Source organism: Hyposmocoma kahamanoa, unplaced genomic scaffold, assembly GCF_003589595.1.
Source record: "Hyposmocoma kahamanoa isolate Upper Pololo Valley unplaced genomic scaffold, ASM358959v1 232, whole genome shotgun sequence".
Lineage (NCBI taxonomy): Eukaryota > Metazoa > Arthropoda > Insecta > Lepidoptera > Cosmopterigidae > Hyposmocoma > Hyposmocoma kahamanoa.
Genome location: NW_020653750.1, coordinates 3,249,154 through 3,310,677, shown reverse-complemented (window position 1 = coordinate 3,310,677; position 61,524 = coordinate 3,249,154). Strand labels below are relative to the sequence as shown.

The following is a 61,524-nucleotide window of genomic DNA, read 5'->3' as shown; positions in this document are numbered from 1 at the left end:
AATTTATTATTATTTTATTCATGTAATATGCGTGTGAACATTTAATGAAAAATAAATATTATCGATTACTTTGCCAAAATACACTACTTCATAATAAAACTATTATTTAAAACTTAGTACATAATAACGTAATATGGTTTCGTTATCTTCATATCTTCAAACATACAAAATACACAAATTTCCGTTTAATATCCATTAATAAAACTAATGTCCTCTAAAAAACACATATTTAAAGTTATCTCTGTTTCTTTTTACCATATCATATGTAATAATACGCATTCATCTATTGTATTTTAATGAATGAAAGGAGATCCGCCAAATCCCATACAAAATTACCCCAGGCCCGGCGCCAAAATAATGTAACTCAATTTTTAGAGTAAAAATAGCAAAAATATTATATAGTTTCGGTATTGCTAAATTCACATGCTAACATTGTCTTTTTGCCCGTTGAATTTTAATAGGGGCTCTTTGTAAAATTAAATGTTTTAGAGAAATGTCGTCATTTTTAGTTCATTAATCTTGTAATTAGTCATTATGGCGTATAAGCATGTATGTACTGTACTGTAAACTATGAAATGTCTACGACGTTGCCGTAATGATCGTGTACACAAAATACAAACGTCTGCCATTTCACAAGAAAATCAAAAGTCCGGGAGGGTTAAACAAAGTAAAATAAAGATCAAGGTAAGGTATCGCACAGTTCACAGTACACAACACAACAAACGTTAGCGTAGGACTGCGCGTGAGCAGAGCACGCCAAAGCAAAGCGGGCGTCTGCGTGTTTCTCCCTCTAAACCATTATATGTGAGCGAGACAATAAGATGTATCCAGTTGTGCCCTCACGTCACAGGTGCGTTCATCCGTGCGTGTTCATCCTTTCTTTGCCGATTGCTTGAAGGTCATGCGGCCATTAAGTAAAGTCGCGTAAAGCGATAATATAACAATACAAATATACTTTATTTAAATTATTTGTTTGAACGTATTTGTTGTTGTACCTTTATGCGAATGTTGATATATTTATCATTATATAATACAAACAAAAAGCTAAAACTAAAACATTTGACTTGATTCTTCTATTTATTTATGGGAAGTTTATACTATTTTTTTTTCTAAACAAAAATATAACTGCAAATGAAATATGTTTATATAATATGATTGATATACATGCTTATATGCCATAATTATTTATTACAATGTTAATGAACTAAAAAGGACGACGCTTCTCTAATAAATAGAATTTTTCATAAAGCGCCTATGAAAATTCAACAGGCAAAAAAACTATGTTAGCATGTGAATTTAGCAATACCGAAACTATATAATATTATTGCTATTTTTACTCTAAAAACTGAGTTACATTATTTTGGCGCCGGGCCTGGGGTCATTTTGGCGGATCTCCTTTGTCTCTTTCTATCCGTCGGTACTGTTCTAACGCATGGCGGCTAGCGAATCAGTCGGTATGTTTCTTCTAACGCATGACGCAATATGACGCAATTATCCGACTAATACTTCGCACCCTTACAATGAAGCGACCCAAATCAAAAAATGAAAAAATGAGTTTATACCGTAAAACCATCTTAAAAAAATATTTTGTTACATTAGTCACACTGTGGTGAAGATGAAATTGTGCAATTAAAGCTCGAATAGCACTGATTCATAAAGGTCCCTTTCATTTTGTTCTTTCAGTTTAAAAATTCTACTCCCGCGTCGAAATATTAACGCCGCATTGTTGAATCTGCATTTGCAAAGACAACACGCTGCCGGATTAGCATTTGAGCCATTTTCGTTCCGAAAATCATATTCAAAAATCACTAGTAGCAGTAGAGCTCCTTGTGAGTTTGTCCAGGGTAGTACTGCCACTTTACCGTGTTACAGTTTTGAAGGGTAAGGGTGCTGGTGAAATTACAGGCACATGGGACTTGTCAACTATGTCTCAGAGAGATGAACGCCGTAGCAGTAGCCTTCGAGCGGCAGTGCTACTGTTATGGACAGGCGTGACTCTTTCCACCGGGTACACGACTTGTTCGACCCGTCGCTTAATATTTAAAAAAAAAATATTTTTTTAGTAAGTAAGTTACTTTTTAAAGGGACTTACTTTTTTGTTTCGTGGACTTTCTTTTTTTTTTAATTGTGAAACAGGGACCACAAAACAATATCAAGGGTTATGACATCTTGCTTAGCTGATGAACATTAAAAAGACTTAATTCTTAATACGTTAAATGATAACAAAAAAATCGTTAAAAAAAATACCTATTGGCGACTAGCTTTTGTAAATTATGTTTTTAAATTGTTGAACATTAAAATGATCAGAAACAATTTTCAGTTGTAAAGTTCCATTTTTCCTCATTATTTTCAAAGACTAATAAGGCCATCACCTTTAGTACTTCAAGAGTAGGTAATAAATAAAATAATATGAAAATGTCACAACTTGAAATCTTATTTTCTTTTTTGTTCCCAAAAAGTTGAAAGTTTGTATTGGGACACTTTCATCGTAAAGGTGCAACCTGAAGGTCGGCAAACGTCAAGAAATTAGTTTTGATCGTTGACCACGAATTAATTATTGTAATTTTAATTTAATTTAATTTTTTTTTTATGATTGATTTAGTGTCTGTTTAAGTATATCTAAATGTTTTAAAATGAATGTTGAGCACAGTAATAATTGGGCACAGATATGCCTGTTGTATTAATTTTTAAGTGTTTTTATTTTCCTCACTTTCTGTATCTGATGTCTGTACATTGTGCCATAAATAAAAAAATAAAAAATAAAATAAATTTTCATCACTTGCTTGGAAATGAAAATATCGTGAGAAAACTTGGATTTCGGAGATAATTGCCGAAATCTTCAAAGATGCGAGAATGTCAAGTTTCCAACCAGTACTTACTATGCAAGTGTAGTGGACTAAACCTTGTGCAAAAAATAGTACTTTACTAACTTACATACGTCTATTGCTGAGCGCACGTTTCTAACAACAGGCTTACGCTTAATTTGACTTATCTACACACGACAACTTTCTGTGTATGGGTTTATTACATGGTGAAATTGAAATAATTAATATCCGTTGAACCTATTAAGGTTCTTGCTTCCTAATAATATCTACTCATCTAAAGAAATATTTTAGAATAGTTTAAATTAGCAATAGTGTAAAACCATAAAAAATCTTACCTAAATAAACAAAGTATCAAGATTAGTCGCCTTGCGTACGCGATACGTAATCGTAGCGAAGTCGCAAGCCTTTGGCGGCAACTTTAGTGGCAAAAATATCACCTTTGATTTTCGCCGCCAGCATTTGATTTTATACATCGTGATGTGGAGTAGTGGTTAATGTTAGACTTGTTTCGAAGGTCGTGGATTCGATTCTCATAGTTGACTGGCTCTATGGGGTAGTTGTTAGAGTGTTAGGTTTTCTTTGCGGATGTCGTAGATTTGATTCCCATAGTCGACTGCCTCCATAGTCTAGTGGTTAGAGCGTTAGGCTTTCTTTTCGGAAGTCGTGGATTTGATTCCCATAGTCGACTGCCTCTATGGTGTAGTGGTTAGAGTGTTAGGCTTTCGTTTCGGCGGTTGTGGATTTGATTCCCATAGTCGACTGCCTCCATGGTGTAGTGGTTAGTGTTAGGCTTTGTTTTCGGAGGTCGTGGATTTGATTCCTATAGTCGACTGCCTCCATGGTGTAGTGGTTAGAGTGTCAGGCTTTCATTTCGGAGGTCGTGGATTTGATTCCTATAGTCGACTGCCTCCATGGTGTAGTGGTTAGTGTGTTAGGCTTTCGTTTCGGACGTCGTGAGTTTCCGATGGGTGACTGCCTCCTTAGTGCAGTATATCCGTAATCACCCAGTCAGTTCTTGCGTTGTGTGGAAGTGGTACGGGTGATGGGCTTGTTTACAAACAAAGGCGTATGCAGTGCGACGTTGAAGGTCGTAGATACGTAGGATATAGGTATTCGTTTAATGTGTATGTAATGATGTAATTTGTATCATGAGAAGGGTCTTATTTTAAAAGGATGGTAATAATTTTAATTTCATCCTGTAGGTACATTATGAAAACGTTACCCTATATTCCAAAATTTGCGTTTCAGTCGGCGTCCTTTGATGTGCCGCCGCTAAGGCAGAGGCACTATTTTTTTATTTTTTGTAAGTCTGTAATTGCCGTTTGCGTTGTGAGGACTAAATAGGTGTCATCGTTTTGTTTGTGTCGCGTTTTTGTGTTTATTTAAACTATGTCACGCTTAAGCAATAGTGATTACTATGAGATGATGTTGTGCGTAGGCGCAGCCGATGGGAGCTTGCGCCAGGCTCGCCAAATGTATTGGGCAAAGTTTATTGATGGCGTCCCAGAAAATCGACGTCGACCATTTCCTACTGTGGAATGTTTCAGGAAGATGGTTATGAGACTTCATAATAGTGGATCGTTCCGTGGTTCCAGTTCTGAAGGCCGGCCGAGTTCACGAGACCCAGAATTCGAGGCAGATGTTTTGGAACATTTTCTCGGCAATCCAAAGACAAGTACTCGTCGTGCTGCGGCAGCCTTTGGTGGTGTGAACCATATGAGTGTGTGGCGTGTGCTACGGGATGATGGCCAGCACCCATACCATTTTCAAAGAACGCAGGAGCTGTTACAAGCGGATTATGATCTACGTTTGGCATTTTGCCGCTGGTACCGCGACCAGGTTGGGAGGTCTCCCGACTTCGCTTCGTCGGTACTGTGGACAGACGAGGCGTCATTTACGCGTGCGGGCATTATCAATATGCATAATGAACATTTTTGGACTCATTTGAATCCCCGCGTATCAAGGGAATCAAATTTTCAACACCAGTGGCGGATTAATGTGTGGGCTGGTATAATAGGTTGTGCCGTCATCGGTCCAGTGTTTTTGCCGGCAAGTCTGAATGGGGCCAATTATTTAAGATTCCTAACAGAAGACTTGGATGACGTTCTGATGGCCCTGCCAGTGACACAATACGTGAGACTCGTGATGGAACACAGAATGACTTTCCAGCACGACGGAGCACCCGCACATTTTGCTCGAAATGTACGTTCCCATCTGAACGACCGTTTCCCGCAGTGGATTGGGCGGGGAGGTCCTGTACCCTGGCCAGCGTGGTCCCCAGACTTGACACCGCTCGATTTTTTTTATGGGGTCATATAAAAATATTGTTTATGCGGAGTCCTGTGAAAGCGCAGAAGAAATGAGGCAGCGGATCGAAATGGCGTTTAGTCAAATCACTCGGCAGATGCTTCAAAGAGTAGAGCAGTCTCTGTACCGACACACGGAAATATGCATATTGCATGGAGGTCGGCATTTTGAACCTTACCTGTAAATGTGTGAAATGTGCCAGCAGTGCGTGCAGTGATTGTACTTATTATTCAAAATTATCGTAAACAAGTCAATATTTCGTACATTGTACAACAGTGAATTACAATTCGTAGGAAATTCATTAAAACGTGTATGAATTGAACAGTAGGTAAGTACCAATTAAAAAAGTATCCACTATTGTAAAATTGTCGTAAATAAATGTATTAATACAAAATTATGTAGAATGTGTATACGATGAAGGCGTGCGTAACTACGGGCTTAATAAGTAAATAAATATCCTTTAAATTGTATGTAAATAAGTACGTACCTAGGTATGGCATAAAATAATATTGTTAGAAATAATTAGATTTTTCTAGGTAGGTATTTAAAGATTTTGTTACTTAATATTAACGTGTTATCAACATATTCAAATCATGTTTTTACAGTGGCATTTCAATTGTAGTCAGCTGTTCTTTCGCCCCGCTTGCGGCCGCCCAGGTTTCATGAATGAATTTGTGAAGTCGTAGTAACGTAACTAGCAATAGAGTTGTGACGCAGTGGTTGTTTCGGACAATCACTATTTATACAAACATAATTAAACTTATATCAACATTAAAAGTCACTTATTTTTATTTGATATTTTGCACAGAGGGTCTAGATCAAGTATAGGTTTGGCTCCTTTAATATGACTACACCTTGCGGTTACACCCTGTATATTATTATTAGTTCCTACCAAATATAGGTTTAAAAAGTGTTAATGCAAGAAAAACTTAAAAGTTGATTTATTCATACATCTATTATGTTTTGTGAAAAGTCATGGAACAAACAAAAGTTGTTGTTTATGATGTTAGTAACCTGCGAGACTGTTCGCATTTTTAAAATTAACCCTGTGAACTTATATATATTTTTTATAATAAATGTCATCGGTCGATGTTAAGTCTATTCACTGTGTATAGGGACATGAGGAACGCTAAAAAAAAGTTGACGTATAGGAATGTTCATATAAACCACTGACCACATACATATACAAAATGTTTAATTTGAAAAAAGAATCACTTTGTGTTTCTGGTAAACGTGGCAAGTGGTACATATGAACGTTGTTATCCTAATTCAACCTTTTTGTAGAGTACATAATATCGCACCCCTTATGGAAGAGTGGCATAAGTGGAACTATATCAAACATGTTTATTGCTAGATCAGTGTTTATTTATTTTTATTTTTCTGTATTTAATAGAGCAATAAACATGTTTGACGTAATTTCACTTATGCCATTCTTCCATGAGGGGTGCGATATGTTAATAAGTATTAATATAGAAACATCAATAAGTTACCTGTATCACTTGAAGGGTCTAAAATAGCGAATGGATCCCACGAACTATCTGCATTGTAATGAAAGCCCACATCGGAATGCCCGACCTCAGATTGAGACCCGTAACTGCTCTCTTCACCTGCCAATAGTAAAATGTATCAGATTGCTTAAGAGAGTTACCACACTTATTGACGCGGATCGCATTAAGCCAGCCAGAAAAAGCTTTATGTTCACTCAATTAGAGCGCAGACCGACAACGAATTCGTTTACTGTCGAGTTTCCGACCGCCGCCGTACGGTGCTGATGACGGTTGAACGCACTCGAAGACGTCCGAATGACTCCGATTGCGTCCGTACTGCGCTGACGTCGGCTGAACGCACAGGAAGATTGGATGGGAAATTCATCTTCATTCATCAAGAAATTGTAGCAAAGCGAACCCCTAAGTAGGTACGATCACAGCGATGCACGACGATACTGTCGATCTCATGTAAGTGAGCGGTTTCGGAGGTGCGAAAATCATCTTTTTCACACCTCTTACCGATCGGCGGCGACGACGGCTGATTGGCGACGACGTCCTAAGGGCGGTATCGATGGCTGATCGTTGGTGTCGACGGCCGATCGATTTAAAGCGACAGCGTGGTATAACACGATCGGCTCAAATCGGTCCCACGTCGAAGTGTGGTAACTTTGTTATGTACCCTTGTCATTATACCACATACATATATTATAATGACATTAATCAACACATGCTTACCGAATTTTATGTTTTTGTATTTTGTATTTATCATATTGACAGTTTGTAGGGTTTTAATAAAATTCTGTATAATGTCAACGCGGGTCAAAAGCATAACAATGAAGGCTGTAAGACTTTGCGAGTTGAAAATGCAGCTTAGAAGTCACTCTATTTTTTTATCGATCACAATCCTATAGTCATTGTTTAAGCTTGTCTATGTCATAGCAGTCACTATGTGGATTACTCAGCCCACGGTAAATGTATATATGGTTAGTGACCTTGGAATATTCCTGTAAAATATACCGCCAGAGCTACAGATTAGCTTAAAAGTCTATAACTAAAGAGTAAGGAATGATGGAATATCAGGAAAGAGTTAATAAAAGAAAATGACGCTTACTGTTAGTGGTTTGCCCAACCCAGTCTGACATGGTATGGTGTGAGGGGAGCGCGATGGATGGCGCTGACGCGGAACACTCCCCATCCGATGACGACGTCTGGTAATTCTCTAGTTTCTACACAAATTACATATATATGTTATATTATTTTAATGTGTGATGATGTGTATTTGGATTCAAGCATTACGATATGAACTGTCTTAGAAATGTTTCGCTGAAGTTAAGCCGAAAGAAACTTGAAGAGATCCTTTGAGTAGTATCCACAAGCATGAAATAATAGAATAGCAATAAGATATAATTCAGTTACATACTCTGTTTTAAGCAATTGGTATAACTAAGTCAAAATTTTACTTTTAAGCTCTTTTTCATTTTTAAGACAGGCTACATGACCCTGTTATTAAAAACCAATGATTCCATTCCATCAAACACAGTGCATCAATAAAGCAGTACCTGCGTGGTTGTGCGGAAATTCGTGAAATTCCCACTCATCTATGACCTATAGTATTTCAACAATAAAAGTTATTAATTCTCGCCTATCTATGGAGGGTCTAAATAGAAAACTTTCTTATTTTTGATATGAAAAAAGAAAGCGTACGTAAGCATGACTTTGAGAAAATTATAAACGGGGTACAATTTTACTATTTACCTTGTCCTTTTTCTTAACAGTGAAATCCTCGTCGCTAGTTTCCCTTCGAACCCACGAACTTCTGAACCTTACTCCCACTCGTTTCCCCTCACTTGGATTACTTGTAGGATTACCACAATCAGAATCGATTGACTTTTCGTCGTCTTCTTTGTTAAGCTTACCAATTTGAAACACTTTATCGTCCTCTTTTTCTCCCAGTTCTACGTTTGTGCCAGTTGCAACTTCGTTGACTATCTTATTTTTTGTCCTAAGTAATTCTTTACGATTGTCAACATCGCTGCCATTTGAATTATATCCATTCAGGCTTTCGAAGCCATCGTCGCCGTCGGCTATAACTGCTCTAGCACCATTTGCGTTATGCCTTCCATTGAAAGTTTCTAAATGTTTTTTTGTTAATTGTGGTTTGAAATCGAACGAGCAACCAGGCGTGTCATCGGGTGGTGGAGTGAATGTAACTATAGGAGTGGTCAAATCGGGTTTTATGTCAGGTTTCTTCCATATCATATAGTCCTCGTCGTCAGAATCTTTGGCCTTCACTTTGATTGGTTTACTTTTAATGGGAGACTCTAAATTTTTTATTATATTTTCTTTAGTTAATTCCTTCTTGCGCTTCCTGAAATGAATTGACTAACACAACTTAAAAGGAAAATTATTAAATAATATTGAATGAGTAATAGGGCAGACCGCTTTCCTTAAAGACAATTTGCATGTAGTATGTTGCTATAATAGAAAAAAGGTAATTTTAATAGAAAATAAAATGTAAGCACAGAAAGATCCGCGATTGTCAATAATAATGAAATGTTTAAGAAGTGTAAAACATGACAAAGCAATGCGTGTAATATGAATAACCGAAACACTGGCTAAGTGTGTAGAAAAACCTACCTCAGTATATTATCGCTAGTTTCAGAGCGGGATAGTCGTCTTCTGAACTTGGCAGGTTTTGTAGAAGGAGTTTTGCTCTGGCTGGATGTCGCACCGCTCTCTGCCGAACCACCACCGCTCCCGCCGTCGCATTCCGAACGCGGCCTTCTGAAAAGTAGACCCACTTATGTATCACACACTCATTTTGACATAGGATTGTCTTAAGTTTTGACTTATCGGTAATCGATCACTCCAGTAAGACAGCAACTCGTACTTAAAACAAGTAGTATGATTACTTTTATTGTCAGGGTTATAATTTCGCTGCTGTGATTTCAAATAATTTCTTTAGCATTTCAATATTTATTTTCATCACAATCCAACATCCTGACAAATAAATAAAAAAATAGTAAATAATTGGTAGATACCTGAAATATCTAGGAAGTTTTCTGCGATAATTGGAGCGTGGTCGGACTCTTGCGAGTTCCATTTCCGTTGTACTCACTATTTGAGAGTGCACTACACTCAATACCACCATCAGTCCTAAGGGTACCAGCCAGCAATTGGGCTGAAAGGAGAAATAATGAACTACAAATAAGTCAAATCTAAATAAAACCTGAGTACAACGAAAGTTTTTTAAATTTATTGTTAGGAATCTCAACTGCTTGAACTTTAAAAATGGAATTTCTTGGAAGTATACATAATATACCTACATAGGGCGCACTATAAGTTTTTACATTGTGGCGTCATTTTAGAAGTGGGTTGTCCTTATGAGCCATTCCGCGTACAATCCCGACCTGGCACCTTGTGACTTTTATTTATTTCCAAAAATTAAAATGAAAAATATGTTATTGTATTGAAAGTGAGATAACAGTGCGATGATTTTATATGTGGAAATGTTAAAAATCATTCAAAGGTTTCCATTTATTATAATTAATCTGTGTACTGTTTGAATTACTTACATCAATACCTACGGACGCAGGCGATAGAAAGTACAAGGTGATATTGAGGACTTGAATACACCATATCGCTAACAGGAATTTTGCGCAGGCTGGGGAGGTTTGTTGCGCCCACCACTGGTACAAAGCGGGTAGGAATAACAGCCTGACCAGTGCATACCATACAACACGTCGCATACCCAGAGTGGGTTTTGCTTTGACGAATGAAGAACCTGTAAAGGAAAAAAAGATGGTGTACCACGTTTAAAAGACGCTACGCAGGACCTCTCTTTCGCGGCCCGTGGTTGGGAAGCTGTAGGGAGGCATTGGATGCAAATGGCGCAACATTGATCAAATTAAGTTTTGTAAAGAACATTCTCCAGTTTATTTAAATGAATTTTCATGCTTGCGATAGTTAACGCTAATGTACCTGGGAGTCACACTTTTGTACATCGCGTCAATCAAATGTCGTAATCCTCTGGCAAAGTATTACAATATCTCCCCTACAGTAGACCAACGTTTTTGTTGTTCGGCGGTACCGCCATCCGTGTATGTACAGACGGCGGTACATCAAGTTACACATTGACGGGTCTTGTTCCGTTGCACTGGAGGCCATATTCGAACAAAAGTATATAATATGTATAGCTTGATCTGCTGTTGACTGTACTTACGCTGTCATAAGAAAATATGCGAAGATTGTTATAAAATGAAAAATATAACGTAATCATTTATCAACAATAATAGATAAGATTTGCATAGGTATGTGTTGCACTGCCAAATATTTGCCTGATACTTTATTTTTAGATGTTTTCAGTTTTCGCGATAGTGAACAATTTTATAAAAGAAACTATAAGCGCGTTTGTGGGCACGCGGCACTCGCTTCCCCGCATATACCCCGTCTCTGTGCAAGTACATTAGTTGCGCATCAGAACTGTATGGTTCGTAAAAGTGTGCCTCTAGTCTTGACGCCGCGCGAATTTGTGGTACATGCGTAGAGTCTATTGTTTTTTGTATTATGTAACGTACCTCTGACCAAGTCCACATCAATGAGGTAGGATCTAGCGTGAGTGGAGAAATCAACGATGCGACGGCGGTAGGTGCCGCGCATCAGCAGCTGTTCTACCATTGTCTCCCATTCTTCTTTGTCGTAGGAGCTGATTTTTTTTTGGTACCTGCATAATTCCGCCTTACTTCAGTATATCATGGAACGGAGGAACACGTGCGAATGGGGTGAAGCGAGAATAGAATCCCAGGACTATACCCCATTGTGATATGTTTATACTACCTCTGTGGCCGAGAGGTTACCATGCTGGTATGTCACACAGGAGGCAGGAGGGCCGGGAGAAATATTTGTATGGCCTACATTTATTTCTCTCGTGAGTTTGGGACCCTGGGTGTGACTTGTGGTTGTCTATTTGTGTGTCCATGGCACCCGCGACACAGGATTACCCTAGTGCAGGGCTATGAGTGTCTGTGTTATTATTATTATACAGAATAGAGGGAAGTTATATTGAAAGCTTGTAAAATTTAAGCAAATCAATCATATTTGAAAAAAATTTTTTGTTTTGGTGCTGATGTGTGAAATTATATATAATAATTTTAATTTTTTTACACACTCATGATTTCAAAATGTTTACGTTGTTGTTTTCGTTTCGATTAATTGAGTATTCACTATGAAATCTAACAAGGATATGTTAATTTCCGTGTTGTTTTTTAATACCAGTTACAGTGCGGGGCACAGGAGCTCGAAACATTAAAGACGATTACACTGCCTCGCCAGATTTAGCTCCGATTGATTACCATATATTTCTCTATCTATATAGATATACAGATAATTATCTACACATAAATAACTTATCTCCTGTGAACCAGTCGAAAATGAGTTCCAAGACTTAGTGGGTTGCCGTTTGCTACTATTTCACCGAAAGGGAATAAATGAGCTTGCAACAAGCATGCATGAGCCTTCAAGCAAGGCAGGAACATATTGATATTATGATCAAATAAACCTTTTTTTCTAAAATATTTTTTGTTGCAATACTATATTATATACCATTCAGTGCTTTGATCCCTATTATCTACCTGCCATACAGGGTTTCCCCATTATTATTATTTATTACTGTATATTATTTATTAGTGACAATTAAACTATTTTGTAATGTTTTAGGTGATCCTTCAATCAACAAGTATAAATATTAAATGCGCTAGTAACCATCCACCACCAATCGGAGATTTTGAGGGTATTGCCACAAAGTTGATGATGCACCTTGCAGAGTGAGGAAGTTTCTCAATGAATTTAGAATACAAAATTTTTAAATTTGATTCTGTTTGATGCCTTCTGAGCAAGAAATATAACTTTTTTGAAGATTTTCTTTCAAATTTAAAGTAGAATGCGAAACTGGATGGTAGATGGTTGATACTGTTACTACTAGATCAATAAATTGATATTCGCAGTAGTGCATGGGGTATAAACGCGTATTGTTTCATGTTTCAACCATCAAACAAGGTCGTTACATACACTGTTTCATAATATAACATACATAATGCCTTTGAGTAAACATGTGCTTGCGAAACTACCAGTTTGCATGGTACTGTTAAGGTAAAATAAGTGTGAAGAATGTAAAAAGGACACTATAGCAATCAGAAAGCTATTGTGTTAATAATTATAGAAGTAAAATACTTTGCCACTCAGAAAATCCAGTGAAGATTCAATTGTGCTGCGCTGGTGTGGAATATTTTTTCTTGCAGTTAGTTTTCCCACCCTGCCTCCACATAAAATTAATGAAATAAATAATATAAATACACACCAACTCCAAAAATACACTCGATAAGTGTTTCACCTCTCTATGAGGTGTCCTCGGGAGATGTTTATTGTTTGACGCTCAGTCGTCTGAGCAAAGAGCAAAGTAATTTACTTCCATTGTCATTAACATGGATTTCCACAGAATAACATAATTTATTAAGTATTGTGTCTAAATAGTGTTGCTTGCATTTCTGTTTTATATATTATTGAATGTTTTTATACAACAAAAAATGATATAATAAAACAAATTCAAAATCATTACACCTCATAGGCATACATATTAAACATTTTTTTTTCTATTCTTTGGGTTATTTTAGAAAGAAGGCCATTGTGATACCAGTCAAGTAATAAAGCACATTGCAATGAAACGAAATTACCTATAAAAGGTAATTAATTAATAATAGGAAAAAAATTACTAAAGTGATTATTGAAAGGTTAATATTAGATTGGTATCAAGTATTAAATGTACATAAAAACTAGTATGATCATTTAACATAAATGCAAATTAAATATCCCCTATATTTCAAAAAGATAAAGTTTGATTAAAAGGATATATGGTAACATATTTTCCCCTTCATTCCTTGACAAATTAGACAAGAGTTAAAAAAGAAAAAACATGGATCACTACTAACCAAGCTGCTAGTTGCCTCATGTTGAACCAAATGTATGAAATTTGTGGTAGCCAAAAATTTAACTTCAATCACAATTGAAAGCTGAAACAAATAGTATAAGTTTACAGTTTAATTGAACAATGTAATGATGCAGACATACAATCAGTATGTAATCTGTTAAGAGGACAAAATTGTTTATGAAGATGAGATGCTAACAAATTTTATGAAAAATAAGTAGGCAACACAGTAGTAAATAAAATAGCAGAAAGAAATGTTAAAAGTACAATACTAGTACTACCTTTTATAAATTTTGTGTCACTGATAGGGCTTTAAAAACTTTTATTTTATTTATAGCTATATATAGAGGCTATATATACATATAAATATTACTTATTAAGATAACATTATGTTTAAGTGGAAAAATGTCCTTTCATTATGTATTAATTTTGATATTGAGTTTTTATTTATACTAACTTAACATTAATAGTACATATATATTAAATATGTTCAACTTGTGATACGAAAAGCACTGGGCACATCAATAAATAATATAGTTTCTCTTTAAGCTAAAAACAATTGAATTTACAATGATTTTTTTTTCTTAATTAGCAGAGGCACAACATGGCTAACATTCCACACAATTCATTTAAGTGATGATGTCCTCAATACTGAAGCATCTCAAGCTTCTCAATCAACTGCTACAAACAGTACAATGCTTGGTTATTTAAAGACTCCGAATTACAATATAAAGTCATTATAATGAACGAAAAAACAGTACTTAATACAACACTCACCATTTGGCTTTGTTTTTGACAATATCTCCAAAATCAAAACTGAGTGTATATCAATGCGACAGCTGAAACGGAAGATTATTTCCATAATTTGATAAGCGTCGAACAAAGCTTGTTTAATCAGGATACAGTCGAACAAAACCATATTATGAAAATATAAAAAAAATCCTAATTACTTTCACAAATCGCTGTGGGCGCTCGATGATGTATGAAAGCAGAATCACAATAAAGGTCACACAAAAATAAAAGCATTATAAATACACGTTTATTTATAAAATTACCGTTATACATTGTAACACACCACAGCACAGTAAATATTGTATACACATGATTACATTTAATACAATAATTTTACGTTTTATGATTTGGAGCTTCAACTACTGTATATAAGAGATGTTTAGTTTCACTTTTCTGCTGAAAATTCCCTGATTTTTTTTATTAAAATTATTGCAAAAGTGTGAAAAGCCTCTTCCGCAAATCGTACGCAAAAACAAACTGTCAAAATGGGTTTCACTTTTCTGATATTTGTCATCATCAGTGAGTAGAGTGAGACGAAATATAGTATTTGCTAATAGCCTCTTTCTTATAGTCTCTTTTTCTTATTTCGTGCAAGAACTGTGGAAAAAAGACGCATTTACGTAGGCATTCACGTTTCTTAAAATTTGTCAGGCATTGGCTACTGGGTATTTTTACCGTATTCGTATTGTGGACAATGACGTAAACTTACAGGGAATATTGAAATAAAATTTGCATTGTAATGTTGGAGGAGGATAGAAAGAATTAGGTTGAATAAAATAGGTCAATGATAAAACAGTAATAAGTGGTTCGCTTACATGCGTAATATATATTATTATTAATGTTTGAAAAAGGTGTTACAAATATATAGATATAGCTACAAGGAGCAACATAGAGTTGTTAAAATCACCAAATATTAATTAATTACTGTTTCGAATTCCGCATTTCCGGAAATGGTTTTACTGCATCGTAGTACAAAACTACAGACCTAGGAAGTCGATGTTGGATTTTAAAGTAAATGTAATGGTGTCCTCTAAAAAATGCAGTAAATAACTGACCGTTTACCAAAACTGAGAATAAAAAAGTAAAGAGAATGGTCTCCGCCCCTTCCTAGCTTTAAATACCGCACATTGACGGTCACATTGACGGAACGGCAACATTTGCTTGTAGAACTTACAGGAAGATTTATTTAAAATTTTAGGACATTTTAGTTTAAAGGGAATTGTTGTGATCGCACTCTAAAAATATTTTAATAAAATTAAACAATACTGTATAACAAATGTGTAACAATCGCGAAAACCTAAGAACTCGATAAATGTTCATAAAGTCAAACCAATAGCAGAAATGTCGTATTTTAAAAAGGAAAACAGTCACACTTGATTATTTTAATACTTAAAAAAAAAAAAACTGCTGGACACTTAAGCAAGACGAAAAATGCCATTTTTGACTTTTTTTTGACTTTTGATTTTCATCCGGAAATCCGGAATTAAAAAAAAGGATTAAATAAATATTTGGTGGCTTTAACAACTCTATGTCGTTCGTTGTAGCTATATCTATACATGTATCTATGCTTATGTGGAACACGTTTTTCCGACCATTAATTATTATACATATATTCACGCTCTTGGATTCGAAAGCAGAGCTTGTCATCGGAGTAAGCATTGACTATCGGTAATTTGTGGTTACAATCATCAATTGAGGAGAGTTAAAATGAATATGGCGAACTGCAAAGGGAAATAACTCGCTTCAAATGAATTAATTTCTCACTGACTCGTATGCTTGATTAATAAAACATTCATAGGTAGAAAAGTCATTTATTTTGTATAATTATTCACGATGAACAAAATTTAACAAGAATTTAAATACCTACCCAATTAAAAATTTTGCAGTGACATTATCCAATACAACGTGCAAGAAAATTAATATTTTTCGTTGTTTCATCAGTATTAATTTGTTACCGGGACTAGAAAACTAAATGAATTAGGACTACCTACTTTGGTTGATTAACTAAATCTAAAGCATTTTAATGTAATCGAAATACGATACACTTGAACAACGAGTAGTTACATAGAAACACATACTTATCCAAGCGTAATAAAATATTTCTATAAGTATACTATAAATCTAGAATAACATACAAAATATTTATTAGTAGGTACAGGTACAAAATGGTACAACATACAATTAATTATATTTGCAATCAACAGTGTCACGCAGCATGACCACATATTAATAACAGTAGGTATACGAACGTAACTATACTTACTGTGAATCTCAAAATTATTCGAAACAAGATTTTAACTTAAGTAGTTAAGTGACATTATCTTTATTAAACTTATTTATTAGGTATAGTGTATAGGTAATAATTCATTCCCAATTTAGATAGGTATGCTTTTTTCTGTTAAATAAATCAGCTTTGTCAAAAATGCTTGTAGTCCTTTAATTTTAAGTTTATCACTGGCATATTTCATAATGGATCATGTAATAACAAAAATGGTGGTAAGTAGTTTACAATTTCATGTTCCCGATAATGTTAAATCGATACTTAAATAGGATTTCAAAGAACCTATTGTCGGTTTGATTCTTTAAGACACTTGGTTTGCTTCGAAACTAGGTATCATAAAATTCGCAAAAAATCATCGTCATTACCAGTGAAAAAATTATAAAATTAAGATAGAGACATTACTTAATTTAAGAATAAATTATTCTTACTGTGAATGTTTATTTTGTACCTATCACAAAATGTAATTTGTAGTAATCACGCGTTTTGCTGAAACCTATTTAAAAGTGTACCTACCTACATAATTAAGTCAAGCGGGACTTGCCTATCGCAACAGAGATCAAAATAGTGAACTCTGACTGAAAATGTCGAAATTGGTGACGACCTGTCACAAGCTTTGCTGATACAAAGATAATTTTTAATTAGTTATTTTGAATGCGTTGACGGAACTTGCGGATGACGTATCTTACACTTATTTCTAAATGTTCTTAAAATGTATTTAAGAATCCCAAATCACATAAAATGTGGTACAAACCCATAGTAGTGTTCAGGTTAAAGTTCTGTAGTCAATTCATCTTGAGGTCGTCTTGTCATTTCAAATAATTCGTCTTCCAACCACACACTTTCTCGTCGTACGATAGGTCTTCTCTCCCAAGGATCTGAGAGAACTATAGTTTCACTTTCTATCTGAGAATAGCTTGGCGGTCTAACGTCACTCCATTCACTCTCGATCTCTTTCTCTATGTTGCTGTCATACGATGTGGGGGAGTAGGACGGAGGTTTAAATGTGGAGAAAGACTGCTGTGTCCCGGAATCTGAGGACTGACTCGGTGGAGACGGTAGGAAATTTATTAATTGACCTTCTTGACCAACTCCCATTCGGCTGTAGCGCTTTAGTATCCTGGAAAATACAAATATTTTTTCTAAATTACCCTGTATTAATAGATATCAACATCATCATCATCATCATCATCATCATCATCATTTAGCCAGACGACGCCCACTGCTGGGCATAGGCCTCCCCCAACGATCTCCACGACGATAGGTCCTGCGCTGGCCGCATCCATCGGCTTCCCGCGACCTTTACCAGATCGTCGGTTAACCTGGTAGGGGGCCTACACATTGAGCATCGTCCGGTGCACGGTCGCCATTGAAGAACCATTTCGCCTCAACGGCCATCGGTTGCCCCGCCCACTGCCACTTCAGCTGAGCAATTCTTCGAGCTATGTCGGTTACCTTAGTTCTCCTTTTTTTTTTTTTTTTTGACGGGGGGGAAATCTTTAAGGATACCCCTGAGCCCAGGGAGACTCACGGGTTATGTGGGGACTCTCCCTCCAGACTGGAGGGCCTACCCCACTAAAACCCCCCCGGGTTTCCCTCTCGCCGGTTGAGTCGGCGCCATGGGATCAGTGAACATTCACCACGACGCCGCCCGGCCGCCCTAGCTTACGCCAGGGCTCCCGCGCCAACGGAGGGGCGAGTCGGTTGTCCTCCGACCCGCCTCCCAGACGAGTGAGGCCGTGCAATGCAGGCTCCGGAGTCCCTGTCCAGAGCCCGCTGATCTCACTAGGGGATCAGGCGAGCAGCGAACTGCCTTCTCCCCGTACGTCTGCGCCGGAGCGGGTGCGCGTCCGGCGCGTCCTCGCGCACCCGTTCCGCGGGCTCCTTTTGCGACATAACCTCTGCGCAAAAGGAGGCCACCGCCTCCCAGGACTCCTCGCTATCGAGCATGGCGGCAACCACGCTCGGCAGCGAGAGGTCCTGCCCTACAGTCCCCGTCAGAGTGCGGCGCTGCTCATTCCACCGGCTACACACCTCTAGGGTGTGCTGCGCGGTGTCATCCGCAGCGCCGCACTCGTGGCACGACGGGGACGGTTACCTTAGTTCTCCTACGGATTTCCTCATTTCTGATTCTGTCACGTAGGGAAATACCGAGCATCGCTCTTTCCATTGCCCGCTGAGTGACCTTGAGCCTTCTTATGAGGTCCATAGTGTGGGACCACGTTTCTGATCCATATGTGATCACTGGCAACACACACTGGTCAAAGACTTTCGTCTTGAGACATTGAGGTAATAAATTTGGACGCGAAGATTTTTTGTACTTTCCCGAATGCTGCCCATCCGAGCTGGATTCGACGAGAGATCTCTTTCTCAAAGTTGGACTTGCCTAACTGGATTGACTGTCCCAGGTATACTAATGGTCAACAACTTCGAGTGTAGTGCTCTCAATTTTATCTGGAGCGGGTACAACATGGGCATTCGACATGATCTTCGTCTTGTCCATGTTCATCTTAAGACCCACTCTTTGAGAAACACTACTGAGATCTTCGAACATTGTGTTCAGGTCTCCCAAGATCTCAGCCATAAGAATTATATCATAGGCAAATCGAAAGTGTGTCAGATACTCGCCGTTGTTGTTGATGCCAAGTCCTTTCCAGCCCAGAAACTTGAAAATATCCTATATAAATATCATCAGTGAACAATTTCGGAGATATCACATCTCCCTCTCTCACGTCTCGTTGCAGTTGGATAGGACTAGAGCTCTGATCCTGTAATCGGACTGACATAGTGGCGTTTTTGTATAACTACGTTAACACCTCGATACCACCTTTGGAGAGACTGTAGCACCGCCCAGGTCTAGATCGAATCAAAGGCTTTCTCATAGTCCACAAACGCTAAGTTTAGTGGTCGGCTATACTCCTCGGTCTTCTGTATAACCTGCCGCAGCGTATGGATGTGGTCTATGGTACTAAAACCCTTTCGAAAACCGGCTTGTTCGGGAGGTTGGAAGTCGTCAAACCTGCGAGCGAGACGATACGTGATAACTCTCGAAAACAACTCATAGATATGGCTCAGAAGCGAGATTGGCCAATAGTTCATCAAGAGTGTTTTGTCACCCTTTTTGAAGAACAGGACGACCTCGCTTCTGCCCCATGCCTTCGGCGTTTGACCTTCGACGATGACAGAATTGAAAAGCTTCTGGAGGACTTTAAGTATCGGCTTGCCGCCTACTCTCGAAACTTCTGTAGTGATTCCGTCATCGCCCGCCGCGTTGTTGTTCTTGAATTGTTTGAGAGACACACTAATCTCATACACTGACATCCCTGATATCTTCGGTATAATGTCGGGTAAGATTGGCTCTGGGGTCTTTAGCCTCGCTTTCAACAGGTGCTTTGGTGGAGTACAGCTGTTGATAGAAACTCTCTAACTTCCTCAGGAATTCAGGCTTAGATGAAATGTTGCTACCGTCATCAGTTTTCAGCTTCGACAATTGGCCTTGCCCAATAGATAGATCTCTCCCGAACACCTTGGAGCCTTTGTTCCGCTCAATGGCCTCTTTAATAAGCTCTGTATTAAATTGGCGTATGTCGCTACTCAAAGATTTCGATAGACTTCGATAGATCGACTTCGCCTATTTAGCCGCTTGTAGAGACTTCCATCCTCTATGTTCTGTATCCTCATTGCACGTCTCTGTTCCATGAGTTGGAGTGTTTTGTTTAAGAGTTTCTTCGTTCTGGTATGGTGGGTTTTGAAAAACTTGGACTCAACCGTCCGGACAGTATTCACTACCATGTTGTTTAGATCGTCCACATCTATGCTGTTTTCGAAGGCTTCGAAGCGCTTCTGAAGTTAGAGTTGAAAGCTCTCGGGGTTTTGGAGTTGTGCAGGTATTGGTCGAAGCGTAGACGTTATCAGTCGAGATCTTTCGATCGATTCGATTCGAGATCACTATAATTATCTTTATTTTATTTTCCTAGGAAAAATTTGTCTTTTATGGTATGTACTTATCCTATTATGAAAATTTTTATTTTTCGAAAGTATTTGTGTGGTGCTATTGTGGAGTCATATGTAAATAAATTTACCAAACTACATGTAGGTATCGAGTTCTTAGGTTTTCGCGATTGTTACACATAGGAAATGAAACTATTTTTCCGGATTTAAATCGCGTATATTTGTTTTTTCAAACAAACCGACGTTTCGGGCCCTTTACAGGTCCCATGGTCACGGTTGACTCAGTCAGTCAACCTTGGGATCTATAAAGGGCCCGAAACGTCGGTTGGTTTCACAAAACAAATATACGCGATTTAAATCCGGAAAAATAGTTTAATTTCCTATACATATAGGTATATAACGTACCTTTCAGCCCAGCTAGCTAATCTCGGCCACTCATCTGGAACGACAGGCACTTGCTGCTTGTTCAGAAGGATCAGCAACTTCGCCAGATCGCTCAACACGCAACTACCAAAGAGTACATAAATTAGGGCGGTATAATTACACTACGCGAGAGATCTGTTCTGTTTGTTGTAAGTAGATGGAGCCCACATATTGTAGATATGGTGTGATTTTGAATATTTACTTGTTTATTTTATTTAAAATTATCTCAAATTGCATATTTACATTTTTATTATTTACACGAATTTTTTGTCACGGAAATATGTAGGTACATAAACCATTTTATGATTACTCATTACTCTGTACGGTAGGTATAAAAGCTACTAATTGAGTACATTTAAATGATTTAAAAAAAACATTGCAGGCATGGCAACGAACGCGTTAGGTACCTATAGCAAAACGGAACAAATTATGATAAAAATAAAAGACAAAACCTCAATAAATTGATGTAATACTTTTCACATAAACTCAAACGACATAAGTACAGAATCAAAACAATATATAAATTCAATGAGCATTTAGTTATTACCTACAAAAAAATTACTTGAGTAGAAATTACATACTCTAATACGATTATGACTTACGGACCCGTGTATATTAAAGACTTGAAAACTAGAAAAAATGCGGCAACATCTTGTCACTGTTTGGCAGACACTAAAGAATTAGGCAGGTACACGGTAGGAGGGGATGGTAACGTTTTAGATGCGTTTAGTATAAACAAAAATGTGAATCATCATTGGTCCGTACAGACCCGTATAGTATTTAAGTGTTCATTATTATGACCATCAATTCATCTATTCCTAATGCTAGGCGCTAAATTCTGCTTCTTCTTATTTAATTGAAAAACCTACTAAATCTTTACCGAAGCATTTTTTAGAATACACTTATAACCGACACTGTAGGAGCTATAAAATATAAGTTTGTTAAGTTCAATAACTGGGAAGTTCCTTACTGTCGGTGCACTGTACAATATTGTACAGTATTGTACAGTGTACAATAGCCCCAGAAAGGTAAATAAACACCGGAAGGCGCGCGTGCGCAGTGACGAAACATTGATGCAGTGAATACGTTGTAAAAGCACGGTCTTTATAGCTTTTGTTCCATTAAAACCTGCATTCCTGTATAATTAACAATTTTACGAGCTGTAAAACAATTTGGTTTATGTTTTTGAGATATTTTAGGTGCCTGAATAGTAGCTACTATTGCTTATGAAGTCCTATTTATTAACTTTGAATGTTTTCATAAGATCAATTGTATCCTTATATTCGTTACTTTTCAATTAAGTAGATATAATATATTATAATTTTGTAATATTATATTATTTTATAATATATTCTATATTATTATTATATTATTAGTTATAATATTACATAGGTATAATGTATAGGTTGATATAACAGCACAATGTATCAGAACAAGATCCGTCAATGTCTTGATGTGCTGTCTGTATTCTTATAGAAAAAAGTACATACCTTAGCGCATTATTAATTAATAATCGATCACCTGTAAGCCATTGCAGCATCTTTATTTCCGAGCTGGTAGAGTTCTCGCACTTGATGCCGTGTGTGGTTTAGTATCGCCAGTAGAGTGTACGCGTGAGGCTGTAATTGTTAAAGACTCTTTTAGTTTTTTTTGATACCAAGTGACGGGATGAACAAGTCGTACGCTTGGTGGTAAGCGACACACCTGTCCATAGCAGCTGCAGAGTCACTCAGAGCTTTAGATCGCAAAGATCTGAGGGATACTGCCACTGCGCCCAACACCCTGAGACATAAGTTGACAAGTCTCATGGGCTTGTAATTTCACCAGCACCCTTACCCTTCAAAACCGGAACGCAGTAATGCTCACATTATTGCTTGGCGGCAGAAACAGGTTAGGTTAGGTTAGGTCCTTCCGTGGACGAACCCTTTCATAAAGTGCTCTTAAAAAGTACAGTTTCTTAAAAAGTCTACAATATGGTAAAAACATAAAATTTGATTTATAGACAATGTGTAAATCCTGGTGTAATTGAAGAAGCTACAGCTACATTATTTACTATAAATTGTAATACATAAATGATTATTACCTGTTTTCTATTTTTAAATACCTTCAAACCCAATTTTCTCGGACTTCTTATTTCATAAACACTTTGAAATGTATGCAATAACTAAAAACAGAGTGTTTTAAAAGCACTCTACACAGGGAGTATTCAATTACAAACAATTTACTTGTCAGAAATCGACGCGGGCGCATTCCAAGAACACACGAGCGTGTGTATTCTTTTCGTAGTTATGCGCGTGCGAGAATCATGAAACATTGGCAAATCGACCAAAAGAACACGGTGCCACCTCATAATGTTGTAAATATACCACTTTTACTGTTACTGTTTTTTAATGAGAAGATATTGTGATTGAGTGCTTGCCCAAAACCATGAAAAAACAAATATTATTTACAAATATTATTGAAAAACAAATAATATCCTCGAAGTTGCTACTTATTTTTAATGAATACATAAAAATTCTATACTTATTATTCATCTGACTTAGAAATTTAAATTGTCCTTATTTTCTTTTGTTAAATAGATTAGTTGACTCTCAAACATTTTTAAAGTTTTAATTAGCCTTGATAATTGACAGCACTATAAGTTAAAGCTTTGAGAATATTTTGTAAATATAATGTTTGTGAAAGCAACTCAAAAATATTAAAAAAAAACATAGCGCAAGCAAAGTTCGCGACAGAGGATTTTTCCTTATTGCGTGCAATGAGATTTATTTTCAATTTTTCATCGTTAAAAATATTTCTTTTTCAACATTATGAAAAAAATCATATACTTAAAATTCAGTCATTTGATTGTTCTTGAAGAAATGAAAAAAATGCCACAATTTTTAAAACTAATTTGAATAAAGAATATATAAAGATTTTTTATATAAAAATCTCTGAATAGATACAGTTTTGCTTCAATTGAAGTTTGTGATACCACATTTTAAATTCAACTTATATAAAAGTATAAATATTTCTAGAATTATTCACCTAGTATGGATGCGGTAGCGAAGCTGTACAACTATGCCAAATTTCAAGTCGTTGGCAATAACAGTTTCTGAGAAATAAAGCCGTGACACACACGCGTACGTCGAAGTATCAACATAAGGTTTTTTTGTTTATTGTTTAGGTTCGGGACCCTAAAACATTTTTAAATTTATTTATCGTATTCATCGGTAGTTCAACAACGTACTTAAATGTATTTAGCGCATAAATATAAATAGGTATAGCAAGTAATGTTTGGAACGCGGAAGTATATTTTGAGAGCAGATAGGATGTTAACAAGCTTTAGGTATGTATACCACAAGTGTGGACACGCCTTATCAATGAATAAATAAAATGTCACCAGCTAATACAACGGTTTCCATTTCACAACTTTCAAAAGCGAGAGATATCTGCGATTAAATCGTCTACGACGTTTCTCTACGGTGTGATTGTACCCGTATTCATGCAACGTTAATTTCGTTTTTTTTTTTTTTTTTTTTTTATACCTGACAGGCAAATGACTCCACTCCACCTGATGTTAAGTTTTAACATGCCGTGTTTTTTTACTTATATATCTACTTATTACTAAATAACAACTATTTTATAAGGTTTATGTAATCACTGAATAGGAACGAAATATGTTGAATGAAACTGAATTGCAATCTTTAGAAGCAGTAGAATTCCTTGTGAAAGAGTTCGTCCAGGGAGTATTGCCACCTTACCTATTTCTGTCGCGAAGCAGTAATGTGAGCGTTACTACGTTTGAATGGTAAGGGTACTGGTGAAATTACAGGCACATGGGACTTGACAACTCTCTGAGTCTTAGGGTCGTATTTCAGAACTCTACTCAATATTCAAGTCAGGACTTGAGTATTGCAGTGAGCACTGAAAATCATACTCAAGTCTGCTCAAGTCCTGACTTGAGCATTGAGTAGAGTTCTGGAATACGACTTTCAGAGTGCCGGGCGCAGTCGCAGTACTCCTCAGATCTCTGCGATTTAAAGTTCTGAGTGGCATTGCGACATGTTCGTCCCGTCGCTTGGTGTCATCAAAAAAAAATCGCATGTCGTCTGTTTAATGTCTACTATAATTACTTAATCTGGCCCTTTATCAAAAGCTCGATTAAACGAAGAATGTTTAGCCTAAAAAAATTTAAATACATTCTTAGTAAAAGTGATTGAAAGATGATTTATTGTCGAATATATAAAATGTGATATAATGCTAGATATTATACGAAGTTATGACTTAAAGGTTGTAACACTTTCTTTGATTGAATCGTCGCTGCATCCCTTTGATATTTCGTTTTATGACGCTTACCAGTTGCCGTGTCACGAAGAAAGTAATGTTAGTTTGTGGTTTATAATTTCACGCTGAGTTAACCTCCGTGAACTAAGTCCTCCTTCTCGGGCGAATCTTTGAGCTGTGAGAAGTGCGAACTTGCTAGTTAAACCTCGCTTTTAGTTAGACTAGAATAATTAATGTAAATGTGTCTTTGAAAGGTTAAATAACTGAACTAAATTGTAAATTAAGTAAGCATCTACATTGCTTCTATTTTGCTTGCAATGATGAAAAATTAAAAATAAAATAAATATTGCCAATATTGTTAATACGCCTCGTTACCTATTATTAAAAATTTCATAGATATATCAACAAATATAGTAAAAGCAATTTAAACACGGAACGTACTCTTACAAATAATATAGGTAAATATTAAATAAATATTAGAAAATGTTACATGCGTTGCTATGATCCTAAAGTAAGTAAGTAGCTAAAGCACCTGTGTAATGGAAATCGAAAACAATGAGTGCCATAAAATCTCAAACTCGACACAATATTGAAAGTTAATTTTTTACATTGAGCCGGCTCGAGAACGAACCCTGGACCTAAGAGATGGCGATACTGTGAAAACCGGTGCGCAAGCCTCTCGGCCACTTAGAGGTCGTCAATATAGAGTTATTTAATTGTAAATTCCTAGCATTCTCTATAAAATATACTCACTCTCAAACAGTCCAGCTGTTTATGGAACTCATGCAGTCGTGCGTCATCATCACGCGAGCGTTGCGGCAAAGGTTGCGCTCGCGCTCGTGAGTTACTCCTACAACGAGCGTACGCTGCACCCGCGGCAACAAGCGCTATACACGCTGCCGCACCGCACGCACCACCTACTAATACCTGTACAATTTTGAAACAAAATTATATTTATAAACCGGTACAAAGTACGTAAGCATATAAAATAATTCTTATCTAAACGCAATATACGTAACATCACAGAGAACGTGGCAATACGTATATACTTATCACATTATGGTCCACAAGACGATCGAAAGAAATTCGTAGTTTCAGCAAATTTAATAAAATGTGGATCTCTCAAGTTTTAGGTCAGTACAAGAGCATCGAAGTTGATGTAATAAAGAATTTATCCTGAGTTATTAAAAGCCGATAAGCACTATTTTTAAATTCTTTTAATATAAATTCATATAATTATGGCACATACATACGTAATTTTAAATATAATATGTTCAAAATACGTTACAGTGATTGGTATATTTATCCATGATCATGATCTCAGAACAGCCTTTTGTTTCTACTAAATTTATATAAGCTAATAAACTAAACAGAGCAGATTATTAGTTTTAAAGTTAACGTCATAACGAAGTTATTCATGGAAACACTTAATGGAATCTAAACGCATAAATCATACCTAACCAGACATGTATACAAAATCTTTACGGCAGTACTAACTAATCCGTTTTGTTGAGCCAACAAGCGCAGACAAAACGGATTGAAACCACCTATCATTAAATGTACCAAAACTGAAGTTAGTTTTTGAAAAGCAAATGAAACATGAAACATAAATTTTTATCTTGATTTATTTTTTAACGTTTGTTTGTTAGAAGGCTAGACTAGGATGGATAAATCTTGGCTTTAGAAATTACATAGTTCGAAAACAATTTTAGTAGAAATTTATAAATTGCTATTTATAATAAGTGTGTAAACTTCCGGCTTAACCGTAGGTAAAGTAATAATCTTGAAATTGTTCATGAAAAGTATTCCCGTTCTGAGTGTTGATGGGGATGCCCCATTACTGTAACGCGTCAGGTATGTTGGCGCGTGTGGACGTTTTTGACTCCACTTTGCGTGAAAGGGGTCAACTCTGCTCTCCGCGTCTTAAGGGATAGGGATAAATGGTCTTATACTCGACACTGTTGTGAGCTACACGCGTCCTATGTATAGTTAAGTTTTAAGTTTAACTAATAATAGAACAAATGCACATTCTTTGTACCTATATACATACGAGTATATATGAACACATACAAGACTATTGTTACTTGAAATAAATGTACTAGAAAATTATTATAAAATGTTGTAATAGGATTAACATTTGAAATGAAACCTGACCTCAACCTCATCATCACTTTCCATCAGGTGAGATGGATTGCAAATGCGCACCTATTTTTGATAAAAAAAACATTTCCTTATAGTATGTGTATCAAAGGCGTTGTTGCCCCATCCGCGGCGATTAAACGATAAGCAGTTGTGTACAATTTGATATCCTGATCTCATTTCACTTGATATGGTATGGTGTGTGATGGGCTGGTATGGGCAACATGACGAGTACATAATGTATTATTATCATTACATCAGGTAGATAAATAACAGAAGAAAAAAAACAGCCTTTTGAAAAGGCTGGACATGACGTGAGAAGGACATGTCTGACATGAAATAAGTGAGTGAGTGACATGATAAAGAAGTTACTTAAAAGGTCTGTATTACCAGCCTCACACCAAGTTAACTGAAATACCACTACTGTCGCCAGAGACGGATAGTCTAAACCCAGTAGATACATTTCTAACTTATAGATTTTAGAGCGCGTTCGAAATCTCTGTATATTAGTGACCGTTATAGAAAATTTTTACCTATCGATTATTGAACAGAACAGAAATCATAATTATGTGTGTTAATGGTAAAAAAACCTCGTTATAAGTGTGAGCTGGGTAGCAGATTCGGCCCATGAGGTGATCATCATGAGCCCAGGACTCCCGGGTACCGGAGGGGCAGTCGACAACGCAGTTACCATCGGGCCAGACCAGCAACTGGGCGCACTTGATGCACCCGTCTACGCCACAGCGAATGCATTCTATGCCACATCCTGCAATAATATTAAAATTCCAAGTTCAGTTATAGCCCCACATTTAACACAACTATCAAAGGCGCTAGACAATTCACTAAGCAAAATTCAACAGAAGCAAATAGAGTGCGAAAGAAAATTATTCTCTAAAAGCACGCACGCAAGCACGCACGCATGCACGCACGTTTTTTTCATTTCATAACTTTTAATCTGTTAGACTAAGATTGTATTAAATTAAGTAGTCTTTGTTTTAATTATTTTATTCTTTTTCAGCAACTATATAACTCACTTCAAATAAGCTAATCACAACGTCTACCTAATTGGGGCACCAGTCTCCCGCTATGTACTCACTTGGTCGTAATTGTGTAGTCACGTGGATGTGTTTTAAAATTATTTGTAAATGGGAGAGAATAAATGATTATTATTATTATTATTGAACAACGGCATAAATAACGAAAGTTAAAATTAGTAGTAAATTTAGCAAATATTCGTTCTACGCTATTTAATTTTATTTCATGACCCACACGTTTCCGAAGAATTATACGTCATAACTCATAACCTCTCTGTTCATGGCAATTAGTCTAGCTTACTAAGTTTTCCTTGCTTTCAGTTAAGTCACGGCTCAACATTTCCAACCGGTATAATGAATAAATTACATTACGCAATCATTCCTACTGTTTCAAAGCGACGCAGGGCTATGAATTAAATCATTGTTTGGGGTTCCAAACCTAACTTGATACGGCTACGGAATTTCTATGCTAATACGATGTGTTTGGGCGTAACATATGCATGGTATTGAGGTGCACGACTCACTCGATTATTGCCTACAGACACAACGAGTGAACGTGAAATTTCACCACACCCACTCGACGGCAAACATAGTCATTATGGCGGTAATATATATCGTTCTGTCAATAACAGGTCGATAGATTTTCTAGATGTATGGGCGACCGAAAAAACAGCGTGAGAAGCTGTGTTAGAATAATTAACCCATATCAAAGAGTGACGCCATTATCTGCATTTCCTTGTGATCCCCATTGTTGGTGTGTGTCACGGTTTCAATAAATCATAATTTAATATCGCAAATTTCACATAATATACTTACGCTACTATAAATTAAGGCGGAGGATTAAATAGGCAATATTTACAACAGTACGGTTTTTAATTGCATAACATGATCCCGCCTTCCCCTTTCCATCATCGGGGGCTAGACGTTGGCTGGGATTCCACCCCTATGTTGTGGATATTCCGAGGATTCGGACGAAGCGTTTCACTTCCACATTTATTTGGCGAGCGGCTAGAGAGTGGAATCCCCCACCTGCGGACTTATTCCTCGAACTCTATAATTTGAACCTTTTTAAGGCGAGAGTGAATAGGTATTATTTAGGTGTGCATGCTGCATCGTCGACCTCATCAGCACTGTCCATCAAGTGAGATGGAGGATGCGTACCTATTTTTTATAAAAAAAGTCCAGAGTGGCGCTACAACAGCATTAGTGTGCGTTTTCGATATGTCCAAGTTTTTTAGTGATACCTCTTGTGACGTCGTTATTGGCGCTCGACGTGCTGTGCTTTGACGATCGATGGATCTATGAGCTGAAATATTTGCTTTATTTTATTGATCGTTGCTGTCGCTTGTTAGCAATCGATAAACATCAGGGTCAAATAATTTCGTAGGCACCCACGCCTAATTTAAATTCCAGTGTCTACTACCGAGGTACCTTTTTTCCAACAAAAAAAGAATCATCAAAATCGGTTAACAAATACAGGAGTTATCGCGTAACATGCATACAAAAACGAAACAAAGTTGAATTGAGAACCTCCTCCTTTTTTCAAAGCCGGTTAAAAATACGATAGCTATCGTCTGTTTCTTACATATTTACTCAATTTTGTCTGTCACGAGTGCGATCGAATAAAAATACGATAGCTACCGTTTGTTGCTTATACATTTACTCGTTTTGTTTGGTTACACGTGTCGATCATTAAAAACAGAGCAAAGCAGTCAGTTTTGGGGCAACTTAACAGTATGCCTAAGACATATCTTTTGTGCCACCGTCATCATATGATCAGCTTAGCGGGTCTGAATAAAAAATGATTTCATAAAATCGTTTACTTAGTTCTTAATTGTGATAAAAGTGATCTTTTGTGTTTACTTAAAGTACATAGATATCGTTGATTTAAATATTATTATGGAAAATTACTAACTTATGAAAACTGCGATTTAGGAATCTTGGGTACTTTATAGAACCTATTCTTACAATTATACAAACAAAATGTAGAGTCATAAGCAACTGTATCTTTTTTGCCGCATTGTATAGCCATCGAAAATGACTTGCGACTTGATTAAGCGATGACTTAGAAAAAGGTGGGCACAATTTCGAAATCACCGTTGACTTAGCAGTTTATGTATAAATCAGCTTCGGTGTACGATCCTTTCCAAAGGGAAAGCGCAATATGCGATTAGTGTGCCGATGTCGTCCAATTAACGGTACTGACCGATTGACTGGTCACTGGCGTTTGGTACTACTTATTTTGATTTACGCTGTTTCTTTGTTCTACAGCAATTTAGCATCAAACAAACTTTAATTTAATATGGAATGAGTGTTAATTACTATCAATCAATATATTCAATTATTTTACTCATCTTTGACGACCACGGTAGCTCAACGGGTTACGCTGTGGACGCTGGGTCCCGGGTTCGATTTCCGGTAGGATTAATTTCTAAATTAGTTTTGGTATTGGTATTCTGGGAAGTGCCCCATAGTGATCCCGTCACTCGGGTACTCATAGTACAGGTAATTCCCTAGTTTGAGACCAGGCCATTGGCGTTGTTGTCTGACATATTTATTATAATTGCATTGTTACGTTAATCACTTTCAATTACCAAAATAGAACTAATTTTTAATATAAAAATTGAAATATACCCACTAACTACCCCAACGGGAAAAGGGCGTGAAGGACGAATAAATCGTGCGCCTGGTGGTAAGCTACACGCTTGTCTGTAACAGTGGCACATCCACTCAGGGCCTATGGGGCACTGCTATTGCGCTCGTCACCTTAAGAGGGCAGAAATAGGTAAGATGGCAGTATTTCCCTTGATGAACTCATTGGAAAGGAGCTCCATTGCTACGATAAATGTATAGTTTTTAAAGTTCACCTAATGTATTATACTAGCTGTTTCATACATTTGTTTTCAAAATTCATCATGCGATTTATGAGAACAATGTTTATAAAAGTATAGCTTCAACTACATAATTTTGAGTGTAGTGAATGAAACGACAGTGGAATGATTTAATAAGTTAATGCATCTGGACAGAATTCATCGTCCACAGAGAGCAAACGATTTCATTGAATTAAAGACTAATTGGCTTTTATAGAGCAATGGTTCATACGCTGACTTCATACACAACTGTTGCGAGTGGTAAAGCGCACTTGCTTAAACAGATCGTCTTTGATGATGCTCTGTTACAGGGTGCCACAACATCGTACACGCTTATAATAACTGCGTATCGACTGACATGCAATTATTATAAATATAGTCATATTATAATATGATTATATTTATTCTGATAAATGGGTTGGTAGCTACTTCCGCCAAAAAATACACCATAAAAAAGAAAAATGTTGCCAACCTCTTGGGTGTAATGCTTCAGGATGCACTAAAGGTGGCAAATTAGGGGATGAATTTGGTTTATTGAATGTCAGCCACTTTCCGTTAACCGATTTCAATAAAACTTGACAAATTGGAGATTCAACACACTTTTGAGGTCAGTTTTTTTATAAAAAGTTTTTTTTTTATAATCACAAGTGACAGGACGGACAATTCGTGCGCCTTATGGTAGGCTACACGCCTATCCATAACAGTTGCAGTGCCACTTAGAACTTTAAATCGCAAAATTTTGAGAGGCACTGTGCCCGGCACTCTGAGACATAAGTCGACAAGTCTCATGTACCCGTGATTTCACCAGCACCCTTCAAAACCAGAACACAGTAATCTGACATTATTGCTTGGCGGCAGAAATAGGTAAGGTGGCAGAACTACCCTGGACGAACTCTTTCACAAGGAGCTCTATTGCTACTAATTATATCTTATATATAGTTGCTAGTTATATCTTATATATATGTTAAAAACAGATTAGATTTAAATCGAGGTCTGTATCCTATATGCAAAGGCTAATGTTGCGGGCTGTTTATTCATTTAAAATCATTCAGTCAAATCAGCTTATCTAAACTTTATTAAATCTTCTCATACCGATCAGCCTGTATAGTTCTAGTTCAGTTATTGCTAGATAAATTACACGGGCAAGACGGTGTTGCGTCATGATAATATCCGTAGGAATTTGTTACGTATAAGGTGTTTTACAGTTTGTTATATCGTAAACTGAGATGAATTGCTGGTTGAGAACAGCAATTCGTTGCGTGATTGATACTTCCTTGTAAATGGAACATTTGCTTTTTGTACAGAATAGCTCCACAAATACAAGAATACACTTCAGAAGAATGGTTCTATAGCAATTACCAAAGAATTTTGATAAATGTAATAGATTTAATGTTGCCTAGGTAATTCTGAGCAGACTTATCAAGGTTGTAATGTGAAGTTTGTGAATTCATTTGAATTCTATAACTACATCATTTACATAAATTTAAAACTAAATAAAAAAAACACTGACTTGTATCGTTGAGTGGTGGCGGCGCGTCGGCAGGACGGAGCTGCGCACGCGCCGCGCTTGCAGTCACCAGCAGCGCCAGCGCCACCAGCACCGCGCACGTCATCGCACAGCGCTACCCATTGCGTCCTGTAACACCAATATGAATATTTCTGAACTTCAATACATACTTACTAATGTTATCTTGTTGTTTTCACTGTATAATTTATAGGTCGTTCGTTAGAGCTGATTACAATGATTGTATCCATAACACAGCCTTTGATGTAGAACTCCCTTCGATAGTAGCCTCAGAACAAATAATGGACTTTATTTTGCACAAAAGTGTATCACTACAGGTTCTTTTATTAATAAAGACATATACATTATGCGTGCTTGATTATATTGCATATAACGAATAAATAATTAATATATTTTATAGGCAATCTAAAGAACTGTATTTAGGTGTGTCATATGATACAGTCTGTATGCCAAAGACCTAAGCAAATGTTAACTGTGTGACCTTTCCAAAAGTTCCGTACATTATTGCGGTCTGCCTCCATTGGTGATAGGACTTACTAATTTTTATTTTACATGTTTTCCATATCGGTTAGATGGTCCATGTTTGTATATCGTATCGACTAAAGAAGTAACAGTAAGGCGAGCTTGCAAATTAGATGACATTGGCATTCGGTGTTCGACTCCTGATTGTTGAGGCATCTGCCTACGCGCATGCCCCTCCGATATGCTTAGTTGCTTCCATGGTAATTATTGATGTAATTTACACAATGTATCGTTTATACATTTCTCATACGCAACAAGCTTAATACTTTCGTTGAATGTGTGCTTGCTACTATTATGCAATTTTTAAATGAAAAACATGAGTTGGTGTGTGATTCTGTTCAGTAGCTTAAAAATCACGTTTTCAAGTGTAAAAATTTTACCTATGGAATAAATGATTGATTCTACTTTAGTGAAAAAGCAGTTAAAAAAACATTGCTGAAAGTTGTACGTTAATAATGTTCCATGACATTTACAAAAGTAGAAGTGTTTGTTAATTTGATTCATCAAGTTATTGCTTAGAGTTTATACAAGTCAAGTGCAAGACAATATTATAAGCTTTTCTTTTTTTTTATAATATCAAGTCACGGGACGACAAGTCGTGCACCTGATGGTAAGCTACACGCCTGTCCATAACTTTTAACATTACTGTGACACTCAGAGCTGTAAATCGCAAAGATATGAGGGGCACTGCCACTGCGCCCGTCACTCTGAGACATAAGTTGACAAGTCCCATGTGCCTGCAATTTCACGAGCACCCTTACCCTTCAAAACTGGAACATAGCAATGCTGACATTACTGTTTGGCGGCAGAAATAGGTAAGGTGGCAGTACTTCCCTGGACGAACTTTTTCACATGGAGCTCTACTGCTACTTAAAGCTAAAACTACAGCTAAATCTAATATAGAAAAATGAGTAAAATTAAATTAATATTTAAAGTTTCGAATATTGAGTATTCATACATGAAACAAAATGTTTTGGTGATGCAGCATTTTTTCTGGCATGCTGATATTACAAGAGTAGCGTTGACAATGCTCTTTTAATCTTTTGACCTAGCCGGATTTTTTAGAAGATCGTGACCCGAGTCAAATCGAGTTTCACAATTGTTATAAAATATTATACCAAGGTTCAACAGCTAACGTAAGCGATAAAAATCGTAAGTCTAAAGTTAATCTCTTATTGTTTAGAGAAAAATACATTTCTTGATTGTTTTTATGTTTAAGTTTTTTATTTGATGATTTTCATTCTAATGAGTTCAGATAAAAGGAATTTGAAAGTAATCAGCATTGAATACATGGTACGTATTGGTTGTATTTGTATGATAGTACCAGTTTCCATATATATTCACATTTATTACTTTGTACTCGCTCAAGTATGTGTCAATGACGTTTAAACTTAAGCACTATTAAAATAATATGAAGGTAAACGAAAAAAATCCTAAGCCGCTTATGGTTAAGAACCAGCTTTTGACGTCCTAAGAACCTGCTCATTCATGGTATTTATTGGTGTAGGCATTAACCTACATAGCCGTGTGCTACTTTGCGAATACCATTTTAGTGCGTGTCTTTGATACGATTTCATTAGATACTTGAACATGTTATTAAGTTTTACTATCTTTGAAACTGCTGATTAAGTACGTAAATTAATAGTAAACTGTATGTCGGTAAATTCTTTGTGTTATAATTAGTAGCAGACGATTAATAAAGTTTTCAGCAAGTAACGCTGGGCTACTTGTTTAGTTACAAATTTAGCATGTTAAATAGGGATGTAACATATTGGTTGCAGAACTAGGCTGATGCTATACATTAAGAGAGACGTAAAAAAGGAACATTCAATTGCAAAAGTGCCTAACCAATGTTTATTAGTAAGACCAAATTAATGCATTGTACTACTGACTACGGAAAACTTTTGTGTTATGATACTTACTTAAGTATCGAAGTTCTATAAACAATGAAAAATATTAATACCAATAATGTTAACATGATAACAATCTATTGTTGCAATGCTCAACGAAATGCTTCAATTCCACGCTGCATAGCTCAAAGGGGAACGCGGTGTGAAATGAAAACGGCGCTCACAGTGACTGCGCGCGGGTACTAAGTGGTGAAAGTTGCTTGTGACGCACTTTTGTACACGCAACTCAACCTACGAGTAATTTACGCTACCATTCAAACAAGGTCTTCCCTGCCCTCCTCATTCATTTATCACCCATACAACGGCCGGGGAAACGACAATTTCCACGGGTCGAGCTATATTTGTTGTGCGTAAGATGTATTGGCGGTCATGGCCCTCGCCGGATCTGTCTTGTACATGCGGGCTCCTCGACCACACCAAACATCCGGGATTGATTATAAGTGAGGATTACAAGGCCTCGATATTTTTAATAGGAGATTAAATCAACTTACTACTTTATTTTTAATGGGGAGAGATTTCTACAAAACCTACATATATAATTTAGAAAATATAACATGTTTAACACGATAGAATAGATGGACGAATTTATTAGTATTAGTACATTGTTTTCATCAAATGAATGTACGTGTATAAGTATTTCTTTTTACTCTTTTTACTAAGAACTCGATATTTCTTTTTATTTAATTATGATCAGGACTAGAGAGATCACCAATTTCTGATGTTCCGTACATATTATACAGCTCCTCTTTTACGATTCTAAAATATTCCTCTTCAGTTTCTCTATCTGGATCTTCTTCTTCTAGAATTTCTTCTTCCGAAATAGCCGCTGCGGCAGTGGCTGCTTCTTCTTCTCGTTTCTTTAAATTAATTTCTTTGACTCGATTATCCAAAATATGTTCACGTTTTGTTTCCCTTTCGTAAGTTTTACCCATAAGAGATTTGTTGTTTACGTCGGGAAATGCCATATTTTCCGACAAATGCAATAAAAATATAGTACCATTTTCATCACCTGTTATAACTAGTTCGCCGTCAGGGTGTGGCGCAACAGTGGTGAGAGGATGAGATGATAGTTGTAAAGCAGCGACTGGATCTTTGTACTTGCGAAGGAAATCCCAATAATAGATTATCCCGCCGTTACACACTGCCATGTAGCTAGAATATCGTTGTGGTGCCCAAGCTGCGTCAACTACTTCGTATTTGTATGGTTTAGTGACTATAATGGGCGCTGTTCTTACTTCTTCACTCCAAATGCGCACATCCCATTCACCGCAAGTCAAAAACATTCTAAAAGTACACGGGCTGCGTTGTACTTTGCGAACGACTCCTTCGTGAGTTTTATAATATGAATATAAAACCTCAGAATGAGTTTTACCCATACGGTTTCCATTAACAACATATCCAGTTTCGGTTCCAACTAAGAATTTAGTAGGAACGCCTTTATCGAACTGAATAGCACTAACACCTTCAGCGTTGGCTAAACTTGGCTTTTGATTAGAAGATAATTTAATGGAAATCGGAACACGATCTGTCGGTTCAGAAAGATCACGGATATCCCACCACATGCATTGTCCATCTGGAGAGCCGGTATAAAATTCCGTACCAGTGCGATTGTGTGTGTAGAGTAATCCTGTGATGGGTTGGGTATGAGAATTGTAGATCGAACTTTGAAGTACAGAATTCCGGCCTTCCCGGATATCGAAAACGCATACTGTACCATTTTCTAAACCACATATGACAATTTCAGGGTCCACAGGAGAGCAAGCAAGTCGCCAACATGGATGACTTGGATCTAGCTCATGTACGGGTTTGTTTTGATTTTGTGTGTCCCATACATGACAGCAGAATTGACTAGGATTCGTTCCTTGTGCGAAATAATAGTGTGAAGCTACTACCTTTGAATTGACGTCATGTGTCCAATCTAAGCATGAGACACTTCGATGCAAATCATCACGGAATGTATTAACGGTTCGTATGCAGTATTTTTCGACTGGTTCTTGAGATGGAAAATTTGAAAAATAGATCGTATACATGTCGATGGCGTTGTTTTGGTCTAAACAGTGCTTTAAGGCACCAGATGCGTTCGCAACTGCATTAATATAGTGATCCTCGTGAGTTAAGCGACGAACGTAGCGTTGCACGTGTTCTTCATTCTCCCTTTGAACGTCCCGAGGCCAACCGCCTTCAGCATGATTAATGCCTTGCTCGCGAATTATCAATTGCTTCGTATTAGCTTCATGTTCAGATTGCGGCAATACTGCTTGTGCTTCACGGTGTACAGGATTGCGGAGTACGTATTGGTTTTGTTCTTCTTTATTTGGGGCGATGGAGTCTAACATTTGCGCATGCACTATTGAAAAAATTGGTTCACGTCCAAATGTTCTTCGTTGTTTGGTATATTCGAACGTTGACTTCAGCATTCTGCTTTTATCGTTGTAAATTGATCGTCCTTTACAATCTCATGAAATTGAATAGTAACTTCGTAAAATAGTGTAACTTGTGAAAATTACTACTAACTCCAGTGAGCTATGGTTTTGACAACAAAGTAAATTCATATAAGGCGTGACGTAATGTAGTAAGTAATAGAAACACTTGTGTCCTTGTATTATTTAAAGGTCGCTAGTTGATAATATTTCAGCTGTTCTGTAGCTACCCAATATTGCAAACCAAGAATTTTTGGAAGTTATGAATGTGCTATACAGGTAGTAGCAATTTAAAAAAAAAAAACTTCTTTGATTTCAGATGATCTACTTGATATTTCGTAAAAGAATAAAAATAGAACAATATTGTTTTTGTCTGGATGTGGCACGCTTACGCATTGTTTCTCGTAAGACTAGGAAGTGTCGCAACCACGTTGTGGCGGTAAAGGTGTTGTTATGCGGTCTGCATTAATATGCATTGAGTTCGATGGTAATAAATACATGATACCATATAATGTGAGTGGAGACAAAGTGTTGAAACCTTAAGAATATTCAGGCCGTAATTCCTGTTTCATAGATAATCTAGTATAAACTGAACAAAATGCTTTACATTGCGATTTGTTGTAACTATCTGTTAATGAATTCTATACATACAGTGAGCTTTCGTAATGATTTTAAATTTTTTTTATTGTTTTTTAAAAATAATAGGTAAATAATAAATTCAAAATTTCCACTAGATAGTGTGAAATACATAAGTTAAAATATTTTTTCTATAACACTTCTTTCGTACGATACGCGATTAACTCTGTATAGCCTTTGTAAATTTTGTCAATGTAACATTTCAAGGAATCACAAAGACGTTTATTTTTTTAACAAGCATAAAAGGCATGAAATAATCAGTACAGTGAATGCAAATTTTAAATATAAGCACGTTAACAGGTAAACCATTGCAACGTCGACGAACCCATAAAATAATGAAAACACTTCCTTACCATGGAAAGGTAAACAATACCCAGCAATACACAATAGTGCAATCACATTTCGCCACTTCACATCACATATTACACGGTATCGTAATACTACGGTATCAATGTTTTGGTATCTAACATTAAGTAAGTAATAAATAACACTACACTATAGTAAATCCGCACGAAAGTTGTAGCACACCCGCGCAACCGATACGGTCGCACGCGCAGACGTATCGTTGGTGACTGGCGCGAGTGGAACCAGAAAGCGTGCAGCGTTGCTATATGGGCCTAGGTAGCGACTGGTCTTATTTCAGTTCCTCGACTGTTGGTTAAATCTATGACAATGCTTATGGGTAAGAACCGAACTTAAACCGCTAAGCAGTAATATGTGCATTACTCTCGTTTCGGTTAAGGATGCTGGTGAAATTACGGACACATGGGACTTATGAACTTATATCTCAGGGTGTAGGGGCAGTACTCTTACATTTTTGCGATTAAAAGCTCTGAGTGGCGCTGCTTATGGACAGGCGTGTCACTTACCACCAAATGCATAATTTGTTGGTCCTGTCACTTGTTATCATAAAAAAAAAGTATTTTGGTTTCAAACAAAATTTGTTTTGTAGTAGGACTGAATCGGTTGTATGTACTTTTAAATTTAACGAGTGCATAAACATTATTATGTTGGATAAATTGACAATCGTCATTGATCAAATTGGTATTATAATACATGTATTTATCTTTGCAATTCTGGTGGTCCAGCGGTTAGTTCTTTTTTGCTAGTTGGCGAGATCCAGTATTCGACTCACGGTAGGACCAATTTATCAAAGCTGGGTGTCTGAATAGTGCCCCTGGAGTTAATGTCGTTACTCTATCTTCACAGTTCACAAATAAACTAACTAACAACTTTTCCAAGTAAATATAGGTAAAAAAATATTTTGTAATTATTCAAAAATTTTAGAAAAAAGTGTTTTTTATAAGGCCCTGGAGTATTTATTATTGCACTCTGTTTTGGTCACACAACATTTATATTAATTTACGTCAGCAAAAAGTATGATCAATAACATGAGACTTTTAGTTGGAAAGCAATAGGTGACGAATATAAAACAATTCCTCAATGTACCTACTTATCTCATTTAACATAAATAAATAATTGAATGAATGTATTCTGCTCATTATAATGCGTATTATTATAACTAAACATGATAAATATTGCACTGCGTTAAGCACACAACGCTAGTGATTGACGAGAATGCTTCTGAATCACATTGACTAGCCGTTTTGTTCTTGATCTCGTTGCTGTTTGTTGCGGAAAAATTTAGTTTAAAGTAAATGTTATTACGACTCATTTTTACACTGGGAGAGTCGGATGACTTGCAATGGGCTGCAATTGACTGACCAAAAACAAAGACAATAATTTGACTATACCTTTCTAAATTGTAAGTAAAATATTGAGTTAAAATTATTTATACAAAGAACAAACGTGTCACGAACGATATGCTGAAGGAGTTATTTCGAATTCAGTCAGATCTAACAAATTTTTCTTAGTGTAATGGCACAAAAATAATTGAATATCTTTATAGTAAAACATCGTGATATTCAATAAGGTTAATTTATTAATTGATTCGATTGATGACCCTTCATCTGTACAAAATTTTATCCAAAAAATGTATAGATGTTTGGGAAACCCAAGGGCAAGCAGCTTCATTGCCCAACGCATTAGCATAGCAATACAAAGGGGGAATGCTGCCAGCATCTTGGGCACCTTGCCGCCTGGACCCAATTTTATTCATATAATTTAAAAATCCCAGTTTTACTTTCTAGTATTTAAGCTTTTATTGTCTCTTTTACCCTACCTGAATATTAACAAAATAAAAATATCCATGGTTAAACATCCTATTCTAAAATAAAAAAATGCACCTTAATAAAATTAAAAAAAGAGAAGTTTGTTGGAGCGATAAATTAAAAATCTACAAAAAAATAAGCAAAATGAACACATCTTGAACCTAGCTTAAAGACCTCATAGACGATATAAATAATTCTAAAGATTGGTGAAACATAATATCTACCTCAGTGCTAACCTTATTATAATTCCTGCATATACGAAACAAAGAATCATTGTATGTACGTTGTATGTCATTAGTGGCACATAAAAAAGTTTTTGCGTGCGGTATCTTCCAATCATAATCCCGCAATATTAATGAGTTAAGTTTTGTTCGAAACTTAGAAGATGTACGCCGTAATTGTTATCACATACTTTCTTCATTCCCTTGTCCTAGGGGTCACTTATTCGCCGTTATTTGTGATTCTCAATAAACCACAATAACACGGCATGAAGGTATTAATTATGTACCATTAATTCTTTACAAATCGATTCATCTAGAACGATGATTCTCAAAGTAGTCTATATTGACCCCCAGTGGTCTCCTTCAACCCAAGGGGTGCATGAGACGTTAATGGGGTTCCACCGGAGTGGGTCTCATTAATGCGACTCATTCGTGATCAAAATTATGGCTTTACATAAATGGAATAATCCACATTACAGAGATAGTTCCTATGTACTTACATAATATTTTATTACAATAGACATATAAATTACCCATTAAGTAAACATTTCACAACAAACAAAAATGTATTTAAGATAAATATACAAAATTTAACGTGTTTATTCATAAAGTTTTTCACTATACAGTTAAACTGTTCAAAGTAGCACTGCGTCAGCTATCTAAAACACATTTGAAGGTGATGAATTTGTAAAAACATTCGTGTTAGAAATGGAGGTCTACAAAACCGAAATAATAGGCACGTGGTCAACGAGACATAAAAGTTTAGAAACCTCTGATCTAGATACACAAGGTCTTGTAGAGATCCTACATCAGTACATCTTGCGTTTAAAATAAATAAATAAGTAAATAACGCACACACTCAACATAAGTAAAATAGCTAGGAGTAATCGTAAGACCATTCTACGTACACTTTTATGATTCAATCTTTAACCATACCTACATAAGATCAGCCAGATCTATTTATGTTATAATGTAGTTGTTTATAATATGTAAGTGTTATAAAAGCCAAAATAAACATCTTACCAGTGCCTTACTTGGTGAATTTTTTTAACATTGTCATAGTATAGGTGGTTACTCATACAGCTTATGTTTGCTTAAATACTTTGTTTTCACAGACACCCGCGTGTTACTAACTATAGCCATTATCCTAATATTTCTCTACACTTCATGTATATCTTTGAACCGCAGTTTCTAAAATCTAGTTCTTCGTGGCATAGCGTATGGAAAAACCGGTACACAATTACTTACATCGTGCTAAACACTCGAAACGGGTTAAGGGAAAAGTGTACTTGATATGTGGGGCGATGATAATAGCCGAGTCACGAGTGTCCCGAGACTCGAGTTGTAGACTTGCAATGTCGCAGTGTCAAGCACAACGGAAGCGGTCCAATGTAGGCTAACAATGTAAACTAGACTCCAACGTGATCCGCTAACTAGTTTAAAGTTAGTACTATAGTTACTTATAGAGAGTCATCATTGAATACATTGAAAGGTAATAATTATAATTAAACATGCATACACAAGCATTCACAACACACACACATACACGCACACGCACGCACGCACGCACGCAAGCAAGCACGCACGCACGCACGCACGCACGCACGCACCCACAAACACTCTATGTAATAACCATTGTTTTCCGTAGCTTCACATTGGTATTAAGTAATTAGTATTTTAATGTAAAGTGAAATGAATTGTTTCAATGACAATCTTTGTCAATGGATCAGTTTGTGATTTAAGAATACAAATCGGATTTAAAAACCTCTAAAGTTTGCAAAAAAAAAAATTACGATGACATAGGAAAATCTTTATAAACCTGAAATATAAAACTAAACACTGTTCATTATTATTGATACACAGACCGGACGAAAAATTCCTTTAATCTGAGTCAACTCGAACCATCGTCTGTTTACACAGGGCTACCACTTTTACTAACTCAGCTACAAGTGAACTACTGAGTGTGGTTCGAGTTCAGTCACATCGAAGGAATTTTCTTTGTGTTATTTGATCTTTGTGTCAATAATAATAAAAAACTAGTGGACCATTTTCACAAAAAATATATGAGTATCATGGTAGGCAAAACATCATGATATTCAATAAAATAAATATTAAATATTATTTAGTTTAGTGTATCCTCAGACGCATATTACATTAGACCTAGAGTAGTTTTTCACTGTTACACCTCTTTTTTGCCCCTAGTTATGTTTTAATGTTACATATTTACAAAACATTATCGTAAATAATAGAAAAATGTTTCTAAAAAACTCAATTTATCTTACTATTTCTGTCAGTCTCAATGTTCACGCGACCCCTTTTGGTATTTAACACTTCAAAACATCGTGGAACAAAAATCGATTCAATTGCTATATATTGTTATTACAGTTTTATATTAACTATTGTAAATAATAAATTCACATTTAAATCTTTATAGAGAACAACCACAAGGGTTTCTTGCTTTTCGTTGGGAATAGTGCTGTGTATAATTTCAAATGTTATTTGCTCATCTATAAAATAACAAAAAAATAATAATGTAACAAAAAGTTCTAAAGTGTGAGTACACTACCAACACCACTAGCACCTCAATGAATTTAAAAATAAACAGTACGAATCCAATGACAGAATTGCCTCAAACTGTCGCAGCGTGTAATTGTGGTCGAGAATTAACCGCGATAATTGTCAATTAACCGTCGACTCCTTGAGTTGATTATTAATTGACCCGCTAGGGCCTTGTACCCTGCCCATGCCTTGTTATGGATGTTCATTATAATACGAGTACTTACCTCTTTGTCTTGGTTAAATTATGAAACGTTCTTCTTAGTATTATTGTTTACAAAATGTAGGGAATATTGGGTGCGGTTCGTAATATATAACAACAAATGACATATTTTTAGTCGATATAACGCTCAACGATATAATTAATATATGCTATATAGACATTTGACATAATCTTGCATGATATAAAGGTATAATAGACGATTGATATAACAACTTTCAATCTAATATACTGATGGCATAATGTTCATTTTATATAAACACTTCTGATATAACATCACTGAGTATAATGTATTATTAATTATAATTCCAGTGGTGTTTAGGTGCAACGCTGAATGAAGCGAATTTGTTTGCATTTGCTAGTTGGTTCGACCTCCTCCTGTGGGTTTAGGTTGTGACGGTGTGACCTCCTTACACCGTCATCCCACCTTTTTGTATCGCCTCTCTCCATTCGTATTGTATCGTTGAAATTTAAAATTTTGAATTGTTCCATTTTCCTTCGCATTCTGATTTTATTCCTTTCGACGGTTACTCTCTGCTTGACCGCGATAGCGGATACTACTAAATCAAATTGTCTAATTTTTTTTATTCTTTTCATGTTTAATCATAATACAATTAATGTTAATCATGTATCGACCATAATAAGGGTTTAATAACAGGGTATTTTTCTTTAATTTACCTTTTACTTCACGTTAAATAAATTTGTAGACCGGAAGTTTCCTGTTTTACTGCCGTGATCCTGATCACGGTTGTTAGGGTTACAACCCTTGCTAGGTTAGGTTAGTATATGACAAAGCTGCACGAGCTGAGCGCGCACAGCGAGCGTGACTCGGCAGCGGCCGGCGAGTGCCAGAACCGAATTTGTTTGCATTTGTTAGTTGGTTCGACCTCCTCCTGTGGGTTTAGGTTAGATTAGTATATACGATTAAATATTCTGCTTAAAGTTTTAATAAATATATTTTATAACCCAAAAAGCTATGCAAAAACAATTATGTCTTGCGATTGTACATTTAATGAAATAAAAATATCTTAATAACATAATATAGGGCGCTTCAACAATTCGTAAAACGAAGTAATGTGCTATGTTATTTAATACATTGTATTTAGGTCTGCAGGAAGAAATTTCTTACAGAAATAAGCAGTACCTTTTGTTTGCTTTTTCCTTTTATTAAATATAATATGTGCTTTTTCCTGTGCAATAAATAATATAGTAATAATAATAACTACAATAATTACATTATACTGGTTGTACTTATGCTAATTGTTTATTACGTCACTTAATCATTATATCTAATGTTTGTTACACTGAAGGTTCATTATACACATTGAAATTATGCCTTTTGTTGTTATACCTTTTGTTGATTGTATACAGTGAGTGATTATATCCTTAGAAATTATATCAAATGTTGTTATACAAAGTAAATAGATAGATTTGTTGTTATATCTTCCATTACACACCCAAGGAATATTATCATGGTTTGCTTTTAAATTCCTTGAGGTGCACTAGTACACGTGCTCATCAACAGTGCCATAACATGCAGGAAGTCGGCTGCAATGTGCCCATTACGCCCACGGACCTTCTCATTACATTACCGCCCTATGAAAGCAATATATTTTTAAAATTTAATTGCATTGTACTTCTCTTATATATATCATAGGTTAGGATTAAGCAAAAAGTTTAAACTCTCGAAAAATCTGAATTATTTGATGTTTGTGTAATTTGTGTTTTTTCTATACTATGAAGTATAGAAAAAACACGAAACATTAGCTAAATTAATTTAATAAATTAAAATTCTGCAGCAAATCGTTAGTAATATCGTTTTTAACGCCCTTATGTACCATTACTGGTGAGCAAATAGCATTTCAGATCATTGACTGTCATTCGTAAAGCAATTTCACCATTTCGTACCCATGATATAATAAAGCCACATGTGGTACGTCAAAACTGCTTTTATCACATGAAACTCATAAAAATAATGCGAACTACATAAAACATGTTATATATTTGCGAAACTTTATAACTCTCCTATTTAAGCATTTATAAATTTATCGACTAATTTGGCTCATTGAATCTTGAAACGTTGCCATATTGAAGAGGGTGCAATTTATTATTTACAATAGTTCCGTAAATTTATAATAACAACATATTACCATTGTATTAAGTAATGTAGTTTAAAGAGGCTAAAGACTCTAGTGCAATAGGGATTAATACCTACTAACCTGTGTCTCCCACACATTGTAATTTCACTTGGGAGTGGTACAATTCTCTACACGTGAAAATACTGCTGGTGTTGTTCAGGTACGTTTAACACATCCTTTTATTATAAGCTACTGCTGTAAATAGGCCTCCGTAAAAAGTAAGATTTGGCATAATCACCATATTTGGCTGGCGGGTTGGCAACAAATCTGCTATCTAATATACACAAAGGGAGATGTTATTGCCTCTTTCTTAGATTTACGCTTCATTCGTTTTTTACATAGCCAAAGAAGTATACATATACATATATGGCTGTAAAGGTACTTGAGTGAGTGAAGAAATAGATTTTTCACAAATGGCGCTACCGCAAAAAAATTTCGTCAAAAAAAGTCTGCAACAAGCATATGGAAAAATTCGTAAGGTCCGTTGGTTCGTTCCGTGACTTAATTGGCATAGCGTCTAGCACAGTTTGCTGGAAGACGTTGGTTCCAATCCAGCCGGATCAAAGGAATTCCTTCTTAGTGTTCGATCTTTGTATTAATATTATAACAAACTAGTATTCACAAAAATAATTGAATATCATGGTGGTCAAGCATCGTGACATTCAATAAAAATAAAAAAAATATGATAATGACGGTTTAAATCAGGGAACCAGATTGTTATAGCTTATTAAAACAGATTAGAATTTCCTCCAACAAACAACGTTACCCATAAATAAGATACTAAACAGATTACTCGGATGCGTCCATTCAATGTCGCTGCATTCAATTACAGGTTAATCACGTTGTCGGCAGTAATTAAAAGAGCGACCGCCATTGGTCACGTACTTACGAATACGACCCAGCTCGGTTCAGATAAATGTTGGCTATCGTGATTATTTTGATTAAATTCACGTAGTTAAATACGTACCATTATCGCTCATAAATACTGATCATTATCAACCCGTTACTCGTCTCACTGTTGGGTACGGGTTTACAAGAGGAGGGTTGGCGGTTTTCAACAAATTACACCCAAACTCACGGGAGATATAAATGTAGTATAAATATTTCTCCCGGCCGGGAATTGAACCCGGGTTCTGTGCGTGGCAATCCAGCATGGTAACATTTCAGCCACTGAGGCAGTTTTCCATGGGTTGTGAACCTTGCAGTGCAGGTTTCCTTGAAGTAAGCGACAGGTACAAGTGTACGCAAGTTAGAAATTAAAGTCATCGGTACGTGTCTCTTCAGGGATTCGAACCATGGACCGCTCAATTGAGAAACAACCGTTCATACGCTAGGCTATCACCGGTTTTCACTTCGCTCACGAATACCAGTTGTTGTTGATATTAATGAGCTAATAGTTAAACCTCATGTTGTTTTTAAACATTAACTTTATTTTTGTTAATCAATTAAAATTATTAGTCAAGCTAAATGTAATGTGTCGTAGTAAAGAGTATATTGAAGAAAAATGCCTAATAGTTTAGAAAATTGTTTAAAACGTTATACATCTTACTCTTATATTATTACGTATTCTGCATTGTTTGTTCTAAAAAGTGAAGAAAAGAAACACGCGTGAGGTCACACATCGACAACCGTACATATTAAAGCAATTAATAACTAACAAAAATTTACCTTTGACCAGTACAAAGACAATGGCACTTTGTGATAAACGGGCATAGTATTTATTTAACCAAAATTGACAAATTTACGCCACAATGGACAATGGTAGAGCTCTCGAAGAACCAATGAAGTTGAACAAAAAATACCCATTGTTCAATGTACATTTTTATGCAAGTACTGTGCGTAATACTATCACTTCTTTTTCTACTTTTCATATAAATAAATAAGGTTGCATCTGCGAAATGGTAACTTTTCAGGAGCGAGGTTTAAAAGATTGTTAGTACGAAATGCTTGTATAGGAGAGCTGCTGAACTTTGTCGTATGATCACCATTTCGTCTTATTATACCAAGGGTATATATACCACTCGCTGATGTCTCCATTTTTTATGATACCAAGTGACAGCACGAACAGTCGTGCACCTGGTGTAAGCGACACCCCTGTCCATAGTAGTTGCAGTGCCACTCAGAGCTTTAAATCGCAAAGATCTGAAATACACTGCCATTGCGCCTGTAACCCTGAGACACAAGTTGACAAATCCCATGTGCTTGTAATGTTACTAACACCCTTAACCCTTCAAAACCGAAACACAGTAATGGTCACATTACTGCTTGGCGGCAGCAAAAGTACTTACTGAACAAACTTTTGGATTTATAAATAAATTATTTTATGGTGTAATCTTCGACAGAGTTCTATAGCAATTACTCTGTTATAGCAATTTATCTGTGAAATAGCTAACGTATAAATAAGCGTTAACAATAACCACTTCCAATCAGTCTCAGACTACAATACAATGCGCGCTTGGTTACTTTATTAGGTACGTGATGATTGAATATTGATTCATCCTTTGGTGCATGGAATGCGTGTACCTAAGATTCTTTTCAAATAAAAAAAAGTACTTCAATAAAGGCTCAGAGCACACGTTCTTGCTAAATTCTCGTAATAATTTTATTGTTTTTTTATATTATATTCATATGTTACAGAATAAATAGCACTACATGTGAAAGTATTACAAATTATATTGAAATTATAGTAATATTTACAATTACAATTAAATTATTAAAGTGACATCTCTAGTCAGACGCTGGCAGCTGTAAAAGTACACGACTGAGTAAAAAAAATAAATTTCCAACAGATGTCGCCACGGAAAATAAGTCGTTATAAAAACCAAAAACAAAGTCCGCTAGTTCGTTCCATGACTTAGTTGGCATAGAGTCTGGCACGATTTGCTGGATGGCGTTGGTTCAAATCCAGCCGGACCGAAGGATTTTTTCTAAGTGATTTTTTCGGACGGACAAGGGGAGTAAACCACCCGCTGTTGATTAAAGTGTACGAATTATTCTTGCAGTAGTACGGTTCGTGAAATTCACTTGTGATTGGGCTCTTTGAATCCCGGATTAATCCAATGAATTTACGTTCTTGTGCTCGCGGGGTTTGTTATAACTTCGTTAACTTCAACTGCAGAGATAACATCTCAAATTTTTTCTTTTTTTTTATAACGTCAAGTGACGGGACGAACAAGTTCTGCGCCTGATGGTAAGTAAGCTACACGCCTGTCCATAACAGTTACAATCCCTCTCAGAGCTTTAAATCGATACATGGAATATTGATAGATATAGATGGAACAAAGTTTACAAACGATTCCAAGGTAATTTTTAAATCACAAATTATAATTACAAATTCCATAGGCTACATCATTATCGCACAGGAAACCAAATACTATGGTACCTAAAAAATGGTGGAATTGAGAAGACACGTTTAAAAAGTTCAGTAAATTACTGAATGAAACCAATAAATTTATATTTTCGTTTACAAGTGGATATCTAAATATTAAGTAAAAGTAAAAATAATCTCATTGTTCGCAATAAGATCCAGTCAACATTAAAAAAAATCCGTCCACCATGTTTGAATTACGACAGTATTTGGTTACATGAACGACGGTATCATATAAAGTAAGTATGCTACTACTATTTACCTACACCTGGGTAAAGTCGAACGAAATCAGTAAGTAATTATCACCATACGAGTAGTTGGTAGGTACCGTTTGCATTGTTGATGAAAATAATATTCCCTAAATCTTTTTAATTGGCAAAGATTTAAGAAGTACGTACATATAATAATAATAATAATAATAATAATAATAATAATAATAATAATAATAATGACGCACACACTCAACATAGCCCCGCACTAGGGAAACCCTGTGTCGCGGGTGCCATGGACACACACATAGACAACCACAAATTACACCCAAACTCACGGGAGAAATAAATGTAGGCCACACAAATATTTCTCCCGGCCCGGGAATTGAACCCGAGGACCTCTGCGTGGCAATCCGGTGTGGTAACCGTTCGGCCACGGAGGCAGTTAATATAAGCTCATACAAAATTTTATTTACGGAACATTCCTGCTTTTCAATCATAGAAGCTCCGTAGATGTTCCGTAGAGCTTCCGTAGATCTTCAGATTGGGTGCCACAGCATTTGTATGATTTATGCGCGGTTGAAACTCATTAATCATGCGTTGTCAATTGGAAAGCGACCCATTTCCACCTGTTTGCGAGCGTTTCTTCTCACAATGTAGTTGCAAGTGATGACACCGCTATTATGTAACACCTATGTGTGGATTTCATTAGTTAAAAGGTTTGTTTTATATATATAAGCATTGCCATATGGGAGAGGTAATCCTACCAGCTACATTTTGTAGGATGCTGATGGAGCTCTGCGCATCAGGTTCATACTCTGCAAACATTCCCGGTAACGAGGCAGTCCCAACGTCGTCCTAAAAATATTACAGTATTGTACACGTAGGGTCTCCAGCGGCCGTTTGGTGTAGTCAACACATAGGCTCCTGGTGTAGAAACTTTGACAGTAGGCTTTAAAAAGAGTTATTTTTACTTCTTCTATTAACCGGAAATATCTACGGATCAACATATTATCTCTTACCTCTAGAGCCCTATGCTCTATTTTAAATTTCAGCATTGTCCTTAAGGTCGTCGGTAATGTAATGACTTACATATTTAAAATAAGTTTCTCTTTTAATGTTCATGCCGTTATTATTATTATTTTAAAATGTTGTTAGAAAAAAACCTACAAATGTAAAATTAAAATTGAATGAGAAATCAATGCGTAACATAACTCAAATAATAAGTAAACCAAAACACATGTTTTACAGTTTTTTTTTTCAATTTCGTACAGTGAAGTGGAAGTAAGGATGAAAGCTGCGGGCAAACCACGAAGAATTTATTGAATTTAGCAGCACGTTGCATCAGCCAAATGGAGTGTGGTGGAAATTCGGTTTTCGGAAAATGAAATTGGAATTGGAATGCATTAAGGTGAAAGTATTGTTTCAGACATGGAACTCGCATGAATTCATTCATGGTATGGCAAAGTAACAAACAAGGGAAAAGCGTGGTGGATGTAGTAAATATTTTTCAAAACGCCTATTGCGTTCTGGTGTCGGTACTTTACAAACTCTTCAAATTAACAGACAGACACAACTATAATTATCAAGTTCTTAGGTTTTAGCGATTGTTGCACATAGGAAATGAAACCTATTTTTCTGGATTTAAATCGCAGTCAACCGTGACCATAGGACCCGTAAAGGGCTCGTAACGTTCGTTTGGTTGAAAAAACAAATATACGCGATTTAAATCCGGAAAAATAGTTTCATTTCCAAAAGCTATAATTCTTAGGCATGGTGTATGGATACACCGTTATACCCATATTTTTTCAAATGAAGGTAGGTAAAAGGCAAAACTTTTTTGGATCTTCATCAGTCATGACCACAAAGAGCATTTTTAATAGCAGTAGAGCTCCTTATGAAAGAGTTCGTCCAGGAAAGTATTATTATCTTTCCTATTTCTGCTGTCAAGTAGTAAAGTGAGCATTACAGCGTTCCGGTTTTGAATGACACAGGCTCATGGGACTACTACTAGTTCGTTCTATCACTTGGAATCATAAAAAAAGCTCGAAATCGTGAAAAAAACAAATGTAAGCGAATTATATCCGGAAAAATATTTTCATTTGCGATCGCGAAAACCTAAGTACTCAACAGTAAAATATGTTGTAATGTCAATCTTTGTAGTTTAATGATCTAACAATCTCTGATACATTATTGTATCAATTAATTATATTGGCCATCTGAAGCGTGATGTGTACAACATCACACTTCGAAAAGAGCGTCAACCATTGTGACAATCATTTAATTTACAATATAAAGTCTTTTGCGAATGTAAAATATTTTGTATATTTATTCAAAGCTGGAGAAGCTCGTTTTAACCGGAACTCCCGGTTAATTAACGGTGGATTATTTTAAATTAAATCTTGCCCGCGTTACACGGGTAAGCTTACATAATGCACCGCTCGCATTTTACTACGGGTAATCGTGAAAAGGTATTTCGAAATCAATTCCTTGTTTTTGAACATAAATTTTTTTTCTTGTTATTATTTTTGGATGTTATTTATGCAATATCTTTATTGTTTTACAATGTAGAGTTTAGTTTTTCTTGTTTTACACTAGACCATACTTGAGTACGTGGTTGCGTTGTAGAAGCACGCTTTTTGAACTTTTGTTACACAAAATTTACAAAATTCACAAGCGAAAGATAAAACTTTATAAAAACTTACATATCATTTTCATATTACTCCTTTCATGTCCACTTGCACTTAACTTAAGTACATCTGAAACCAATGCTTAAATTTGAGAAGACAGTCTTAACACAATGTATTAATAGTGACTTTTGCATTGCAAACATTGGTTTAAGTAATACTTAAGTTTGATGCCAGTTGACATAAGAGGAGTAATATGAAAATTAAGTTTTAAGTTTATATGAATTTTTATCTTTCACTTGTGAATTCTATTAACAAAAGTTCAAAAAGCGTGATTCTAGTATAAGTGATATTTGTCATTTATTGAGAGCTAAGTAATAAAATATTTATCGTTTCGGAGTTCGATCACATGAATTTGCAATTTTTTTTTATTATATAAAGTGACGGGGCGAATAAGTCGAGCGACTGGTGGTGAACGACACGCCTGTAGATAGGCGTATCCGTGTGAACAGTAAATAAATAAATAAATAACGCACACACGCAACGTAGCTCCGCAGTAGGGAAACCCTGTGCCGCGAGTGCCATGGACACACACATAGACAACCACAAATTACACCCAAACTCACGAGAGAAATAAATGTAAGCCATACAAATATTTCTCTCGGCCCGGGAATCGAACCTGGGACCTCTGCGTGGTAGTCCGGCATGGTAACCGTTCGGCCACAGAGGCAGTTAAACAGTAACTTTACCATAAGTTTTACATAATTTCCTCTATCTTATACATCAAAAGATTATTGTTTACTTAGCTTTAAATAAACTTCACAACAAAGCAAATTATTAATAGCAAGTACTTTGTAAACTCAAATTGAACTGAACTTTCCTCAATAAATACAACCATTAAACACAGTGAATTTATAGAAGTTTAGCGCTTTAAGGTCAAAACCGTAATATCGGAAGTATCGCGGCGATCGGCTTCGACAGATTTATCGGCGCTAGAGCATTGAAATAAGACTTAGTGCATTGGGAGGAAAAAAGCGGAAAGTAATGTGGTTTAAGGTGTGAACATGTGTTCTCTAACATTCATAAGTTTAACACATCCCAGATCGATTGAATTTTGAACTTACGGAGTCACCAGAAAAGAAGCTTTATGTCCGTGTAATGAAAGCAAAAGAGACGTTATACATTTAACATCGGCGCTTCGGGTGGAAGAGAAAAATGACGACAGATATGAAGTTTTTTCTGACTCAAGCCGATTCCGAGTTAAAAAGTCCGATGAATCCTTTATTATAGATGACTCTTTGTTAAATATTATTTTTTCTTGACAATATCTGTTTACCACAGAGTGAGAAGTTCTATAGATGTCTCACAGGAGTCGTTTATGGCGATAAAGGCCGAAAAAACCCAATACAAAAGGTCTGTAATAAACACTTAGAGAAATTCGTAAACTTTGCTCACTCGATCTGTAGTTCAATTGGTAGAGTGTACGCCCTGATTTGGCACAGACTCTGGTTCGAGTCCTGCCAGGTCGAAGGAATTTTTCTTTGTGTTCGATGTTTGTATTATCAATTACAACAAACTGGCGTGGTAATTTCACAAGAAAAATATGAATATCATCATAAAAATCAATAATATCTGTTTACTGTTGTTTGGTATCAACAATACCAAGAAGGTAAAGTGTCCCTTGAATGCAGTAAACTGGAACAAATTTTAGAACTGTTTCACAAATTTTCTTGAATGTGATATTCGAAACCTCGATAAAATTTGATATTGAACTTCAAGATGAGTAAATACTTGCATATATCTGTTTGGATGTGTTAATTCTACTACATAGCTCTATGCTACATACTCGTAATATATTATCGGGAATTTTTGTTCACTTCATTTTGATCTTGGGTAATCGTATTTCATAATATCAATACGGTCATCACCCGATATTACATTTCACCAAAGTCCTTTTTTTAAACTGACTTCAAAAAAGGAGGATGTTCTTATTTCGACTGTATTTTTGTGTGTGTATGTAACGCGATTAATGCGACATTTGTGAACCGATTTCGATGATTATTTTTTGTTGGAAAGGAGGTACCTCAGTAGTGGTCCCATTGAAATTTGAGGAAAATATTCCACCTCTAGGGGTGGTAAACTAAGGGATGAAACCGGTTTATTGAATTTCACCCATTTCCGTTAACCGATTGAAATCGATTATTGAAATAAAACTTTGGCAAATACATGTAATTCCACAAACTTTGGAGGCTGGTTTTTTTTCATAAAAAGTTATGATTGTATTAAATAATATTTTTATAAATCATGTCGATGGTGGTAGGAGAAATTAGATACACATATTATTTATTACGTATCGTATCGGATTTTTTTAATTTCTAAGTACCTATTATATTCTAATAACCCTTAACTTTTAGAAAATCAAATTATGAATTTACTGAATATAAAACAAATCAAATAAAAAGTTTTGAAAATCGCTGTCCCAACCTTAACGTAACCAAGGCCTGTCAGCTTCCTGCAGGTTCTCCGTTACCACTGCGGCAGCGACCCGTGAATTTTATTGTTTCCCCTTGTACGATTTCCACAAACTTCTGTGTTCTCACGTCCGCGTACACGAACTTGCTAGGGATTAATCTTACAGTTGAAACTTCCACACAACCTGAAACCAAGCACCGAGGCATTCATTCATGCAGAAAGCTTTGAAACTGAACATGTTATCAACTTATGTGTTAGTTACCTACCAATGTAGACATATTTATGGATAGACAGTGTAAATTATGATGTGCAATATATAATAAAAAATAAGAATAATAAATAAATGATTAATTCAAAAGCTACTTTATTAAACAGTGGATTTATAGTTTTGGCCGCAAATGATTAGAAATCACTTTTAAAGTATTGCAACTGAGACATAGGTTATCTGATTTTTTTTGTTTTTTATGATACCGAGTGACGTCACTAATAATCGTGCGCCTGGTATAAAGCGACACGCTTGTTCATAGCCACTGCAGTGCCACTCAAAGTTTTATATCGCAAAAATCTGAGGGACACTACCACTGCGCCCGTCACCCTTAGACATAAGTTGATAGATCTCATATGCCTGTAATTTCACTAGCACCCTTACTCTTCAAAACCGGAACGCAGTAATGCTCATATTACTGCTTGGCGGCAGAAATAGATAGGTAAGGTGGCAGTACTTTCCTGGACAAACTCTCTCACAAGGAGCTTTACTGGTACTAAAAAGCTAGTGATGTTAAAAGGATTCAAATCATTAACGCATCGCCTCTTAATTAAAATTAACCTAAAGTGTTCTAATTGAATGAAAAAAAGATTCTACTATATAACTAAACCACACCTGAACAACTATGTAACTAACTAAAAACAAACTACTACAGTACTCAAATAAAAAATATCTTTGAAGGTAACGAAACACTTTATTGTTAGTAAAACAATAAATAGATCTAAAAAACAAAAGAAAGTCCACAAGGGCTTCATCACTTTGTCACGCTAAGACAACGAGCGTGTCACTCCTGAATTTTTGTAGAATGGACTTTGGATTTTGAGAAGGGGATAATCGCAAACCTACGGGAGTATAAACGTGATTTATTACGAATATATGAATAAAACATGGCGTTTGAGGAATGAATATCCGCTACGTTGTGCTAGTAATAATGTTTGTTGAACGTAGGTATTCTAGTCCCCCTATCATTAGACAAACGAGGTAATCTGTCATTTGCAAGGGGACCTACGTGCTTGCTCTTGGGTTCCTACTTGACACATACAATATCACTAACGGTTAAATTATCTTTTATTTTACCTACGGTCGGCTGTCCTTTTTCCTGCCATAAGGATCACAAGGGAATGTAGTCGTAGCTCTGGAATTTGTTGATCTTGATAACCATATGAAGGTGAACGTATTAAGGTTAGCTTATATATGTATATTAAAGCATAATTTATTTTAATATACGACTTGTTTCTTTTCTAGTAATAATAAGAGAACAAAGAGAAAATGTTTCTCTAAATGTTAGCTTGTAAAAAGTACTAACGAGTCCGAGTACGAACAAATTGCACACGACAACGATCGCAGATACTCATTCTGGAAGTACGGAAGATTTCTGTGTACATTCTTTAATATACTAATTTTCAAAGGGTTGCTACTTTTTTGTGTTATTATTTTATTGAAGATTTTTGGTCCAGAGGCACGCGCACCGGTTTTCATGGTGTCGCCATCTCTGAGGTCCCGAGTCTTTTCCATATTGTCTCGGGTCTGGGTGTTTGTGGTACCGTCGTTGTTTCCGATTTCCATAACACAAGTGCTTTAGTTACTAACTTTGGGATCAGAGCAACGTATTTGATGTTGTCTAATATTTTTATTTATGTGATAGATTAAGTTAGTTTTTGTTATATTAAATGCTTATAGGACATTAAACAAATAAACAGCGTACATTCAAACAAATTTGTCACGCCTGGCTGACTGAGCCAGTAAAATGTATTCGATTTAGACCCAAAAAAATAGTTTAATTTCCTATGTATAACAATCGCGAAACCCAAAGAACTCGTTATGTTCTCGTGTTATGAATTTACTGTGTACTATACGTACTTGATGCAAGCCCCGACGTTTCGGGCTCTTTACTGGTCCCATGGTCACGGTTGACTCTCAACCAACAAGTCAACCGTGACCATGGGACTTGTAAAGGGCCCGAAACGTTGGTTTGTTTGAAAAAACAAATATACGCGATTTAAATCCGGAAAAGTAGTTTCATTTCCTATATGTTTCATTCATTTAGAAAATATTATTTACTTGCTAATAACGCGTACTTTGCTCAACCAATACAAACACCATAAGGTAGTTATGAAATTCTTTACTTTGGGTGTGTACTGTAAGAACAGTAAAAAGAATGAACTATCTACTCGTCTGAATTTGAGATACATTTGTTCACTAACTGCGACTCTGGCGGGCACTTGGGTTCGGGCCATTTTGCCATTAGTTCTCCGTATCGCTGACGGTGTAAATCTAGCCGAGTTGCCCTAAATCTGGCTGTAGGTAATTGGCTCCGTACAAAATGCCGCTAGACCTTATGAAATATGCCTTGTGCAATCAAGATGTGGGCTTTATAGTTGTTGGCTCAAATAAACGGTGCCTAGATTGGACTACTATGCATCTATCTCAGTTTAAATTAGTGAAAATACTATCATGGGCAATGAACACAGGTTACTTACAAAGTTTTAAATAACTTGAATTATTTATAAAGCTAGGATTTTCAAGTTCATCCAGAGAAGTACTGCCACTTTACCTATTTCTGCCGCCAAGCAGTAATGTGAGCACTTTGGTTTTGAAGGGTAAAATTACAGAACTGACATGTGAATAGACTGGTGAAATTATAGGCACATGATACTTGTCAACTTATGTCCATCATATTCTTATGTCCATATCATACTCAAATGTTTGAGCTGAGCGTCATTGCAATAATTATCATGGACAGGCGTGTCGCTTACCACCAGGAGAACGACTTGTTCGTTCCGTCACTTTGTGCCATAAAAAAATAAGATTATCAGCGCAATGGTGGTGTAACCCACATTCAATAATTTTTCTACAAACTTACCTTAAATTATATTAAATAAAATACATAATTGTTTTATATCTATATAAAGAATATTTTATTGTAAATTTTTTTACATGATAATAGCATACAAATATATAATAATTATGTATTTTAGTGTCATTTAAAGTAATATTGGAGAAAAAAAAGTTAAATGTCCAAATTACCTTTTTTGCGCTGGTAGCATTAAAAATATGTTAACTTTAGAAATAACTTGCCCCCTTACCTTTCTAATATGGGTGTTTTCAAACAACTGCCTTCGTGGCTACCATGCCGGACTGCCACGCAGAGGTCCCAGGTTCGATTCCCGGGTCGGGAGAAATATGTTTATGGCCTACATTTATTTCTCTCGTGAGTTTAGGTGTAATTTGTGGTCGTCTATATGTGTCTCCATGGCACCCGCGACACAGGGTTTCCCTAGTGTGGAGCTATGATCAGTGTGTGCGTTATTATTATTAACTCGCAATTATGGACAGAACCGGAACTTTATATATCGTAATCTTGGTATAATAAAGTGATCATATTTGAAAAGTGCTATAATCACATGAACATCATAAGAATAATAGAATTACATGAAACAAATCAGGAATATGTGAATTTTTTATAACTCTCCTGTTTTAGGATAAAAACGTTATAGACTAATTCAGAACCATTAGACCTCTGCGATATAAAAGACGCGGAAAATTAATTCAATTCTGGCAATTATCTATCGTAAAATTACAGATGACGTAAAATTGTCCCGTGAGATATTTGGATAATAATCCCTCCTTTCACTTCATCATCATCATTATCATATCCTTTTCCTTATTATGACTTAATTATGCTTTACATATGTTACATTTCATTGTGTTACAAGTCACGGCAATTGGATCAGTTTGTCGTTCACCTCGTTTCTTAATCTATAGGTAACTTAGATTTGATTCCATAACTACGATAGTTGTTGTCAACAGCTATTTGATTTTTAACTAACAAGAAGTAACGTAATCTATATTGTGTAATACTAATAAATCAATGGCTGTCCTTTTATGTATTAGCTACGACCATTTAGGTACAGAATACATTAATCATAGTGGGACAATGTCGGACAATAAATTAAAGAACTGTTACCAACCCCACCTGCTCTGTATTTTATCGGTTTCCAATACCACTTGTACGAGTATTGTACAGCTGTAGGATTAAGTATAAAGATAGTATATGTATCTAGGTGTCCAGCTTAGCTGTTTGGGAAGGGGAACGAACCGGGAGCAAAATTATCAATGTGTATTGGAGCGTGGGATTGTTTTCGATCGTCGCCACTGCCTGCCGTGGAATTTGAGCTTCTGTCCTACTTATACCTAAATTACTACTAACTGTGAATCTCATAATACAAAATGATTGATTGTTGGACTCGAGTAAGCTAAATTTGGCACCCGATCAATGGCTTCCCTATTAATGTATTCAATTTCGTTTTCATTACAATACCCCAATACACACATCGAGCTCTTAATGGTTGAATAACAAACGGTTTTGACCTACATAGCTGGGGCGGTTCCTTTTTCGAACCATATATGAAGCAATTAATGTAGATTCATCTAGGCATAAAGTTGTTATGGTTTTTAATAGACGTTTTTGAAATTTGCTTCACTGATCTTTCGAACTAAGTACAACAATTTAGTAGTAGTAGAGCTCTTTGTGAAAGAGTTCGTCCAGGGTTTCTGCCATCTTACCTATTTCTGCCGCCAAGCAGTAATGTCAGCATTACTGCGTTTCTGTTTTGAAGGTAAGGGTGCTGGTGAAATTACAGGCACATGGGACTTGTCAACTTATGTCTCAGGTGGGCGCAGTACCAGTGCCCCTCAATTCTTTGCGATTTAAGGCTCTGAGTGGCACTGCACCTGTTATGGACAGGCGTGTAGCTTACCATCAGGCACACTTGTTCGTCCTGTCACTTAATATTATAAAAAAAAACGATTTAGCCAATACACCGATTTAGCCAACCTTTATATTTAACTAACACCAGTTAGTTAAATATAAAAATTTGCAAATTTACACATAATTTACTCTGAGGTTTACAATTAATTGATAGCTTTCAATCAGGTGAGGATATCCGTAAGTCGTAAAACAAAATAAATGTGCGCGCCAATTCAACGGGAGCGTGTTTATTTTGCCGTGTTTACCGTTACGTTCAGTTAGTCTAGGCCGAAAATAAAAGGATGCAAAATTTGTTGACTGGCGGTGATAAATATCCAACGCGACAGTAGGGACCGCCATTTTGCTGTTGACAAAATCGCACCCGCAATATATACTTCCAAACTTGTGTAAAGTTTCTATTGTTGAAAGCTCTACTGGCGATTGTTAAGTAATACCCTTTTAAGTAAATTAAAGTACTTAAGTATGTTAGCTGATAATTTATAGTTAATATTTTTATATTTATATTTTGAGTTGTAACTATTTATATAAACATCCCTAAGTAAAATCGGATTGTTGGTAAAGACTCTGGATAACCTTAATTACTTTGCTTCCGCACGCTGTAGAGCTGAGACTGAAATATCTTAACGTAACATGCTGCATACTGCTTCGCTCTATTGAGCACTCCGAGCTTTTTTGAAGCCAATTTGGCTTTGCTTTCCAAATAACTCCAGAACCGGACTTCGTTTGTGATGTCGACACCAAGTATCTCAATACTCTTAAAGATGGTAAAGGCAGTGTTCTGGAGCTTTGGCGCTATTACAAATGGGGACTTTTTAGGGGTAAACGCGCACACTTGTGTCTTTGCGGGGTTAAATTTGACAGATTCTGTCGGTCCCATTCTGAGACCTACACCAAAGAAGTCTCGATTTTGGACACAAGTTGCAGTCCCTTTTTTTCCACTTGCTGGTGGTTGGCATATTTGGCATATTTGTGCGACCTGTATAGTAGGCATCACCGGTACTGTCATCATAGCAATGAATGTTACTAGTTAATAACATTTCATTGATATGCAGGACGAACAGGGTTGGTGATAGCACAGATCCTCGTGGAACGCCATACACGTTGATGTGTATGGTGTTCGAGCATAATCCGTCAACAGCAACTTTTATGTTACTTTCAGACAGCAAGCTGGCGATCCAAGTGCACAGCCCTTTTGGAAGCTCGTAAGCTGGTAACTTCGATAGAAGTGCCTTGTGCCAGACCTGATCAAAAGCCTTAGCGATGTCTAAGCTCACGGCCATTGCTTCCCCTTTGCTCTCGAAGGCAGCAGCCCTTTGGTGCGTGAGATATATCAGAAGATTACCAGCACCACGACCGCGGCGAAAGTCGTATTGGCAGTCGTTAATAAGCTAGCGATCCTCGATGTAATTCAAGAGCTGGTAGTTTACCACACGTTCCATCACTTTGAAGAGCAAGGAGATTATCGCTATAGGCCGATAGTTGGACGGGTCTATACTGTCACCCTTTTTGGGTTTGGGGTGAACGTAGGCTACCTTCCACGAAGACGGGACTTTACCTAAGTGGTACGAAAACGAGAAGAGGCGCGTTAAGACCGGAGCCAACTCGGGAGCGCACGTCCTGAGCACAATAACGGGAATGCCATCGAGCCCACTGGACTTCTTGACGTCAAGGGCAAATAGACCACGCCGTACCGCATTTTGCGCGAAGCCGATTTCGGGCATTGTGCACTTACACCGCGGGATAGTAGGTGGTTGGTTACCCTCGTCGTCAAGAGTTGAGTTCGACGCAAAATAAGAAAACAGGAGTTCAGCTTTCTCTTTAGCGGAATAAGCCAGTGAACCATCAGTCTTGCGCAATGGTGGTAGTGTGAGTGAACAGTCTTGGCGAGGGACCAGAAGGCACGGCTACCCGATGGGTGGTCAACTAGTTTTTCGCTTTGCAGCGGCAATTACTCTTTTGCAAATCCTGGAGGCACCGTTAAATTCTGCTTCAACTTGGAAGTTTGCGGGTCCTTGGCGCTGACAACAGTCCAAGCCCGGTAAGCCATGCACTTAGCGCTACAAGCTTCACCACAAGACCTACCAAACCAAGGTTGAGAGCGACCACAGACGCGCACTGCAGAATTTGGAATAAAACATTCCAT

At 36.4% G+C, this 61,524-nt stretch overlaps 3 protein-coding genes across 3 annotated transcripts; all 3 read right to left on the bottom strand.

The window, feature by feature from the left end:
* Window positions 1-6,596: 6,596 nt before the first annotated feature.
* On the bottom strand, window positions 6,597-14,571 carry LOC113228614 (putative homeodomain transcription factor). Its single transcript, XM_026461968.1, has 10 exons — window positions 14,549-14,571; window positions 14,376-14,437; window positions 13,603-13,683; window positions 11,197-11,342; window positions 10,195-10,403; window positions 9,661-9,800; window positions 9,257-9,403; window positions 8,375-8,987; window positions 7,731-7,845; window positions 6,597-6,739 (listed from the first exon to the last, which is right to left on the bottom strand). Exons 3-10 carry the CDS (start codon window positions 13,620-13,622, stop codon window positions 6,597-6,599), a joined length of 1,533 nt encoding a protein of 510 aa, XP_026317753.1. The 5' UTR covers window positions 13,623-13,683; window positions 14,376-14,437; window positions 14,549-14,571.
* Window positions 14,572-16,167: 1,596 nt separating this feature from the next.
* Window positions 16,168-38,874, bottom strand: LOC113228494. Its single transcript, XM_026461824.1, has 7 exons — window positions 38,718-38,874; window positions 32,862-32,987; window positions 28,038-28,213; window positions 26,062-26,235; window positions 22,564-22,661; window positions 21,025-21,126; window positions 16,168-17,788 (listed from the first exon to the last, which is right to left on the bottom strand). The coding sequence occupies exons 2-7, from the start codon at window positions 32,962-32,964 to the stop codon at window positions 17,440-17,442; spliced, it is 1,002 nt and encodes a 333-aa protein (XP_026317609.1). The 5' UTR covers window positions 32,965-32,987; window positions 38,718-38,874; the 3' UTR covers window positions 16,168-17,439.
* On the bottom strand, window positions 35,890-37,781 carry LOC113228493 (dynein intermediate chain 3, ciliary-like). The gene has a single exon (XM_026461823.1). The coding sequence runs from the start codon at window positions 37,723-37,725 to the stop codon at window positions 35,989-35,991; it is 1,737 nt and encodes a 578-aa protein (XP_026317608.1). The 5' UTR covers window positions 37,726-37,781; the 3' UTR covers window positions 35,890-35,988.
* Window positions 38,875-61,524: the final 22,650 nt, after the last annotated feature.

Excerpts from the sequence above, each read along its gene's own strand:
- LOC113228614 (XM_026461968.1), bottom strand. The coding sequence starts at position 13,622 with ATGAGGCAACTAGCAGCTTG. Across the intron at positions 9,404-9,660 it reads AAACTTCCTAGATATTTCAG|AAGGCCGCGTTCGGAATGCG; the intron begins GTATCTACCAAT and ends TCTACTTTTCAG. Across the intron at positions 8,988-9,256 it reads ACTAGCGATAATATACTGAG|GAAGCGCAAGAAGGAATTAA; the intron begins GTAGGTTTTTCT and ends AATTCATTTCAG.
- LOC113228494 (XM_026461824.1), bottom strand. The coding sequence starts at position 32,964 with ATGACGTGCGCGGTGCTGGTGGCGCTGGCGCTGCTGGTGACTGCAAGC. Across the intron at positions 28,214-32,861 it reads GCCACCACTCAACGATACAA|GATGTGGCATAGAATGCATT; the intron begins GTCAGTGTTTTT and ends ATATTATTGCAG. Across the intron at positions 17,789-21,024 it reads TTAGCTAGCTGGGCTGAAAG|GATACTAAAGCGCTACAGCC; the intron begins GTACGTTATATA and ends TGTATTTTCCAG.
- LOC113228493 (XM_026461823.1), bottom strand. The coding sequence starts at position 37,725 with ATGCTGAAGTCAACGTTCGAATATACCAAACAACGAAGAACATTTGGA.